Source organism: Microtus oregoni, unplaced genomic scaffold (assembly GCF_018167655.1).
Source record: "Microtus oregoni isolate MIOR12 unplaced genomic scaffold, Mior012 000064F_ref0000363, whole genome shotgun sequence".
Taxonomy (NCBI): domain Eukaryota; kingdom Metazoa; phylum Chordata; class Mammalia; order Rodentia; family Cricetidae; genus Microtus; species Microtus oregoni.
The window spans coordinates 4,176,485-4,246,543 of record NW_024543874.1 but is presented as its reverse complement, the minus strand read 5'-3'; the positions used below and the strand labels follow the sequence as shown (position 1 = coordinate 4,246,543).

The window sequence follows — 70,059 nt, the reverse complement described above, 5'->3', positions numbered from 1 at the left end:
CCTAACACTGAAGATGCTATGAGCCTAAGAAGAAAAATTGTGGGCCTGACCCACCTATATCAATAAAAAGACTTGAGACAAAAAGACAAACGGATGTTGGTTTGAGACTTTCAAACTGAAGAGGGCATGGCCTTTAGAAGGAAAATATGACCCTTTCCCTGTTCAAAAATCTAAAGAGGCGGTTTTTGGCCTGGGTCATTCACTAAGCCTAAGGAGACCTTGGACTGAATAAAGAAGAAAAGTTGGACTGGGAATACCCTTGTCTCTGAATAGGAATGTAACCCAGTAACCATGACCTGGTCTGAAGCCAGGCCTTATCTTCATTTCAATTTTTTGACCACACCACAGCCTCATTTGTGACCAAGGCCATGCCATGTTCACCAAGACAACTCGAATCCTCACCAGTGAGTGACATCAGATGATAGGCCATGAACTCTGATCACTAAGGAGATCATCTGACAGCTCCTTTAGGTTCTGTTCTGGTTCGTGGATTATAGTCGTGATTGTCCCAACACAGGCAAACTTCTCACCAATGTGCCAAGGCGACATCATGGCTTCGAAATAATCTAGACCACACATGAATGTCAAATGACAGGGACACAGCTTGGAATAGAAGGTGAGCGGGCCGCACCCTGGAAATCCTCTGTGTCCAGGTCAAGAAGAACAGTTCGACCTTTGGCCCAGCATAGGCCCAGGGTACGAAGACATGTGTGAAAATACAAAATGAGTCAGGGCCAGGACAAACCACACAAAAAGGTGCTTGTCCAAGGTTCATCGCAACCAGAAGTGTCCCACGCTTAGACCAATCAGAGCTCTGGGATAAATGACCCAGATCCGTTCTCCCCATTAAGTCCTGGACATCAAGAACAGTGCCAAGGCCCAAACTAAAGGCAATCAACATTTTGTTTAGCCCATGTACCATGAGGCACACTGGGCCTAGGCCTGATATTTGGCTCTTGTACAACCAGCTCAGTCATTTAAGCGGACACATTCAGCTGTTCCCCCATAATCTTGGCCTTGACTACACTACTCCCTTTCACAGCAAACTGGAAGCTGACGTGCTCAGCAATAGGTGTGTGGACCACACACCCATACTTCAATCGATGCAGACCATACCCACAGCACATGTAAGCATGTATGGACCACCACTGTAATGTGCCGTGGACTCACAGAAATGATATATCAATATAGACATAGCATATGAAAACGAGAGTCATACTGTGCCTGCAGCTGCCTGAGACGGGCATAACCTTACCTTGAACTAAAAACATCTTAAACCGCTATCTTTAGGTATGAACAGATCTCAAATGTAACTCACATGGAGGCTGTTTTCTTAGAACTGCTCACTAGTGCGTATTTGGTCCTCTTCTGAGTAACTGGCTCCTGGACACATTATATCTGCCAACATTCAGATCCTGATGATGATTTGATTACTAACCAAGGGGTCAGGCCATGAACAGACCTCAAAGGAAATCAGTTTGATCCTGAAGCGCAGGTGGCCTGAGTGATCATCTTCAAGGCTTCTATGATGTCACAGGTAAACTCCTGCCTTAGCAACAACAGTGTTCTTTGCCCGAGGACAACACAGAATCCAGAGAGGAGGGGAGGGATTCAAAGCAGGCCCAAGTGAGTTGGTGAGTCTGGGCTGTTTTCTTGGAAGGGCACTAGCTGAATTCAGGACATGAGTGACTCACTCAGTGTGAGACCTTTTTTCATTGGGACCTTCAATATGGAGACTAAACAGAGCGAGGGACTGGAAATGTTCCTGCCTGAGGACAGGTCATTCTAAGCAGGATGTGAAAGATTAGCTATGAGAAGTCTCATAGCAGTGGGCCTAGCCCCCAAAGACCACAGGGAGAAAAACCCTCCTCTCGCCTGAGAGAGGGGCCTTGGAAGGAAGCTGCACAGGTGTCAGTGGAGCAGGACTCCCACTTCTAGCCTAGAAAAGGAAGGTATTCAGAGATGTGGGCCAGGGCCCAATGAAGTAAAGAAGAGGGCCTGGGCCTAATGCTTAACCTGCAAAGGACTGAGCACAAAGATGAAGAGATGTGGGCCTGGGCCTAAACCATTCCCTGAAGAGGCCTGGGCCCAGAGAAAAAGATATGGGGGCCTGGGCCTAATTTTTTCCTGAAGAGGTCTTGACCCAATGAAGAAGTGATATGGGTCAGGGCCTAACCCTTTTAAAGAGGCCTGGGCTCAATGAAAAAAGATGTGGGTCTAGGCTAAACCCTTTTCTTGAGGATCCCTGGGCCCAATGAAAAAGAGATGGGGGCCTGGGCCTAATTTTTTGCTGAAGAGGCCTGGGCCCAAAGATGAAGACAAGTGGGCTTGGGCCTAATGCTTAACCTGCCAAGGTCTGTGGCAAAGAAGAAGAGAGTGGGCCTAGGCCTAATGGTTACTCTGAAGAGGCCTGGGCCCAATGAAGATGAGATTGGGGCCTGAGCCTAAATTTTATCCTGAAGAGGCATAGGACAAAGAAGAAGAGATGTGGGCCTGGGCCTAAATTTTATCCTGAAGAGGCATAGGACAAAGAAGAAGAGATGCGCCCTGGGCCTAAACAATTCCCTGAAGAGGCCTGGGCCAAATGGAATAGATATGGAGGCCTGGGGCTAATTTTTTCCTGAAGAGGCCTGGGCCCAATGAAGAAGTGATGGGGGCCTGGGCCTAATCTTTATTCGGAAGAGGCCTGGGCCCAATGAGGAAGAGATGGGGGCTTGGGCCTTATTTTTTCCTTAAGAGGCCTGGACAAATGAAGAAGAGATGTGTCCTGGGCCTAATCCTTTCCCTGAAGAGGCCTGGGCTCAATGAAAAAAAGATGTGGGCCTGGGCCAAACACTTTTCTTTAAGAGGCCTTACCCCATTGAAGAAGAGATGGTGGCCTGGCCCTAATTCTTACCCTGAAGAGGCCTGGGCCCAGTGAAGAGCTATTGGCCTGGGCCTAAACCATTCCCTGAAGAGGCCTGGGCCCAATGAAAAAGATATGGAGGCCTGGGCCTAATCTGTATCCTGAAGAGGCCTGGGCCCAATGAAGAAGTGATATGGGCCTGGGCTTAACACTTTTTTAAAAGAGGCCTGGGCCCAATGAAGAAGAGATGGGGGCTTGAGCCTATAGCTTACCCTGAAGAGGCCTGGGCCAATGAAGAGATGTGGGCCTGGGCCTAATTCTTTCCCTAAAGAGGCCTGGGCTTAATGAAGAAGAGATGTCAACCTGGGCCAAATTCTTACCCTGAAGAGGTCTGGGCCCAATCCTAAAGAGATGTGTGCCTGGGCCAAATCCTTTCCCAAAGAGGCCTGGGCACAAAGAAAAAGAGATGTGGACCTGGGCCTATTCTTATTCCTGAAGTGGCCTGGACCCAATGAAAAAGAGATGGGGGCTTAAGCCTCATTTTTTCCTGAAGAGGCCCGGGCCCAATGAAGAAGTGATGTGGGCCTGGGCCTAATCCCTTCCCTGAAGAGGCCTGGGCTCAATGAAGAAATATGTGGGCCAGGACCAAACACTTTTCTTGAAGAGGCCTGGGCCCAATGAAGAAGAGATGGGGGTCTGGGCCTTACATTTTTCCTGAAGAGGCCTGGGCCCAAAGAAGCAGAGATGTGGGCCTGGGCCAAATCCTTTCCCTGAAGAGGCCTGGCCTCAATGAAGAAAATATGTGGGCCAGGACCAAACACTTTTCTTGAAGAGGCCTGGGCCCAATGAAGAAGAGATGGGGGTCTGGGCCTAATTTATGTACTGAAGAGTCATAGGCCAAAGATGAAAAGATGTGGGTCTGGGCCTAAACCATTCCCTGAAGAGGCCTGGGCCCAATGAAAAAGATATGGGGGCCTGGGTGTAATTTTTTCCTGAAAAGGCCTGGGCCCAATGAAGAAGAGATGGGGGCCTGGGCTTAATGCTTAAAATGAAGAGGCCTGGGTCCAATGAAAAAGAGATGGGGGCCTGGGCCTAATTGTTTTCTGAAGAGGCCTTGGCCAAAGAAGAAGAGATGTTGGCCTAGGCCTAATTCTTACCCTGAAAAGGCCTGGGCCCAATAAAGAAGAGATGGGGGCCTGGGCCGAACACTTCCTTTGAATTGGCCTAGACACAAAGAAGAAGAAATGTGTGCCTGGGCCTAACCCGTTCCCTGAAGAGTCTTGGGCCCTAGGAAGGAGAGTGTGGACCTGGGTTATTCCTAACACTGAAGATGCTATGAGCCTAAGAAGAAAAATTGTGGGCCTGACCCACCTATATCAATAAAAAGACTTGAGACAAAAAGACAAACGGATGTTGGTTTGAGACTTTCAAACTGAAGAGGGCATGGCCTTTAGAAGGAAAATATGACCCTTTCCCTGTTCAAAAATCTAAAGAGGCGGTTTTTGGCCTGGGTCATTCACTAAGCCTAAGGAGATCTGGGACTGAATAAAGAAGAAAAGTTAGACTGGGAATACCCTTGTCTCTGAAGAGGAATGTAACCCAGTAACCATGACCTGGTCTGAAGCCAGGCCTTATCTTCATTTCAATTTTTTGACCACACCACAGCCTCATTTGTGACCAAGGCCATGCCATGTTCACCAAGACAACTCGAATCCTCACCAGTGAGTGACATCAGATGATAGGCCATGAACTCTGATCACTAAGGAGATCATCTGACAGCTCCTTTAGGTTCTGTTCTGGTTCGTGGATTATAGTCGTGATTGTCCCAACACAGGCGAACTTCTCACCAATGTGCCAAGGCGACATCATGGCTTCGAAATAATCTGGACCACACATGAATGTCAAATGACAGGGACACAGCTTGGAATAGAAGGTGAGCGGGCCGCACCCTGGAAATCCTCTGTGTCCAGGTCAAGAAGAACAGTTCGACCTTTGGCCCAGCATAGGCCCAGGGTATGAAGACATGTGTGAAAATACAAAATGAATCAGGGCCAGGACAAACCACACAAAAAGGTGCTTGTCCAAGGTTCATCGCAACCAGAAGTGTCCCACGCTTAGACCAATCAGAGCTCTGGGATAAATGACCCAGATCCGTTCTCCCCATTAAGTCCTGGACATCAAGAACAGTGCCAAGGCCCAAAATAAAGGCAATCAACATTTTGTTTAGCCCATGTACCATGAGGCACACTGGGCCTAGGCCTGATATTTGGCTCTTGTACAACCAGCTCAGTCATTTAAGCGGACACATTCAGCTGTTCCCCCATAATCTTGGCCTTGACTACACTACTCCCTTTCACAGCAAACTGGAAGCTGACGTGCTCAGCAATAGGTGTGTGGACCACACACCCATACTTCAATCGATGCAGACCATACCCACAGCACATGTAAGCATGTATGGACCACCACTGTAATGTGCCGTGGACTCACAGAAATGATATATCAATATAGACATAGCATATGAAAACGAGAGTCATACTGTGCCTGTAGCTGTCTGAGACGGACATAACCTTACCTTGAACTAAAAACATCTTAAACCGCTATCTTTAGGTATGAACAGATCTCAAATGTAACTCACATGGAGGCTGTTTTCTTAGAACTGCTCACTAGTGCGTATTTGGTCCTCTTCTGAGTAACTGGCTCCTGGACACATTATATCTGCCAACATTCAGAAATTGATGCTGATTTGAGGCCATGAACAGACATCAAAGGAAATCAGTTTGCTCCTGAAGCGCAGGTGGCCTGAGTGATCATCTTCAAGGCTTCTATGATGTCACAGGTAAACTCCTGCCTTAGCAACAACAGTGTTCTTTGCCCGAGGACAACACAGAATCCAGAGAGGAGGGGAGGGATTCAAAGCAGGCCCAAGTGAGTTGGTGAGTCTGGGCTGTTTTCTTGGAAGGGCACTAGCTGAATTCAGGACATGAGTGACTCACTCAGTGTGAGACCTTTTTTCATTGGGACCTTCAATATGGAGACTAAACAGAGCGAGGGACTGGAAATGTTCCTGCCTGAGGACAGGTCATTCTAAGCAGGATGTGAAAGATTAGCTATGAGAAGTCTCATAGCAGTGGGCCTAGCCCCCAAAGACCACAGGGAGAAAAACCCTCCTCTCGCCTGAGAGAGGGGCCTTGGAAGGAAGCTGCACAGGTGTCAGTGGAGCAGGACTCCCACTTCTAGCCTAGAAAAGGAAGGTATTCAGAGATGTGGGCCAGGGCCCAATGAAGTAAAGAAGAGGGCCTGGGCCTAATGCTTAACCTGCAAAGGACTGAGCACAAAGATGAAGAGATGTGGGCCTGGGCCTAAACCATTCCCTGAAGAGGCCTGGGCCCAGAGAAAAAGATATGGGGGCCTGGGCCTAATTTTTTCCTGAAGAGGTCTTGACCCAATGAAGAAGTGATATGGGTCAGGGCCTAACCCTTTTAAAGAGGCCTGGGCTCAATGAAAAAAGATGTGGGTCTAGGCTAAACCCTTTTCTTGAGGATCCCTGGGCCCAATGAAAAAGAGATGGGGGCCTGGGCCTAATTTTTTGCTGAAGAGGCCTGGGCCCAAAGATGAAGACAAGTGGGCTTGGGCCTAATGCTTAACCTGCCAAGGTCTGTGGCAAAGAAGAAGAGAGTGGGCCTAGGCCTAATGGTTACTCTGAAGAGGCCTGGGCCCAATGAAGATGAGATTGGGGCCTGAGCCTAAATTTTATCCTGAAGAGGCATAGGACAAAGAAGAAGAGATGTGGGCCTGGGCCTAAATTTTATCCTGAAGAGGCATAGGACAAAGAAGAAGAGATGCGCCCTGGGCCTAAACAATTCCCTGAAGAGGCCTGGGCCAAATGGAATAGATATGGAGGCCTGGGGCTAATTTTTTCCTGAAGAGGCCTGGGCCCAATGAAGAAGTGATGGGGGCCTGGGCCTAATCTTTATTCGGAAGAGGCCTGGGCCCAATGAGGAAGAGATGGGGGCTTGGGCCTTATTTTTTCCTTAAGAGGCCTGGACAAATGAAGAAGAGATGTGTCCTGGGCCTAATCCTTTCCCTGAAGAGGCCTGGGCTCAATGAAAAAAAGATGTGGGCCTGGGCCAAACACTTTTCTTTAAGAGGCCTTACCCCATTGAAGAAGAGATGTGGCCTGGCCCTAATTCTTACCCTGAAGAGGCCTGGGCCCAGTGAAGAGCTATTGGCCTGGGCCTAAACCATTCCCTGAAGAGGCCTGGGCCCAATGAAAAAGATATGGAGGCCTGGGCCTAATCTGTATCCTGAAGAGGCCTGGGCCCAATGAAGAAGTGATATGGGCCTGGGCTTAACACTTTTTTAAAAGAGGCCTGGGCCCAATGAAGAAGAGATGGGGGCTTGAGCCTATAGCTTACCCTGAAGAGGCCTGGGCCAATGAAGAGATGTGGGCCTGGGCCTAATTCTTTCCCTAAAGAGGCCTGGGCTTAATGAAGAAGAGATGTCAACCTGGGCCAAATTCTTACCCTGAAGAGGTCTGGGCCCAATCCTAAAGAGATGTGTGCCTGGGCCAAATCCTTTCCCAAAGAGGCCTGGGCACAAAGAAAAAGAGATGTGGACCTGGGCCTATTCTTATTCCTGAAGTGGCCTGGACCCAATGAAAAAGAGATGGGGGCTTAAGCCTCATTTTTTCCTGAAGAGGCCCGGGCCCAATGAAGAAGTGATGTGGGCCTGGGCCTAATCCCTTCCCTGAAGAGGCCTGGGCTCAATGAAGAAATATGTGGGCCAGGACCAAACACTTTTCTTGAAGAGGCCTGGGCCCAATGAAGAAGAGATGGGGGTCTGGGCCTAATTTATGTACTGAAGAGGCATATGCCAAAGATGAAAATATGTGGGTCTGGGCCTAAACCATTCCCTGAAGAGGCCTGGGCCCAATTAAAAAGATATGGGGGCCTGGGTGTAATTTTTTCCTGAAAAGGCCTGGGCCCAATGAAGAAGAGATGGGGGCCTGGGCTTAATGCTTAAAATGAAGAGGCCTGGGTCCAATGAAAAAGAGATGGGGGCCTGGGCCTAATTGTTTTCTGAAGAGGCCTTGGCCAAAGAAGAAGAGATGTTGGCCTAGGCCTAATTCTTACCCTGAAAAGGCCTGGGCCCAATAAAGAAGAGATGGGGGCCTGGGCCGAACACTTCCTTTGAATTGGCCTAGACACAAAGAAGAAGAAATGTGTGCCTGGGCCTAACCCGTTCCCTGAAGAGTCTTGGGCCCTAGGAAGGAGAGTGTGGACCTGGGTTATTCCTAACACTGAAGATGCTATGAGCCTAAGAAGAAAAATTGTGGGCCTGACCCACCTATATCAATAAAAAGACTTGAGACAAAAAGACAAACGGATGTTGGTTTGAGACTTTCAAACTGAAGAGGGCATGGCCTTTAGAAGGAAAATATGACCCTTTCCCTGTTCAAAAATCTAAAGAGGCGGTTTTTGGCCTGGGTCATTCACTAAGCCTAAGGAGATCTGGGACTGAATAAAGAAGAAAAGTTAGACTGGGAATACCCTTGTCTCTGAAGAGGAATGTAACCCAGTAACCATGACCTGGTCTGAAGCCAGGCCTTATCTTCATTTCAATTTTTTGACCACACCACAGCCTCATTTGTGACCAAGGCCATGCCATGTTCACCAAGACAACTCGAATCCTCACCAGTGAGTGACATCAGATGATAGGCCATGAACTCTGATCACTAAGGAGATCATCTGACAGCTCCTTTAGGTTCTGTTCTGGTTCGTGGATTATAGTCGTGATTGTCCCAACACAGGCGAACTTCTCACCAATGTGCCAAGGCGACATCATGGCTTCGAAATAATCTGGACCACACATGAATGTCAAATGACAGGGACACAGCTTGGAATAGAAGGTGAGCGGGCCGCACCCTGGAAATCCTCTGTGTCCAGGTCAAGAAGAACAGTTCGACCTTTGGCCCAGCATAGGCCCAGGGTACAAAGACATGTGTGAAAATACAAAATGAGTCAGGGCCAGGACAAACCACACAAAAAGGTGCTTGTCCAAGGTTCATCGCAACCAGAAGTGTCCCACGCTTAGACCAATCAGAGCTCTGGGATAAATGACCCAGATCCGTTCTCCCCATTAAGTCCTGGACATCAAGAACAGTGCCAAGGCCCAAACTAAAGGCAATCAACATTTTGTTTAGCCCATGTACCATGAGGCACACTGGGCCTAGGCCTGATATTTGGCTCTTGTACAACCAGCTCAGTCATTTAAGTGGACACATTCAGCTGTTCCCCCATAATCTTGGCCTTGACTACACTACTCCCTTTCACAGCAAACTGGAAGCTGACGTGCTCAGCAATAGGTGTGTGGACCACACACCCATACTTCAATCGATGCAGACCATACCCACAGCACATGTAAGCATGTATGGACCACCACTGTAATGTGCCGTGGACTCACAGAAATGATATATCAATATAGACATAGCATATGAAAACGAGAGTCATACTGTGCCTGCAGCTGTCTGAGACGGACATAACCTTACCTTGAACTAAAAACATCTTAAACCGCTATCTTTAGGTATGAACAGATCTCAAATGTAACTCACATGGAGGCTGTTTTCTAAGAACTGCTCACTAGTGTGTATTTGGTCCTCTTCTGTGTAACTGGCTCCTGGACACATTATATCTGCCAACATTCAGATCCTGATGATGATTTGATTACTAACCAAGGGGTCAGGCCATGAACAGACCTCAAAGGAAATCAGTTTGCTCCTGAAGCACAGGTGGCCTGAGTGATCATCTTCAAGGCTTCTATGATGTCACAGGTAAACTCCTGCCTTAGCAACAACAGTGTTCTTTGCCCGAGGACAACACAGAATCCAGAGAGGAGGGGAGGGATTCAAAGCAGGCCCAAGTGAGTTGGTGAGTCTGGGCTGTTTTCTTGGAAGGGCACTAGCTGAATTCAGGACATGAGTGACTCACTCAGTGTGAGACCTTTTTTCATTGGGACCTTCAATATGGATGTGGGTCTGGGCCTAAACCATTCCCTGAAGAGGCCTGGGCCCAGAGAAAAAGATATGGCAGCCTGGGCCTAATTTTTTCCTGAAGAGGTCTTGACCCAATGAAGAAGTGATATGGGTCAGGGCCTAACCCTTTTAAAGAGGCCTGGGCTCAATGAAAAAAAAGATGTGGGCCTAGGCTAAACCCTTTTCTTGAGGATCCCTTGGCCCAATGACAAAGAGATGGGGGCCTGGGCCTAATTTTTTGCTGAAGTGGCCTGTGCCCAAAGATGAAGACAAGTGGGCTTGGGCCTAATGCTTAATCTGCCAAGGTCTGTGCCAAAGAAGAAGAGAGTGGGCCTAGGCCTAATGGTTACTCTGAAGAGGCCTGGGCCCAATGAAGATGAGATTGGGGCCTGGGCCAAACCTTTTTCCTGAAGAAGCCTGGGCCCAAAGAAGAAGAGATGTGGGCCTGGGCCTAAATTTTATCCTGAAGAGGCATAGGACAAAGAAGAAGAGATGTGCCCTGGGCCTAAATAATTCCCTGAAGAGGCCTCGGCCAAATGAAAAAGATATGGGGGCCAGGGGCAAATTTTTTCCTGAAGAGGCCTGGGCCCAATGAAGAAGTGATGGGGGCCTGGGCCTAATCTTTATTCGGAAGAGGCCTGGGCCCAATGAGGAAGAGATGGGGGCTTGGGCCTTATTTTTTCCTGAAGAGGCCTGGACCAATGAAGAAGAGATGAGTCTTGGGCCTAAACCATTCCCTGAAGAGACCTGGGCTCAATGAAAAAAAGATGTGGGCCTGGGCCAAACACTTTTCTTTAAGAGGCCTTGCCCCATTGAAGAAGAGATGGTGGCCTGGACCTAATTCTTACCCTGAAGAGGCCTGGGCCCAATGAAGAGCTATTGGCCTGGGCCTAAACCATTCCCTGAAGAGGCCTGGGCTCAATGAAGAAAATATGTGGGCCAGGACCAAACACTTTTCTTGAAGAGGCCTGGGCCCAATGAAGACGAGATGGGGGTCTGGGCCTAATTTATGTACTGAAGAGGCATAGGCCAAAGATGAAAAGATGTGGGTCTGGGCCTAAACCATTCCCTGAAGAGGCCTGGGCTCAATTAAAAAGATATGGGGGCCTGGGTGTAATTTTTTCCTGAAAAGGCCTGGGCCCAATGAAGAAGAGATGGGGGCCTGGGCTTAATGCTTAAAATGAAGAGGCCTGGGTCCAATGAAAAAGAGATGGGGGCCTGGGCCTAATTGTTTTCTGAAGAGGCCTTGGCCAAAGAAGAAGGGATGTTGGCCTAGGCCTAATTCTTACCCTGAAAAGGCCTGGGCCCAATAAAGAAGAGATGGGGGCCTGGGCCGAACACTTCCTTTGAATTGGCCTAGACACAAAGAAGAAGAAATGTGTGCCTGGGCCTAACCCGTTCCCTGAAGAGTCTTGGGCCCTAGGAAGGAGAGTGTGGACCTGGGTTATTCCTAACACTGAAGATGCTATGAGCCTAAGAAGAAAAATTGTGGGCCTGACCCACCTATATCAATAAAAAGACTTGAGGCAAAAAGACAAACGGATGTTGGTTTGAGACTTTCAAACTGAAGAGGGCATGGCCTTTAGAAGGAAAATATGACCCTTTCCTTGTTCAAAAAGCTAAAGAGGCGGTTTTTGGCCTGGGTCATTCACTAAGCCTAAGGAGACCTTGGACTGAATAAAGAAGAAAAGTTAGACTGGGAATACCCTTGTCTCTGAAGAGGAATGTAACCCAGTAACCATGACCTGGTCTGAAGCCAGGCCTTATCTTCATTTCAATTTTTTTGACCACACCACAGCCTCATTTGTGACCAAGGCCATGGCATGTTCACCAAGACAACTCGAATCCTCACCAGTGAGTGACATCAGATCATAGGCCATGAACTCTGATCACTAAGGAGATCATCTGACAGCTCCTTTAGGTTCTGTTCTGGTTCGTGGATTATAGTCGTGATTGTCCCAACACAGGCGAACTTCTCACCAATGTGCCAAGGCGACATCATGGCTTCGAAATAATCTGGACCACACATGAATGTCAAATGACAGGGACACAGCTTGGAATAGAAGGTGAGCGGGCCGCACCCAGGAAATCCTCTGTGTCCAGGTCAAGAAGAACAGTTCGACCTTTGGCCCAGCATAGGCCCAGGGTACGAAGACATGTGTGAAAATACAAAATGAGTCAGGGCCAGGACAAACCACACTAAAAGGTGCTTGTCCAAGGTTCATCACAACCAGAAGTGTCCCACGCTTAGACCAATCAGAGCTCTGGGATAAATGACCCAGATCCGTTCTCCCCATTAAGTCCTGGACATCAAGAACAGTGCCAAGGCCCAAACTAAAGGCAATCAACATTTTGTTTAGCCCATGTACCATGAGGCGCACTGGGCCTAGGCCTGATATTTGGCTCTTGTACAACCAGCTCAGTCATTTAAGCGGACACATTCAGCTGTTCCCCCATAATCTTGGCCTTGACTACACTACTCCCTTTCACAGCAAACTGGAAGCTGACGTGCTCAGCAATAGGTGTGTGGACCACACACCCATACTTCAATCGATGCAGACCATACCCACAGCACATGTAAGCATGTATGGACCACCACTGTAATGTGCCGTGGACTCACAGAAGTGATATATCAATATAGACATAGCATATGAAAACGAGAGTCATACTGTGCCTGCAGCTGTCTGAGACGGACATAACCTTACCTTGACCTAAAGACATCTTAAACCGCTATCTTTAGGTGTGAACAGATCTCAAATGTAACTCACATGGAGGCTGTTTTCTAAGAACTTCTCACTAGTGCGTATTTGGTCCTCTTCTGAGTAACTGGCTCCTGGACACATTATATCTGCCAACATTCAGATCCTGATGATGATTTGATTACTAACCAAGGGGTCAGGCCATGAACAGACCTCAAAGGAAATCAGTTTGCTCCTGAAGCACAAGTGGCCTGAGTGATCATCTTCAAGGGTGTGCTGGCCGCACCCTTGCTCCCTGCATTCCTGGACACAATCCCACCACAAAGGAGCCAGGCCTTAAAGGGATCAAACTCCCTCTTAAGGATCAAAGGAAATGGATGCCCCAAGAGCCGTGACCTGGTCTGAAGCCAGGCATTATCTTCATGTCAATTTCTTTGACCACACCAAAGCCTCATTTGTGACCAAGGCCATGCCATGTTCACCAAGACAACTCGAATCCTCACCAGTGAGTGACATCAGATCATAGGCCATGAACTCTGATCAACAAGGAAATCATCTGACAGCTCCTTTTGGTTCCATTCTGGTTCATGGATTATAGTCATTATTGTCCTAACACAGGCAAACTTCTCACCAATGTGCCAAGGCGACATCATGGCTTCAAAATAATCTGGACCACACATGAATGTCAGACGACAGGGACACAGCTTGAAATGGAGGGTGAGCAGGCCACACCCAGGAAATCCTTCGTGTCCAGGTCAAGAAGAACTGTTTGACCTTTTGTCTGATTTGGACATATACATGTTCTACACTCTATAATACCATGAGTTAGTTTCTGAAGAATAAGATAAGGTCAAATGCCATAAACTTATATCAGTCAGTCTGTGCAAGCTCCCTGATTACCAGTAAGTCAAGTCAATGTTAAATTTAGGGTGTGTGGGCCACTCCCTCTTTTTACAAGACTCAATACTTGTCTGACAGTAAGGGAGCCAAGACGAGAAACGATGACTTGAATATTACAAGGACCCTCTCTCCTTCGTTATAAAAACATGGTCGTAACTAAATATCAAGAGTGATTAAATGGCACATGGTCCTGCCGTGACTTTAACTGATTTTTATCCGTGTCTAGGCTCTTTTCACCAAGCATATTAAATGCAGAAATGAGTTGATGACAGACCACAAATGGATAGCAATGTGGGCTGTGGCTCACTTTCCACCAAAATACTTGTGTCAGATTTGTATTCTCTTCCTTAAATCCAAGAGATATTCTCACCATGGAGAGGACTCAGGAGTATGAAACATGGCCTTCATCATGTATGATAGACACCAGAGACATAATCTGGACAGTTTGGCAAGATGGGTGTGTGGCCTGCACCCACAAGCCATTATGTGCCCAGCTGTCTCCAATAGATCCAGGAAAGTGATCTTTTTTGTGTTGGCCAACACCACAGTCAGAGAAAAATGGAATTACCAGAGTTGGTATTGTGGTATGTGACATCAGCCTCACAAACTTCCAGACTGTGGTCCAAATCTTCATTTCCTGATATAGCAGGTTCCCCATCTTTTCATTGCTGACTTTGTCCCTCAGCCTGACCTGATCAGAAACATCAAGTAATCCATTGGATTAAGATGACATGACCCAGGAGTACAGACATAACTTTAATAAAAATGTGTAACGGAAAACCCTGAACTTCCTCCTCTGGGGGCATGTTGGTGGCTATTCAAAGACTAGACATGTGTTCCTGTGTTTCTTCACAGGAACCCACCTAGAAGAAGCCAGAGTTATAACCTGATGACTACAGATCCCTTACAGGTCTAAAGCCTTGTGGTCACCAGTCTTAACTGTGAATTGCCATTTCTACATTTTGTATATAGTTCTGAATAAATATGTTGATATGCTATTATGGTTGACCTTGACATTTCTATTTGGCCCTTCCTTTTTTTCCTGAAGATCGGTGAACCTCCATCCATGGTTTGTGTCTTTGTCATTTGCAGGAATTGCTTTAAAAAGCAAAAATTTAGTGAAAGGGGCCAATTAGGCAAGATCTGTCACCTAGCTGTAAAATCACCGGGATAAAATTTCTAATTTGGAGGGGCTGCTCCCAACCCCATCTGGTGCCAAAATCTGATTCAAGTTGCTGAGTAAGGTGTTGGAGGTAGTGGAGTAACTGAAGGTTCAGTGTGTATCACAGGACACCAGCATCTGGAAATTGTCCTCCAGTGAGACTCCACATGAGGAAGAATGGACTCCCACTGATATCCTCTGCATGGGGCCACAACACATTCAGGTACAGTCCATGTCAGAGCAACAGTAAAATGTGCTCTGCTCCTTCAATTAGAAGCCCTGTAGCCTGACCTGTTGCATCTCTGGACTTGTCCCTCATGGTCTTTGGAAGTACAAATTGCAGATTTGTTTGTGAGTTCCATATTGGAATAGACACAGTGAGGGTATCTCCTACAAATGACATGGAATCTACACCCAGGGTACCACAAAATATGGAAGCCAAAATGAAATAGAAAGATGGACAGTGCCATTAGACCTGCTTTTGTGGGTAGAGGAAACCTCATGGGGACACAACCCATGACAGTGAGCTATAGGCAACTGAGGATTGCTTATAGAGGGAGAACTAGCTGTCCCTAGAGATGAGTCCTTCACCTGGTTATCCAGTATCTAGTACTCAGACCTGACATCTACACATGCAAACATCATTGAACAGGCACAGCCTAATGAAGTCATACATTTATGCATTTTTCTAAAAATTTGTATCAATAAGAAAAAACATCCCATGAATTTTCAGGAAAGAGAAGGAAAAAGATAAGAGTTAGAGCAAGAAAAATAGTGCAAATGGTAAGTCTTTATTTTCAGTTGACAAATTACAATTGTAAAATTTTAGGAACTATTTAATGGGAGACTTTGGCTGGGTTAGATACTGAATATTGTAGCATTTATGCAGTGAAACAGATTTCCAGTGTAGGTATTGTATTTCAACACTCTGTCTCTATACCTAGATCTCTCTTCTCCCAAGGAGACACAAACACATACATTGCAGCATCATGTTAGACAGGCGGTTTCTATAGCAACAGGGAGAGCCATCTCGAGCCTTTAAATCAGCTGATATCAGGCATAAAGCTCTATCCTCTCCTGCAACCCCTCCACCCATACATTTCCACAAGCCCATCTCTCACAGTAAACCAATGGCTACTATGCTGCCTGCATCTGGAAGGAAAGCCACACAGAGAGAAGACCACAAGCTCAGCTTCTCACTGGAGCAGCAGAACCCTGGTCTGCCTTTGTTTCAGATTTGTACAGGTACCTGTGAGAGTCAGACTCCAGAAAGCCAGAAATTGGCCTATAATTTTTTAAATTTCTTATTTTAGTTACCTGAGAAGAATTGAATGAGATATGACATTCAACTATTTCCCCATGCTATGAATACACTTAAAGTGCTTTTTAAAATCTTTTTGTATTTTAATCACCTTTATAGCTGTGTACTATACGGCTCTTGTGTTTTTAAAGATTTTTTCTGTCTCTGACTAATGAAATTGTCTTTTGTAACTTACAGTCACAACCTCTTAATTAGGCTGGGCCACCTGTCTCCTAGGCTCACTTGCTGGCCAGTATCTTTACATTATATTTTATCTTCTGACACCTCCTATTGGAAGAGAACCCGCATGTAAATGAGCAGTCAGGATGTACTGTACAAGAGAAGAGTAAATAAAAAGAAAAAAAAATCCTGCTTCTACCATAAAATATTCCAAAGTTGCAGGGACAGGTCATTCCAAGTAGAATCGTATCTCATGGCAAAATAACAGCATTCAGTCTAATGACTTTTTGATACAATTTTTTTATTTATTTTAATCCTGGTCACAGTTTCCCCTCCTTCGTCTTCTTCCATTCCTTCCCCTCTATCTGCCCCATCCACTCCTCCTCTGTTTCTGTTCAGAAAGGAGTAGCTCCCATAGGTGTCGACAAAACATGGCATATCAAGTTGAGGTTGGACTAAGCTCCTCCCTCTGTATAAGGCTGGGAGAGGCAACCCAATATGATGAATAGGTTCCCATGCAGTAGTTCAAGTGTTAGGCACAGGCCCTGATCTCACTTCTAGGTGTGGGACCAAGTGTAGAACACGCTACACAACTGTCATACATGTGCGGAGTGCCTAGGTCAGTTCCATGCAGTCTCCTTAGCTGTCAGTGGAGTCTGTGAGCTTCAGGAGCCCAGGTTATTTGTTTCTGTGGGTTCCCTTGTGATGACCTTAACCCCCAAGGCTGATACAGTCTTTCCTCTCTGTCATCAACAAGATTCCTGGAGCTCCTCAGCCCAGGGCTTGGCTGTGAATCTCTGCCTCTGCTTCCATCCGTTATTGGATAGAGTATTTCCGATGGCAATAGGAGAATCACCAGTCTGCTTACAGTAGATGGCCAGTTCAAGCACCCGCTCCACCACTACTAGGAATCTTAGTTGGGGTCATCCTTGTGGGTTCCTGGAGGGTTCCCTGGCAGCAGGTTCCTCCCCAACCCCCAAATGGACCCCCATCAAGAAGTCTCTTTTGCTGTTCTCCCCTCCATCCTGCCTCCATCCAGCCTCCTGCACGCAATCCACAAACCTGCTTCCTCTAGTTCCCATCCGACCATCCCCCCAACCACACCCCTCCCAGTTAGCCCAGGAGATCTCTTCTATTTCCCCTTCCCAGGGAAATCCGTGCATCCCTCTTTGGGCCCTCCTTGCTATCTAGCCTCTCTGCGTCTGTGATTTTAGGTTGGTTATCCTGGGCTTTGCTCCTAATAACCACCTATGAGTGAGTATACACCATGTTTGTCTTTCTGGCTCTGGGTTACCTCTCGGAATAATTACCTGGAAACAACGTAGCTGCTCCTCAGCCGAAGAATGGATGAGAAAAATGGTACATTTACACACGGGGAACTGCTCAGCTGTAAACGTGATGACCACTGCCTGTAAAAAGTATTTCCACATAAAGCAAAAGCATAGCAATTGAAAACTGACTGCTATTTTAACACTGCACCATCATGCCTTCTTATAACAGGATTTTACACTGTTTCTCTCTTTCCCTCTACCCCTTCCTATTCCTCCCTCCCCGACCCTCAGTAAAGAAATTGAGCTTAGGGTCTTGCCACAGCTCTCGCCCCTTTTCTCTTTGGTTGTCCATTTAGTTCCCCACAGAATTTTATCTGTCTGTGATTGGTTTTTTTATTTGAAAGTATGATTACTTTACTACACAATTCTACAATAAAAAATATATTAACATTAAAACATTTTCTGTGACCATATGTCTTTAACTGTGAAATTTTCTCATATTATTAGTTAATAATTGATCAAAATGACAAAACTTATGAAGATATTTGTAAAATACTTTGTCAGAAACTTTCAAGTTTGAGAGGTGTACCTCTCAATGGCTGAAGGAGCCTTCTTTAATGTACACACACACACACGCAAACATGCACACACACGCACAATGTTATACTGGTCTAGAATGAGACAATGCTTGGCATTAATGCTATTCCTGTTTTTTCCTCTTGGTTTGGCCAATGCTGGCATGGAGCAATATTTTCCACATAAATAAATCAGCAGGAACGGGAACACTCTTTCTATGGTGATACCAGCCAGTTCTTTGTGCTCCTTTAAGATAAACGCCCCAGACGGTATGGAGGTCTAGCATCAGTTTTTAATGGTCCATTAGTGGATACACCTGCCTTCCATTTGTTGAAAACAAGATGGTGGAAACTGCTTGGCTTGCAGAAGGATTCCCTAGCCAGCCATTAGAGCCTGTCTGCTTCTCAGTATCCGGATGTGTATCCAAACCGTTATCAAATGACTATAAATTCAGCCCTGACTTGAAAAGCATTCTGTTTAAGCTAATCTCTCTAAAATGTGTGGGAAGTTTGAGATACTGTGAGTTTAGTAGTTTAATAGTTACTGTGACTCTGTTTCTAAAATGTCCTGGTTAGTTTTTATTGTCAAGTTGATACAACCAAGAGTGTCCTGGGAAGAGGGACTCTCAACTGAAAAACAACCTTCAGTTGGTCAGATTTACCTGTGCGCATGTCTGTGAGGCAATCTGCTAGACGGATAAGGATGGAGGGGAGTCCAGGCCACTGTGGGGGGACACCATCCTGGGGTGCATAAGGAAGCTAACAGAGCAGAAGTCAGGAGCAAGCTAGCATTTTGTAATCCCAAGACACTGGGTCCTTGGGTCCTGTGACGGATGCAGAGTCTGGGGGATTAGAAATCAATGCCACTTCAATTTCCCCGACTCTTCTCTGAGTGACAGATCTGGGATGGTCCTACAGAAAAGAAAGCTCTGCCCTTGGGGGCTCTTTCAGAATATACAACCCCAAATGTGCTACTTCGGCATAAGAAGTATTTCAAGCTGAAGCCATGAAACAAACAGCAGGTTCAAGAAGATCGCTCTGATACGTGCTGCTTCCAAAAGACAAAAATGGAATTCCCTTTCAGAAGACAACCCATCCCACCTAACCCTTATGAAGAAGACAATGATGTTCTTGTCGTGATGAACAAACCCTTACGTTCTTGCTCACTTCTCTACCTAATTGTCTTTGCTTGCTGTCTTATTTAGGGTTTCTGTTGCCATGAAGAGACACCATGACCACAGCAACTCTTACAAAGAAAGCATTTAATTGGTTTGGTTCACTTACAGTTTAGAGATTCAATCCATTATCATCATGACAGGGAGCATGGCAGCATGCAGGCGGACGTGGTGCTGGAGCTGAGAATGCTACCTCTTACAAGCAACGGGGAAAGTCAGCTGATACACTGGGCAGTGTATGATACCTGAGCATGGGCTGTGTTCTCTATTGCAGGACATCTCTTCCCGGAGTCAGTAGATGGAGCTCGGAAATGCATGAAGACCATGTGCGGGCAGCCACACTCACAAACCCTGCATTACTTTCTCTCCAGGGCAACAGAGCCAAGAGAATATGATCAAAACCATGGGTTTATTAGCATGATCAGAGGAGGGATGATCCCACGGAAGCTGCCTGCAGGCTACAGCTACAGGAAAACCAGAATAGCTGTGGCCAAGAACACAGCGCCAGACCCAGGCGAAAGCCTGACATCTCTAGGGAGATGATGGTGCAAGGCCACAGCCAACAGCTGAGGAGTCTGGGTCACAACAGCATCAAAACTGTCCAAGGGCCCCAGCTGAGTCGACGCCAACTTTCTGCTTCTGCTTTCTCGCTCCACTGTGGTCCTGCCCTGCTGGATGGCTCCGCTCACTGAGAGTTTGTGGTCTACCTGCCAAGGACCTACTGCAAACACCTTCACAGACATGCCTAGAAAGAGGGCTTAGCTCATTTCCTGATGTCCCTTGGTCCAGTTAAGATGACAACCAAAACACATCTATATTTCTCTACAAAAAAAGATGCTAACCACAAGAAAATGTTGACACATATGCTCTAGCCCAGTGCCAGAATTAGTCCCAGCATTAGCCCTTTGCTCATGAATGACTTCTTTCTCTGGCAGGGAGAAGCTCAGATCCATTATCTGAAATATGCTGGCTTAGATTTGGGGCCCTAGCATGTGATAGTTCTGCAAGTTTGTGAGAATCAACCCACCAACTAGAATTTGGTATTTTATATAAAGCTCTTTTTCCTTTCCAGCTATTTAATCAGTCTCCAAATCTGGACAAACTGACCCGGATTAGCTCCTCCCTCTTCGTTATACATCTATTTAATTTTTACATTCCCATTGACCATGGGTGACAATTCCACTTACTGTCTCATCTGTGTTAGTCAGCCTTCCATCACTGAAAAAGAACGCCTGAGGTAGTCAACTTAAACAAAGGAAAGGGTTTTTTTGTTTTGTTTTTTCTCACCACTTAGGAAGCTCTGATCCATGGCTACTGCCTTTGAAGCGATGTCAGGGCAGGACAGCGTGGCAGGGCCCTATGGGGGAGGAAATCTATTTCTGCATAGACAGTGTGAAAAAGAGAGAGGAGAAGGGTGGGGACTCACAACCCACTTCAAAGGAATGTCCTCACAACCTGCTGACATCCCACAAGGCCCTGCCTCTTAACAGGTCTGCCATCTCCCCTGTTGTTTGCAAACATGACACAATTTCTGATCTCTCTTATTTGTGGAAGCTCATTTTATTGCCCTGAATATGGTCTGTTCAGTTGAAAATTCCATGGGAAGAGAGTGTGTTCTGGCCGGGCTGTCTCATAAACACTAATAAGTCAAATTGTCACTAGTGTTGCTCAAGCCATCTGCATACAAATTTGATTGTTTTCTTCCTGATTGCTCTACCCATCACTGAGGAAGTGTTAAGATCTCTAACTACTACAGAGTATTTTCATGTTTGTGACCTTCCAGCACTTTCTGTTTTCCTCCATGTGTTTTGAGAAACTTTTGTTTACTGCATCATCTTTGGGAAGTGGCTTCTCCATCCCTTGAGCCCTGGTGACAGCCTTTGAGTTGAAGTTTACTTTTCTAACGCTAACATAGATTCCTCTGATGTTACTTGATGCTTGTGTTCTCTTATTTTTAACCTACTTCTATTTTTATTTTTAAAGTGGAAGTTCAGAGGCATCATATAAATGGGTTTCATTTCTTAATACTCTAACACACTATGTTTTTAAATATTTTGACCATTCATTTAATGTAGTTATTGCCACTGCTGAATTAAAACCATTATCCTATAGCTCTTTTAATCTTTCTAGATTTGTCTAGCCTTATTTTTTGCCTTATTTTGCATTTATTAAGTATTTTTGTGATTCTATTTTGTTACTTCTATTGAATTGCTATCATTAATTTATGGTGGTGGTGGTGACAGAATCTCACTGTTCAGCTCTGGCTGGCCTAGAACTCACTATGTAAACCAGGCTGGGCACAAGCCATAAATGTCCGCCTGCCTCTGCCTCTCTAGGACTAAAGGCCTAGTGTGTTGACTTATTATTTGTATCTCTTTAAAAAATTTTAAACATCATTGGTATAAGAGCTATACATTTTAATTGGTAGGTATGTTATTAAGTAATACTGAACACATAATTTAAGGCTCCAAAACATCCAAACCCCACTTTTCTGCTGCTATGTATATTACATTTATTTCTTTAAAATGTATCTCTCATTATATTATATATCTAACCTATTTATCATCCGCCTGCCATCTGTCTGCCTTTGAATTAAATGGGAGATTAGAGGAGCTAGAGCCAGGTTTTATAAACAACAATAAATACAAGTAACCAGATGAAGAGCACAGTGTTAGGAGAGTCAAGGGGAGGTAAAAGCCTTCACTCCGATATAAGCCACAGGGGGCAGCAACGGGAAGAAACGTCAGTGTCTCTTGCTAAAGTGGCCTTTGTGGTCTTTTAAGACTAATTCATGGAGCTGGGGAGATGGCTGAGGGGTTAAGAGTGCTTTCTGCTCTTCCCGAGGAACCAAGTTTGGTCCTTAGCCCCCACATCAGCCCACAACCTCCTGCAGCTCCAGCTCTAGGTGATCTGATGCCTTCCTCTGGCTTCCTCTGGCCCCTTCAGTCACGTGCACAGAATCTCACAGATATGCATTGCTGTGGTTTGAAAGAAAATGGCCCCCAGGAAAAAAGAGAGCATCTTCAACAAATTGTGCTGGCAAAACTGGATGTCAATCTGTAGAAGAATGAAAATAGATCCATATCTATCACCATGCACAAAACTCAAGTCCAAATGGATTAAAGACCTCAATATCAGTCTGAACACACTGAACCTGATAGAAGAGAAAGTGGGAAGTACTCTACAACACGTGGGCACAGGAGACCACTTCCTACGTATAACTCCAGCTACACAGACATTAAGGGCCTCATTGAATAAATGGGACCTCCTGAGACTGAGAAGCTTCTGTAAAGCAAAGGACACTGTCGCTAAGACACAAAGGCAACCCACTGACTGGGAGAAGATCTTCACCAACCCCACAACTGACAAAGGTCTGATCTCCAAAATATATAAAGAACTCAAGAAACTAGACCGTGAAAGGCTAATCAACCCAATTATAAAATGGGGCACTGAGCTGAACAGAGAATTCTCAACAGAAGAACTTCAAATGGCCAAAAGACACTTAAAGTCATGCTCAACTTCCTTAGCGATCAGGGAAATGCAAATCAAGACAACTTTAAGATACCATCTTACACCTGTCAGAATGGCGAAAATCAAAAACACCAATGATAGCCTTTGCTGAAGAGGTTGTGGAGAAAGGGGTACACTCATCCATTGCTGGTGGGAATGCAAACTTGTACAACCACTTTGGAAATCAGTGTGGTGGTTTCTCAGGAAATTCGGGATCAACCTATCCCTGGACCCAGCAATACCACTCTTGGGAATATACCCAAGAGATGCCCTATCATACAACAAAAGTATATGCTCATAGCAGCATTGTTTGTAATAGCCAGACCTGGAAACAACCTAGATGCCCTTCAGTGGAAGAATGGATGAAGAAAATATGGAATATATACATATTAGAGTACTAGTCAGCAGTAAAAAATAATGACTTTTTGAATTTTGCATGCAAATGGATGGAAAAAGAAAACACTATCCTGAGTGAGGTAAGCCAGACCCAAAAAGAGGAACATGGGATGTACTCACTCATATTTGGTTGCTAGCCATAAATAAAGGACATTGAGCCTATAATTCGTGATCCTAGAGAAGCTAAATAAGAAGGAGAACCCAAAGAAAAACATACAGGCATCCTCCTTCATCAGGCGATGAAAGGAGACAAAGACAGAAACCCACATTGGAGCACTGGACAGAAATCTCAAGGTCCAAATCAGGAGCAGAAGGAGAGAGAGCACAAGCAAGGAACTCAGGACCGCGAGGGGTGCATCCACACACTGAGACAATGGGGATGTTCTATCAGGAACTCACCAAGGCCAGCTGGCCCGGATCTGAAAAAGCCTGGGATAAAACCAGACTCACTGAACATAGCAGACAATGAGGACTACTGAGAACTCAAAAACAATGGCAATTGTTGTTTTTTTTTTTAATTTTTATTGAGAAAAAGAAAAAAAAAGTTTCTGCCTCCTCCCAGCCTCCCATTTCCCTCTCCCTCCTCCCACCCTTCTCCCCCTCCCCCCACTCTTCTCCCCCTCCCTCTCCAGTCCAAAGAGCAGTCAGGGTTCCCTGCCCTGTGAAAAGTCCAAGGTCCTCCCCACTCCGTCCATGTCTAGGAAGCTGAACATCCAAACTGGCTAGGCTCTCACAAAGCCAGAACATGAAGTAGGAACAAAACCCAGTGCCATTGTCCTTGGCTTCTCAGCAGCCCTCATTGTTCGCCATGTTCAGAGAGTCCGGTTTTATCCCATGCTTTTTCAGTCACAGTCCAGCTGGCCTTGGTGAGCTCCCAATAGATCAGCCCCACTGTCTCAGTGGGTGGGTGCACCCCTCGTGGTCCTGACTTCCTTGCTCATGTTCTCCCTCCTTCTGCTACTCATTGGGACCTTGGGAGCTCAGTCTGGTGCACTGGCAATGGGTTTTTGATCCTACTGCATTTACTGGCTTTGTGGGAGCCTAGGCAGTTTGGATGCTCACATTACTAGACCTGGATGGAGGTGGGTGGTCCTTGGACTTCCCACAGGGCAGGGAACCCTGATTGCTTTTTGGGATGATGAGGGAGGGGGACTTGACTGGGGGAGGGGGAGGGAAATGGGAGGCGGTGGCAGGGACGAGGCAGTAATCTTAAATAAATAAATAAATAAATAAATAAATAAGAAAATGGCCCCCAAATGCGTTGGCACTATTCGGAGGTATGGCCTTGTTGGAGTAGGTGTGGCCTTGCTAGAGGAGGTGTGTCACTGTGGAGGTGGGTTTTGAGGTCTCATAATATGCTCAAGCCACGCCCCTGTGAGGCAGACCACTTCCTGTTGCCTGCTGGTCAAGATGTAGAATTCTCAGCCACCATGTCCCACAATGATGATAACAGACTGAGCCTCTGAACAATAAGCCACCCCAATTAAGTGTTTTCCTTTATAAGAGTTGCCATAGAAACCCCAATTATGACAGACACACATAACAAAGATAACCTTTCATGAGAGCTGACTGCACTTGTCCCCATCGCCCCCAGCACTGCTGGTGGTGAGTTTATCGCAGAGAATGCCTACTGCTCTCCCACCTCCACTCTCTGCTTCCTCTCCTTCCCGTGCTGATCCCTTCTCTACTGCACCTTTATCTCACTTCTCACCTCCTTTACTCATTTCTTTTCACCCTCTTCTGATTTTAATTAATTGACTTTATTAAAAATCAGCTTTTAAGAATAGTCTTTCTAAAACTGCACTTTGTTTTTTCTGTGTGCGGATGACTTTGCCCCCACTGCATGTCTGTGCACCATGTGCATGCAGTGTCTGCAGAGGCCAGAAGGAGGCACTGGGACTAGAGTTACAGATGCTTGGGAGCTGCCGTGGGGGTGCTGGGAATTGAACCAGGATCTTCTGAAAGAGCAGCCAGTGTTCTTAACTGCAGAGCAATCTCTCCAGCCTCAACAGTTTAAATTTACAGAAAATCTGAGGGGAAAGGTGAAGGCGTCATGGCCTCCTCACCATGGCCTCCAGTTTCTCCTGTCAGTAACATGTTGCATTAGTGTAGCATTGCGCTGTCAATCAAATTATATTCATATATTTTATTAACTAAAGTCTATAGCTTTACCCCAGGGGTTACTTTTGCTGTTTTGCATTCTGTGGGTCCTGACAAGTGGATGGTAACAGGAACCCACAAATTAGACAGATTATCTTCTTACCGAGAGATTCTTGTGATGGCTATTCTGGGTTGTCAGCTTGGCTATATCAGAAATGAACTGCAATCCAGAAGCAAAGGGCACACGGTGATCCAGATCTTGAGGCTGGGAGATGCAGGTTTTTGATACAGCTCTTGAGGTGGGTTACACACAAATTTATTCCAGATCTTGATACAGGAAGACACAGCTAGTTAAGGACAGTGGGAGAGGGAAGGTTTCCTTCTTCTTTGCCTGCTTACCCTCCCCTCGGCAGTACACCCATCCCTTCACGGCATTGGAGCCTGCTGCTTTGGAGTTCCAACATGTCCTGAAGATTAGCTGAGACGCCCAGCCTTGTGGAACTGAGGAACTACTGGATTCTTGCTATTCACAGATAGCTACTGTTGGACTGCAGTCTGTCATTCTGATAAATTTACACACACACACACGGACGCACACGCACACACAAATCTCTCAAAATATTGTTTAACATTTCCAGTCTGGGCCAGAAGCAAAACAGCAAATTTGAGAGGTGACCAGCAGGGGGCAGTGTTGGCAAGACATTGACAACAGTTACTAAGTAGCATATTTGAACTTAAATGAGAGTTTTTAATTCTTTCATTTCTTCCCTATACCACTTAAAATTTTTGAAATTCTCTCTCTCTTCCCCCTCTGTGTGTGAGACACACACACACACACACACACACACACACACACACACACAGAGAGAGAGAGAGAGAGAGAGAGAGAGAGCTAGCTGTAAGGGCACATTGTCAAAGAAACAGTCACAACAGCATGGTTAGAGCAGTGAAGGCCTGGAACAAAGGCAGCGTCACTGTGCTTCCTTCAGCTTGCCTTTCCCTAGGGCACAGACAGGTGTGGCTCGAGGTCATAGGCTTCTCTCTGCGGCTCTGATCCACAAGGATTGGCCTGCAGGTGTTAAGGCTGCTGGACTTGACTTCTCTGAGGAGGCCCTGTAAGGCCTGGGCGGCTCTGAAACTGTCAGTAGCATTCCCTTCCCATGTATGACATATTTATAAAAACACACACAGAGGCGGCTTTGAAAGCTGGCCTTGGGTGGGAACATGGTCGTGAAAACCCACGTACATTATTTCTATTTTAGAGATGATCTTTATTAACTGGCAAATATAAGAGTCTGGACAACGTTCTGGAACTTGTTGTGGGTATTCTGATCACACTCTGACGTTCCTGAGACCACCAATAAAGTTTACTTTGAATCAAAGAGCAGAGCTAGCTGCTAGTTGACTAAACTTAGCCATAAACGTTTTAGAAGACAGAGGAAGGAGAGAGAAAGAGAGAAGGTCACTGACTGCCTCTCTGCTGCTCCCCTGTTCACTCAGGTTCTTATCCTGATAGCTAACCCCCAAGTTTTTATTGATAAAAACAATTAGATACACACTTCAACAGCTGAAAGGAGAAATGCCTTCTTACTGGGTCACAGCCTCCACCTCACTCAACATAATTCCCACGATTATCTCAAAAGTTAAAGTTGCATTCGAGAAGGCTTGTGGAAGTCAAGCCTGGCTTTCCTTGCAAAATGCTACTTGTGTGTGTCCCTGCACGGGAACACCCTGCTCTCCACACTCAGCTGGGGCCCAAGTCACTCATAACCCACTTTCCTGCTTAGACTTTCTTAAACCATCTGAACTTGGGACTGAAGGGATGGCTCGGTAGTTCAGATAGTCTTTATTACTGTTAATAGCTCCAGTTCCAGGGGATCCAGCAGCCTCTCTGACTTCTGCAAGCACTAAGCATGTGTAAAGGGCATTTACATACATGTAGGCAAAACACTTACACAGAAAATAAAAACAATTATCTGAACTCAAACATACCAGGAAGTGGGGGTCCTGAATGGCTTTCCAGAGAGGAGATCTGGCTCACCCTAGCAATCCTGAGCCCAGCAGGACAACAGAAAGGGACAGAAGGGACCTGGGATTCCCTAAACGCTTGTTGCTTTACCTAAGTCAGACCACTGCTTGGGTCACTAGCTCCATGAGTCCTGTGGAGATGAGATCTGCCCAGGTGAGAAAATCCAAGCTCTGTCCTCCCACATTCTCCCCAGAAGCCAGGGGACCATAGCCTGGCTCAAGCGTGGTACCCGCTGGTTTGTCCAGTGGGCCCCGGAAAGCCCCTTTAGTCTCCACTGTAGGCAAACGTGAATGCAGGGGCCGGGAGATGTATGCTCTCTGCCTGGCCCAGAGGTGAGAAGCTGGAGGCTTGGGATGCCGTGCTTCTAGACTTCTCTACTCTCTTAGTCTTGTAGAGAATGAGTCCTTCACAAGAGTATCTCAGCGGTGTGGGCGACGAGGGTGGGGCAGGAAAGAGAACTGGCTTTTATTAAAAAAAAAAAAAAAAAGAAAACCAACCTCTTCCCTGTGGCCCTCTGAGCACAGCTTTGTCGAGAAACCTGTGGACACTGCTCCTTCCTGTGCCCCAGGGATGCCATCTTTCTCCTTCTGGCAGACAGATTTTGTGAGCTGCTTTTTTTTATCTTCTCATAGCTCTTGTATTTTCATGAAGAGATCAAAAGCAAATGTGAGAGACTGCCTAGGACAGGAAGGTGAGTCACAGCGCGTGTAGACCTTGTATTGAAAGATCCTCCAGCACCCACCAGGTAACAGGGTGTGTGTACATGTGTGTGTGTGTGCACGCTGCATGCAGCGTGTATGTGTGTGTGTATGTGTGTGTATGTGTGTGTACATGTGTGTGTACATGTGCATGCAGCGTGTGTGTGTATGTGTGTGTATGTGTGTGTGTGTGTGTACGTGTGTGTGTACACGCTGCATGCAGCATGTATGTGTGTGTGCTTGCACGCGTGCGCATGCTTTCCTCTCCCCGGCTCACCCTTAAATCTATCGGTAACAATTAGTGTCGACCTGAAGGGCAAGGCACTTGGTCTCTTTACTATAGGAAAAGTTGGGGAGTTCATAGCATCTTGTGCCCCAAGGATTCTCCCAGAGGACTTCTGGCCTGTCTGTGGAACCTCAGTGGGTTTTCTCTCTCAAGATGACAAGCCAATACCCGACTAGGGGCTCAGGGGAGGTAGACTCTTAGAGACTCCGTTTCCTGCCAGGAGTTTCCAGGGAGGGAGAGAAATGGGCTTACTTTCTAAAGTAATTTCCCGTGACTCTTCAGCCAGGCTGTGTTGAGTGTCTGGAGGCTGGGGAGAAGCTGGCAGAGGGGAAGTCACTCTTCAGGACGGGGCAGCCGCACTTCCTGTAACCTGGGAAATTAGTGTTGGGGCTGGAAGATGGAGCACTGGCTTCATGAGTGATTTGAAATTCCCACACTAGCCATGGTTCAGAAGGAATTCCAGACTCCCTTAGGAACATCTGCTCCATCCAGTCTGGGGCAGGAGCCCTTCCATGGGTGAGAAGTGCCCTGAAGCTTGGGTTCTCACTGCAGGAGAGCAGGGACATCTCACCTCGTCTTCTATCACCCTCTACCTGCATTTGACACAGGGGCTCACTCGAGTGGCTTCACCCACCACTGCCTAGATTGGCTAGAGGGATCTAAAGGAGCCCAGGGGTCTACCTCTATGCCACCTCGTCCCCCAGCGCCAGGGCTGTGGATGAACACAGTCACACTCATCTCTTATGAAGGCTCTGAGAACACAAACTCCACTCCTCGTGTGTGAGCCTGAGGCATCCCCCAGCCTCTCTATGGTGTCTATGGAGACAAGGGCCCATGAATCCGGTGCTCACTGATTGGCTGGACTGGGTGTCCCATCACCCATCCCCTGGAGTTTTCATCTTATTTCTTTCCCATTGCTTTCCTTTCTCTTGGTGAGTGTTCACAGTGCTGGACAGGAGGGAATGCCTTTCATTTTAAAGATGGAGAAGGTGTCAGGGTGCTACTCGGGTTGATCTGTTCACATAAAGCATTCGATTTTTGTGTTTTAGTTAAACTTTTAAAACTTGTGTTTTAGATACACTTAAAAAAAAAGATCAGACAAAGCAACCAGAACTAAGTTATAAGCAGGAAAGGATGCTCCTGGAAGTGACCCCTATGGCCCGTGCACAGTGGTTTATCTTCACAGCCTGTCGTGTTTTTCTGATCAGGGACCATTTCTCTTCAAGATGCAGTGGTCAAGGACACGGGAGAGAATGGTATAATTCCTTTTGTCAGATGAGACTAAGATAATCCACTCCAGGCCAACATTTGTGACCTTCTCACAGTGTTTCCAAGCGTGGCCTAAACCTGATCTCTCCTCTAGTCTCTCCCAGTCCTGAGCAATGCCAGGGAGCGTGCCCTAGGAGGGCACTGGGAAGCCCTTCCAGTTTTGCTAGCTCTGAGGTCCAACCAGGGACAGGAAATGCCGGACGCACACCCACCAATCCTTCCACTGACTACTTAAAGATGTGCTGAAGGACTGACGGCTGTGAGGTGGGTGGGGCGGGTTGATGACTGGCTTCCAGTGGGCTGGGGGAAGGCACAGAGCTGTCCCAGGAGGGTGGCGACTTAAAATAAGATCCCCCAAGGGGACAGAATGCAAAGAGGGTGCAACCTGGAAATAGAAAAGGTGACCTTCGCTGGAAGTGTGTGGGTTCCAACTAGAGAAAGCACAGGAAAGGGAAACTCTGAGCATTTGAGACGTCCTCAAGTCTAAAGAAGGTTTAAGAAATGGGAAAACCCATGATGCTCCTGCCCTTGCTTTCATTTCCCTTTCTGATCAGACTGGATCCTGAGACGGCAGCAATTTGAGGCTTTCACTTTGGGGGAATGACCCGCTACCTGTTGCTTCCAAAGGTGCCGTATGAGTAGTCCTGCCTGAGAGAGCACTGGTCAGCACCTAGGGGCAACAGGCAGCACGGAGGGAGACCCCATTCTATCAGCCTAAGTTGGGGACACACTACCCAGGAAGCTGTGGTTGTATCACCCTTGCTCTTTCGTGCAGTGTTGTGCGGCCTGGTTTAGCCCATCCTCCAGAGTCTTGGTCTCCTCACAGGACTGTAAAGCAGCACAGGGCCTCCAGGGTACCCAGATCTTGGCTTAGAAACATCAACACTACCCCCTTCACTCCTTTCTGTAGCTGGCTGCACATGCGCCCTCCTACCCTTGAAGGTACTCGCCTCCCCAGCCTCTTACCTGGGCCTTGCACTTCCCAGCACAGCTATAAGGTGATCTACATACAACAGTCCCCATAGCAGCGTCTGCATTTCTGTGTGATCAGATTGCTGGCCCAGCAGCCCCTGCCAAGCTGAGATAGACTGACCCTCTCTGAAAACCCCTGAAAGGGCAGGACGACAGCTGGTGCTCAGGGCCAGGTCTCCAGGTGAAAGTCCTCGCCTGAGACACACAACTAGCAGTTTTTCTGAGACCTGTGAGAGTTCTGGGCATCCCCGTGACCAGATTAGATCAGTTTCTGTGGGACTGGCTGCTGAGCAGAGAGGCCAAGAGACAGGGAGTTGCTGGCCCAAAGGGAAAAGACCCAAGAGATGGGGAGCATGACATGGTCACAGGGACAGACTCAGAGTCAGTGCTGTGTCTCCCCTGGAGCTAAAACATCTTCAGCACGAACGAAAGGAAGTTACTGAGATGAATGCTGGGTTCTGGCCTTCAGTATCAAAATTAAAGGATCCCAAATTTATTATGTTTATTATGCTTATTATGTTTCTTGCCCAGTTGGTGTCTGGCCAGTCTCAGATGTAGAGGGCACCTAGGAAATGCATCTATTCCCAAACGTGTTTTGTTCTAAAAAATGTGTTGACTCACCAAAGACCTGAGATTCTGTAATTAGAAGTTCATTTTCAGGCCTATTTTGGTGATTCTTGGTTGTCAACTTGACTACACGTGGAATTAATAAAACTCATATTGCTAGGCACACCCATGAGGGATTTTTTTCTTAACTAAATTCTTTAATTTAGATCTGATCTGGATCTTTGAGGTGGGAAGGCCACCTTTAATCTGGGTCACCCCTTCTGCTGGCGTCCTACAGAAAGGACGTGGAAGAAGGAAGCTCTCTCTTCGCCTGCTGGACCCCGCTCTCACCTAGCGTGTCCATCCCTTCGCTGGCATCGGAGCCTGCGGCTGGATTCCAGTGTGTTCGGAAGACCAGCTGAGACATCAGCCTCGTGGACTGAAGAACTAGTGGATTCCTGGGCTTTCCATTGTTAGACACCATTGTTGGACTAACTGGACCCCAGCATGTAAGCCATTCTGATAAATTCCCTTTTTATTCCACATATACATAACATATGGGATAGAATATATGTTTAATGTGTATATGTTTGGTAAGTTCTGTTCCTCTAGAGAACCCTGACTAATACAAGGCTTGCTTCTGGAACCTGGCTCCAGGAAACAGAAGCTTTGACCAAGCAGGGCCCTGCATTGCCTTTGGAAGGTCTGTGCAGGCACCTTCCAGAAAGGAAGCTGGGAAGTCGTTTTCCTGTGGATCCCCTGCCTGGTACAGGAGGTAGGGAGAGTAGGGCAGGACAAGGATCAAGAGAGGCTTGTGAGGAACATGACAGAGGGAAAGGAAGGGCCCTGCAAGAGAGGTACCCTCAGGGTGTCTGCAGTCCAGGACTGAGCTGGAAGCAGGGCCACTATGACCATGGGAGCACAGGGGCAGCTATGACCTTGGGAGCACAGGAGCCGCTATGACCCTGGGAGCACAGGGGCCGCTATGACCCCGGGAGCACAGCGCACTGGCTGTGCAGCTGCAGGGCTTAGCCTTTCCTCCTGTGTCCTGGGTGCACCCATTACTTCCCAGTCTGACCCCACAACAGACCCCTATTCCTGGGTGAATAACTGGTCCTGGTTTGCCTGGGGCTTTCCCAGTTTGGACAAAGTCCTGCGGTCTGGACTCAGCTAAGCTCTGGGCAGGGCAGGAGGGACCGTTGCCATGGAACAAGGGAAGAATTACATTTGTCTCTTGGAGATGCTGGGGGCAGGGTTCCCACAGAACCCCAGACATCCATGTGCTCAGTAGGAAATAGTGACCAGTGTCATTAACTGTTGTTGTGGGTACACAGCCCACTTTCCTTCTGCCTGTGGCTGAAGACAAGTCATGGTGACGATGTCATGTGATCGCATTACACGTACCCTCTTCATGGGTCTTTCTCCTTTGGGTCATTTAGAGCTACCCGTAAGGACATGCATGTGACTCCCGCAGTTCCTTCTTCTTTGGTCTGATGTCCCTTTCTACAGGATATTGTGTTTGGTGTTGCGTATCATATCCAAATCCAATATGAACACTCTTTGTATATTTTCTCTTCTAGAAATAAAAAAATGGAGATGCTTCAGACAGGTGTAAAAGTTACCTTCCCCACAGGTAAGACTCCTGCCGGGGGTGGGACTCTTTTCAACAGTCAAGGATCACGGCTCAGTGCCTAGACAGGGACGGGCTTCCCTTCATACACCCACAGCAAGGCAAATGGACCACCAGATAACTGAACGTCTTAGGCCATTAGCTGTCATGCTTCCCAAGGCAAGGGCAAGTTCCCCAACATAAAACCTTACCATCCTGTAAAAGATAGACCAGGGATGGTGGGAGGAGATGAAGATAAGGGACAGACAAACAGAATGGCCAGCGCTAGACTGCCCTGAGCTATCTGCAGGGGCTCACCACTTCAGACCTGGACAGAAAGAAAGTCCTGGAAGTATAGTAGGAACTGGGTTGATGAATTTCTAGGGGAAGATGCCCTGGCCTCTGACCGCCAGGAGCATGAATCCCTAGAGGAAGATGCCTTGGCCTCTGACTGCCACTTTATCCCACAAACGCGTGTGTGGTGTGTGGTGGATGTGAGTGGTTAAAACAGGGGGGCGAATCCTGATTGGTTTGCGTTGGTTCCTGTCGGTTTTTTGTCCTCTCCTTCATGAATCATTTCTGACGCCTGAACTTCCCTTTACCCCAAAGGCAGAAAGGAAGATGGCTGCACCCCAGGGTCAGGGCCCCTGAGGATCCTCTTGGCGGGTCTATCTGGCTGTGGAAAAAGCGCCACAGGGAACAGCATCCTCTGCCGACAAGCCTTCGAGTCCAGGCTCAGAGGCCAGTCAGTGACCAGGACCAGCCAGGCAGAGACGGGCACGTGGAAGGGAAGGAGACTGCTAGTGGTAGACACGCCCCCCATCTTTGAGTCAAAGGCCCAGAACCAAGACATGGACAAGGACATTGGAGATTGTTACCTGCTGTGTGCCCCAGGACCCCATGTGTTGCTGCTGGTGACCCAGCTGGGACGCTTCACAGCTCAGGACACCCTAGCCGTGAGGAGGGTGAAGGAGATCTTCGGGGCAGGAGTCATGAGGCACATGATCGTCCTCTTCACCCACAAGGAAGACCTGGCAAATGAGACTTTGGATGAGTTTGTGACCCACGCTGACAACCACAGCCTGCGCAGCCTGGTCCACGAGTGTGGGAGGAGGTACTGTGCCTTTAATAACAGGGCCTCAGGGGAAGAGCAGCAGGGACAGCTGGCAGAGCTCATGGCCCTGGTGAGGGGGCTGGAGCAGGAGTGTGAGGGCTCTTTCCATAGCAACGACCTCTTCCTTCATGCCCAGGAGCTCCTTAATGGTGGCTACAGTGAGTACCAGGAAGCCTACAGGTGCTACCTGGCCAAGGTGAGGCAGGAGGTGGAGAGGCAGAAGCGGGAGCTGGAGGAGCAGGAGAGCAACTGGGTCCTCAAGCTCCTCCTCCGAGGCAAAGCGTGGATGGTTTTGCACTCTGGGACTTGCGCTAGTTTTGTATTGGGTATAGCAATCCTCACTGTTATTTTTATGCTCATATATTCTAATGTTTGATGCTTTGTACTTTAGAGAAGTTTCTAAAGCGTCCTGCAGGATTCCCAGCTATCAGCATCACCTTCAGAAAACCACGCTCCTGGTCTGCCAGACTTTGCTGCCCTGAGCCTCTTCTGTTTCCCCTTTAGAATTCTGGTTGGGATTAGGCAGAGTTGGGGGAGTCCTGCAGAGCAGGGGCAGGAAGGATCGGAGGAACCAGAGGAGTCAGGAAACACAGCCCATAGAATCATCTGACGGGGATTCATGGGGGCTCACAGAGATCAGGGAGCCTGTAGGGTGTCTGACCTACCTCCTCTGCATATATGTTATGGCTACATAGCTTGGTGTTCTTGTGGGGTTCCTAACAGTGGGAGTAGGGGCTGTCTCTGACTCTTTTATCTACCCGTGGGACCCTTTTCCTCCTATTGGGCTGCCTTGTCCAGCCTTGAAATGATAGTTTGCACCCTGGTCTCACTGTAGCTTGTTGTGCCATGTTTGGTTGATCCTTGCGAGGCCTCTTCTTTTCTGAAGGGAGGTGTGTGGGTGGATCTGGAGGAGAAGGGAGGTGGTGGGGGAAGACTAGGGGAGGGTAGTAATGGGCGACTGTGGTACGAGAAAAGAATAAAATAAATAAATACAACTCTATGACATACTTTTAGCAAACCCCCATATTCCCTATCTTTCTCCTCCCATTAGTCCCTCTGCTCCCCTAGAAAATGTCACTTCTTCCATGTCAGATAGATACACGTGATTTTTATTACATAAAAATTTAGAATGCACAAAAGAGAATTCAATATGAAACTGACTTAATTTAATGAATGTAATTAACTCCAGTTGCATCTATTTCTTGCAAATGACACAATGTCATTGTTTTTCATGGCTAACTAAAATCCTGCTGTGATGTCCACAGGTGTTGTGTGCAGGTCTTGCTTAGGGAACCGTAGTGTACTAAGAGAGAGGCGGTCTCCTCCAAGGATGATCTTCCCAATAGGTTATCAATCCCATGTGGTCATCCCTAAACACATACACATATTAACCATGATGCATGGACTCAGCAGGTAGTCCTTATGTGTGCATGCGTGTACATGCGGGTATATAGGTATAATACAGAATAAGAGGTCATGAGGTTGAGAGGAAATAGGGAAGACACGGAATTAGATGATGTAACTATAGCTGTCATACTAGAAATTCTCAAAAATAAACGTGAAAGGGTTCCATTGTGCTTATATATTATCACATTTATTTTTCCACTCTCCCATTTTAGACCACTTAAGGTGTTCCATAATTGATCTGTTGTTAACAGTGCTGCCATAGACACTGACGTGTGGCTGTCTCTGTGGTGTGTTGACCTGGAGTCTTGGATGAATATGCTATTGTATGTTTCATGTTGCAACCTCCACCACACTGTGACACACAGCAACCATTCACATTCCCAAAGGAAGAAGCAGAGGGCAGTATGGAAACACTGGACCCAAACTGAGGAAGTCAGGTGTATTTCATTCTATATGCTATAGCTGGATTACATGCGCTATCTATTTCTAGTGTCTTGAAGACGCTTCATGCTGATTTCTGTGGTAGCTGGACGAGTTCACATCCCCACCAGTATCCGAGGGTGTCAGGTCCCATGGCCCTGGAGCTACAGGTGGCTGAGAGTGAGTGCTGGGAAACCAACTCTGGTCCTCTGAAACATACACTCAGCCTCCAAGCCATCCTTCCAACCCCCAAGAAATTTGCATTTCTCAAATGGTTAGCAATGCAGACATTTTTCTTTTGCTAATTGGTCATTTGTAGCCCATCTTGAGAAGAGTCTGTGTGTTAGCTCATTTATCAGCTGTGCTGTTGGATTTCTTTCTATCGAATTCTAGCTGTTTCTAGGTATTCATCTGATTTCTTTCTTTTCTGAGTTCTTGGTACATCTAGATCTTAATCCTATGGCAAATGAATAACTGTGAAGGTTTTGCCCCACTCAGAAGGCTGTCTCTACTCACACAGTGATTGTTTCTTATACCGTACGGAAGCTTTTGAATTTCATGAAACCCCATCTGCTAATCGTTGGCACCGTTTCCAGAGTGACCAGAGCCCTTGCAGAAACCCCTTACCTGAATCTTGAAGTAGTTCCCTTACTTTTTCTAGTTTTAGCTCTTACATCAAGACCACGCAGTTTGAGCTGATTTCACAGACTGAGAGGCAGGGACACAGCTTCATTTTTCTACATAAGGATACCCAGCTTTCCCAGCATCACTTGCTCTCTTTTCTCTGATGTATGGGTGTTTTTTTTTTTGTTTTTGTTTTTGTTTTTGTTTTTTTTTGCTTCTTTGTCAAAAGTCACATGTGTGGGTTTGTGGGTTTGTGTTGTGGAATATTAGTTGATGATGTGTTACATTTGTTTATGCTATGAAACATTTGTTTAATGATGCAAAAATATGTTCTTTTATGTTGCATTTGTTTAACTTTGGGATGCTGTGTTACTTCACTTATCTAAAACACCTAATTGGGGAGCTGGAGAGATGGCTCAGTGGTTAAGAGCATTCCCTGCCCTTCCAAAGGTCCTGAGTTCAATTCCCAGCAACCACATGGTGACTCACAACCATCTGTAATGAGGTCTGGTGCCCTCTTCTGGCCTGCAGGCAGACAGAATACTGCATACATAATAAATAAATAAATAAATAAATAAATAAATAAATAAATATTTTTTAAAAACCCACCTAATTGGTTTAATGAAGATCTGAATGGCCAATAGCTAGGTGGGACTGCCAGGCAGAGAGAATAAATAGAAGGAGAAAAAGAGAAGAGAGTGGAGCAAGAGAAGAGGAGGAGAGAAGAGGAGGAGAGAAGAGGAGGAGAGAAGAGGAGGAGAGAAGAGGAGGAGAGAAGAGGAGGAGAGAAGAGGAGGAGAGAAGAGGAGGAGAGAAGAGGAGGAGAGAAGAGGAGGAGAGAAGAGGAGGAGAGAAGAGGCCCAGGGCCACCCAGCTACACAGCAAGCCACGGACTAAGAAGTAAAGAAAGTTATATTGAATAGAGAAAGATAAAAACCCAGAGGCAAAAGGTAGATGGAATAATTTAAGTTAAGAAAAGCTGGCTAGGGCTGGAGAGATGGCTCAGCAGTAAAGAGTACTAACCTGCTCTTCCAGAGGACCCACGTTCAATTCCTAGCACCTATAAGGCAGGTCACAGCTGTCTGTAACTGCAAGATCTGACACCCTCACACAGAGAAAACACCAATGAACATAAAATAAAAATAAATTATAAAAAATTTAAAAAGAAAATCTTGTTAGAAATAAGACAAGTTAAGGCTGGGCGTTCATAAGAAAGAATAAGTCTCTGTGTAATTATTTGGGAGCTAAGTCGTGGACCTCCCAAAGAATAAAGCAAAAAACCCCCACAGATTTGTGTCTGGGTCCTCTATTTTATTTCATTGATCTGTGTATCTGGTTTTATGTTTTTTGGGGGGTTGTGGGTTTTTATTATTGTTGTTACTATGCTTCTGTAGGATAATTTCAAATCAGGTTATTGAAACCCCCAGCACTCTTCTTTCGTTCAGAATTATTCTTTAACTCTCTGGAATCTTTTTCCTTCCATAAGAATGTTACTTTTTTCTATTTCTTTGAAGACCACTGAACTTTTGATGAAGACTGTATTGAACCTGTGAGCTGGTTTGGGGAGTATTGACATTTTCACGCCATTCATTCTCCCAGCTCGTGGATATGATCCACCCTTTCATCTTCTGGTTTCTTTAGTTTCTTTCTCTGTTTTACAGTTCTCATTGTCGAGTTCTTTCATTGGATAGCTTTATTCCAAGGCATTTCTCTCACTGACCATGGCGCTGCCTTTTCCATTAGACTGGCTGGCCAGAGAACCCCGGGATCCACCTGTCTCCCCCCAACCCCCAGTTCTGGAATTACAGACGCGCACTGCTGAGCTTGGATTTTATGTGAACACTTGTTTGGCAAGCACTTTGCTCACCCACCCTGAATCCATCTTCCCAACCTGCTTTTCACATTTTTAAGTTTGTGTGTGCACATGTGAGTGCAGTGCCTGTGGAGGCCAGAAGAGGGCACTGGATCACCCAGAGCTGGATCATAGGCTGTTGTGAGCTGCCTGGTGTGGGTGCTGGGATTCAAACTCCGCTTCTCCAGCAGAGCAATATGTGATCTTAAACCCTGAGTAGTTCTCCAACTCGTTTTCACCTTTTTCTAATGGTTGAAGAAATCAGGAAAATAATGTTCTAGTTTCACACATGAAAATTACATGTAATTCAAAATTCAGTGCTCATCAAGTTTTATGATCATAGCCTCTTGATTATAGTGGCTTTTGCCTGCATGTGGTGTCGAGCAGCTATATTGTACTCTCCTGTCTTCCAAGCCCAAGACACCCACCTACTGGCTCTCTGTATTACTGAACTTAGACTTTCTGGTTTCTGTGTTTCTTGACTGACGACCCTGCAATCCCTGGGGTGAGACCCACCCTGATCCTGTACCCTCTTCACTCCGTTCCCCACTCATGCCCAGGTCTCTTGACTCCATTCTCTTGTATACCTTAGCTCCTCCTGCTTCGTAAACACTGTCCTTATCCTTTCTTGGGGCTGGAAAGAGGGCAGAGACCTGACTTTTACAGCTATAATGAGATCAGGGTGGACTTATGACTAAAATAAGATTCTGTCCTCAGATTTGTGTGTTAACATCCCCTCTGTAGGAAGTGGGGCACTAGGTGAGACACACCCATTGCTACACAGTCCAAACACCCTCCTTTTTGAAAGTCCCCAGTGTTATAGTTTTGAAAACAGAAGGAGGGAAAGTCACACCATACAACAGGGCTCACATGGGAGGTTTATTGGAAGAGGAGAGAAAAGGGACAAAAAGGGGGACAGAGAAGGGGGCAGAAAGTGGGACAGAGATCTGTTTCTGGGGGCAAGAGTGGTGGAAGAGGAAGAGACAGGAGGTGGATAAGGCCTGCCTTTTATAAGGAAGCTTAGCTAATGTGCACGGGGTGCTCTTAGTGCCTGCAGCTGAGGGTGCATACTGTCATGACCCCAAGGGCAGGCCAGTCCAGATGCCTGAATTAACATTCCTCCTTCTTGTTTATTATAAAAAGGTGAGGAGTTAGAAAGGGGTAGCAGGGATGACGATGCCGTGTTCTCGAGACTGCTTCCTGCTGACCCGGGGTGGGGGGGCGTCGGTCACCTTTGGGGAACCTGGGATATCTGGGGTGTTGGCCATACCCTGGGGTATCTGTCTGTTTCACTTCACTGTCCAGTCTCTGTATAACAGTCAGGCACCGCGTGGACCTGGAAAAATGCTGTTTGAAGTGGGTTTAAGGCGACTCCCTGGAGCTCACGAGAACTTTGGATTTACACAGAGATAAGTTTTAGACACATTAGAAAGCAACCAAAGAGAATCTGAAACCCTGAGCTTCTGGCTGTGATACTATAGTGGTAGAGTATAATGTTTAGTGCTCCGCCAGGGCTAGACGGATAGCTTACCAGAATTCCACCAATTAATGTCAAGATTGTGAACAGTAACAGAGCGCGCGAGAGAAATCTGGAACACATTTCATTGTTTTATACATCTCAGATCGCTTTCTCTTTGTCAGCACTTAAGTTTTCCCGTCTTCACATAAACAAACCTGAACGCCCCTGGTCCTTCCCCATCCCCACAGCATCAGCTCACACCCTCTTTCCATCCGATACCAGGAGACAGGTGGTTGATGACTGAGGGCAGTCAATAGTAAAAAGTGGAACAGAACAAATTTGTGCCGCACTCATAAGGCTGTCTCCTGAGAAGACACGGAAAAGGGACGGGAAAGATCACCAGGGCCACATGGAAACAAGAGAAGGGGGCCTGTGAGCAGGGACTGAAGGAGCACAGAGGCCAGCATTGCCCTTGGCAAGCCATGGGGGCCTCTGCCCAAATGCCCAGCTCTGGGAAAAGGACCCTCTCAGGAGACCAGAAACTCCATTATAGAATATATATCTTGTTTATCAAATCTTATTTATCAAACATATGACATCACTTATTTAAGTTCTCTGGAAGCTTGGTGTTGAACACTTGGCAAAGACATAAGTACTTAGGTGTAAATCTCTAAGTCAGCTTTTGTTAATCTGAATAGACCTTAATTTTTTTTAACTTCTTTTAAAGTTTTGTTATTGCTGTTCCTATTAGCATATATGTTATACATAATACTTGGTTTATCATGACATTTACTTTTTTAAACTTTTTTCCGTTTATTTATTTATTAAAGATTTCTGTCTCTTCCCTGCCACGGCCTCTCTCTCCCCTCCCCCAATCAAGTTCCCCTCCCTTGTCAGCCCATAGAGCTATCAGGGTTCCCTGCCCTGTGGGAAGTCCAAGGACCACCCACCTCCATCCAGGTCTAGCAAGGTGAGCATCCAAACTGCCTAGGCTCCCACAAAGCCAGTACGTGCAGTAGGATCAAAAACCCATTGCCATTGTTCTTGAGTTCTCAGTAGTCCTCATTGTCCGCTATGTTCAGTGAGTCCGGTTCTATCCCAGGTTTTTTCAGACCCAGACCAGCTGGCCTTGGTGAGTTCCCAATAGAACATCCCCATTGTCTCAGTGTGTGGCATTTTCATGCATTTTTATAGTACATTTTGTTCATTTTCAGTCCTCAACACCATCTCTTATCCCTCCCCACTCTTGTTCATATCTTTCCTCTTCTCAAATAGTTTACCTCCTGAATAGATTTTTATAACCTTAAATTTTTATCACGATATATATATAGAGTATATTCTAAACCAGAGTTGAAACACATATAACTTTACATTTCTATCATCATACAAAGTCCTTACCAACCCAAAATGTTTGAGGCGTGTTGTTTTCTTAGTCTAAAAGGAGATAAAATGAACAGAGGGTTCAGGAGTTCTGAGGTGATTGATTGAGAAGGCAGAAGCTGGCCAGTGAGTCATCACCCAAAGGTCCAGGGGCCATGGCGTGCTGAGCCCCAAGAGACACGTGGGTTGCCTGATATCAGGGCTTGTTCCAGAGGTGAGAAATCATGGCAGAGAGACGAATCCTCACTCGTGGGAAATGGCCAGACAAGGGAGGCTGACCAATCACGCCCATTTTGGTTGGCGGGGCTCCGCAACCTGTTAGTTGGACAAGTGAGGCTGTCATCTGTGGACCGGGATCCGGGGTCTTGGCATGCCTCAGGCTGCCAGTGGGCAAGAGGAAGCCCAGAAGAGCCTGCCGCGGGTCCGACGCCAAGATTATAGTTTAAAAATCAGCAGGAAGGAGTAAAGCCAAACAGCAGGGCTCACAGTGGAGGTTTATTGGAAGAGGAAAGAAGGGTCAGGAAAGGGGGCAGAGAGAGTGCCAGAGACTGGTCCCTGGGGACAAGAGTGGTGGAAGAGAAGGAGTCAGGAGGTGACGAGGCTTGACTTTTATGGGGGAACATGGCTAATGTGCATGGGGGTGTTCTTAGTGGGCGCACTTGAGGAGCAGCCTGTCAGGACCCTAAGGGCTGGCCAGTGCAGATGCCTGAATATTAGCACCCGGGCCTTTATGATGGAACTACTTGATTCACGCTCACGACTTAAGAAATACGTTCTTTTTCTTTCATACTTGATTCAAGGGAGTCAAATGAGCGTGAAACTGAGGTACCCCAGTGCAGACAGAAATGTGAACCTTGGGAGAGGGCGCTGATGGCAGAAATCACCTGAAAAGGCTCAGTTCCACTGGTTAATATACAAGTTAATTAAAATGCCAATAAGAATCAAACCACACCCAATAAGAAGGGCGGCTGCTGCGATTTGGGAGCACGAGCATGTCCTGACTCTGCAAAGCATCTTAGCCACCCAGCTGCCCTCCTGCTCCTCCAGCTCCCGCTTCTGCCTCCCCACCTCCTGCCTCACCTTGGCCAGGTAGCACCTGTAGGCTTCCTGGTACTCACTGCAGTCATCACTAAGGAGCACATGGGCATGAAGGAAGAGGTCGTTGCTATGGAAAGAGCCCTCACACTCCTGTTCCAGCCCCCTCACCAGGGCCATGAGCTCTGCCAGCTGTCCCTGCTGCTCTTCCCCTGAGGCCCTGTTATTAAAGGCACAGTACCTCCTCCCACACTCGTGGACCAGGCTGCGCAGGCTGTGGTTGTCAGTGTGGGTCACAAACTCATCCAAAGTCTCATTTGCCAGGTCTTCCTTGTGGGTGAAGAGGACGATCATGTGCCTCATGACTCCTGCCCCGAAGATCTCCTTCACCCTCCTCACGGCTAGGGTGTCCTGAGCTGTGAAGCGTCCCAGCTGGGCCACCAGCAGCAGCACGTGGGGTCCTGGGGCACACAGCAGGTAACAATCTCCAATGTCCTTGTCCATGTCTTGGTTCTGGGCCTTTGACCCAAAGATGGGGGGCGTGTCTACCACTAGCAGTCTCCTTCCCTTCCATGTGCCTGTCTCTGCCTGGCTGGTCCTGGTCACTGACTGGGCTCCAAGCCTAGACTCAAATGCTTTTCTGCAGAGGATGCTGTTCCCTGTGGCGCTTTTCCCGCAGCCAGATTTACCCACCAGGAGGATCCTCAGGCAGCCCGATTCTGCTCCACAGTAGGCTTCCCCGCTCCCTGTGGACGAAAGTAGGTTTGTTCCTCACTCAGCAAGTCTTCGGGCTTTGATGTCCTGGGTCCTTGCAGGTATCTCCTGAAATCAATTGTCCTCATTCCCAGAAAAATATGTGCCATTCAAATGCTCCCAACTGTTTGCCTGTAATTTTAGGTGGTCCTGGGCTTTCATGAAGTCCCTGTTGGCAGCCCATTCTAGGACACATGGGCAGGGGGTGGTACTGCCACAGGAAGGAGAGGCTCTGTTCCATCTGGACCACAACAAATGTGCCGTTGCTGAAGAAAAGGTCCCTGTGCTCTCCCCTGGAGGATGCTCAGGGCAGCTCCCCAGAAAACTGGTTGTGAAATAAGTATGCATTAGTTAAGGAGGAGGCAGAGATGAAGTCATGGCTGACAGCCACCTCTTTTACCCACAATGCTCCAGACATACTGTGTGAATGTGCTCAGCTTATCCCCGCCCCCTCACCCAGAGGTTACTCCAGGTGGAAGAGCTGCCGTGGCTCACACTCAGAGACAGCTGGATTAGCCTAGGAAGCAAAGGGGGCACTTGGATTTGACATGGGGGACGGTGACAGTTAACACCAGGGAAATGATACGAAGTGAGCGGGTGCAGAAGGGTGGGAGAGAAGACGGTTAGAATCGGAAGCAGACATGCTAGAAAGGCCATCTATTGCTGGGCGTGGCCCAGGGCCTGTAACAAGAGGAGCAATGGAGGGACACCATGAAGAGCTCAGATCTCCAGCCTTGAAGGGATGAGGACAGGGGGCTGTCCTGTGTCCAAATGAGTTTTAAGTGCCCTGAACACTCCTAAAAGTCTGTCATTTGGGGGAAAGCTGAGGGTGGCTCAGTGGTAGAGCGCCCATCCAACATTGTAAGGCTCAGGCTCAATTCTCAGTATCACAGAAAACAAAATCGAGCTGATTCCCTTTACTCTGTGCTGGTTTTAATTTCCCTTAGTGTTATGGGGTGTTCTGTAAGACATGATCACTTTAGGGCAACTTCCTTCCTTCCTTCCTTCCTTCCGTCCGTCCGTCCTTCCTTCCTTCCTTCCTCCCTCCCTCCCTCCCTCTCTTCCTCTCTCCCTCCCTTCTTACCCCCCCCCGTCTCTCTCTCAGCTGAGAGGAGATGAGGGAGGAAAGAGAATCTCTGTCACTGTTTAGTTGCAATCCCTTCTAACCCTGAACGTGTGTCAGAATCACGTTTCACCACATCGCGTGGAGGAGAGTGTCACCGTGGAGTGTGTGTGCGCATGTGTGTGTTTGCAAGCATGTGAGTCTGTGTGCATGTGTGTCTCTGTGCGTGTGTATGTGTATGCCTGTGTGTATGTATGTGTGCATATGTGTACATGAACACAGCAGCGGCTTGGACACAGAGATCTGGAGACACGGAACAAACGGCAGTTGTCTTCTCCTTGATCTTGAGCGTCTGAACCTGTTTTGGGTCTCGGTCCCTTCAGGACCTTGGTGCTTTCTTACCTTCAACTATGGCTCCATATGTGCTCTTCCGGAGGCCTTCCATTTCTTCTGGAACCGAAACAGGAAAGAATTAAAGTCACGTCCACGTGGGAACTGGCGAGGCGCTTTGACTCAGGTAGCTCGGGGTAACTGTCCTCGCATGGCCATTTCCATGGCTAACTCTCGCACCTATGTTGACTGCAAACATCTGTAAGTAACTGGCTGGAGTGAGGCAGGGGCATCGCAGCACAGACAGTGTGCTATTGCTCCTCCTCACTCGTGGGAAAGCAGGCGTTTCCTGCAGATGAACGGATGATCTTCTCCACTGTTGGGAGCTGTGAACCCCCAGATCCTGAATTTCTGGTAAACAACTTGTAATGCTTGCAGCTGCTCTGAGCGCGAGACCCTCAGGAGTTCCTGATGGCAGGGGAGTGGTTTCTGGTGGGTTTGGCTGGGGCATCACTATCAGTTAAGGATCCCTATATAAGCTGGCCCTGGACACAATAAAGGGGACATTCTGGCCTCGAGGATGACCCGTGTCTCTGTCTGTGAGTGTTTGTGTGTTTCAATCTCCAGGCCCTTGCCCGGCTCGCGAATGGTCCTGTAGTGCGGTGCCTTAAGACAGGTGTAGGGTTTCTACACTCCACCAAGCTGGAAGTATAAAATATGTGGAGCATTCTGTTATGGGCAAGAACTAGACTTAAAAAAAAAAACTGAACCAAAGTAGACGAACCTGCCAGGATAGAGAAAATAATTGCTGTGCTGTGAATAACACTGGTTTGTTTGAAGTATCGGGCATTTCCAGCATGGGAAAATGTTCCAGAGGCAAAGAGACAAATACAACAGGCTCTCCCTGGGAGGATGGCGACTCCTCCAAGAACTGACCCGAGAGGAAGGAGGGCAGGAGGATTGGCAAGGCTGCCCAGAGTCACACATTTGCCTTATAGCTAACTCTCCCCAAATAGCTCTTTTTTGCCTGTGTCTCTTGGACTTCTCACCCAATGGGTAGTTGAGGGAGATAATCCCTAATAAATCAATAAGCCTGCTGTCCTGGACCCACCTGGGGTGTCTGCTCTGTTTTGAAGGATTTCGTTAGAACCTGGCTTGTGTGCAGTGTGGCTGTCACAACCCAACTCAGCAACATTAGTGGGGAAGCTTCTGAATCAGATGGACTACAGGAGACATATGTCCCACTAAAGGACAAAGTCGTTGCCAGATATGAGCCAATGCCCAGAGATGAGACAGGGCACATGAGAAGGAGACACTGAAATGGTCACACAGGAGAAGAGACTGACAACAGCCTAGGAAAAGGGAGAGGAGGGGCGTGTGAGGGACAGGAACTGATGCTGTGGCTGTCAGCCTGCAGACACACAACAGTGGGGTGATCGAGAATGGACATAGATTTCTGCTCCAAAAGGAAAATTCTGCCAATTTCAGAGGTGGGTGCAGAGGCCACGGGAGATTGGCAGGCAGCGTGTGAGCGGCAGTGGGTGACCAGGGGGCAGGTGTCACTCGGGGAGCAGGCAGAAGCTAACACACGAAATGAACATTCTTGTCTGAAGCCAGCTGAGCTGATTCACCAGGATGCTTTATTTTACCCCGCAGTGAGAACACAGCTCAGGGAGCCACTTTCTGAGAGACGGTCTTTCTGGCTTCCTGATGCGCGAGAACCAGGCTGGCAGCTATGACACAGGGGCAGAGCAACGGCTGCACAAGCTGAGGACTTGACTCTGAGGCCCAGAACGCTAGTGAAACGCTGGAGATGCTTGCCTGCGTCCGCAATCCCAATGTCTCCCACAGCGAGGCAGCCGGTGAAGAGAGGAGACTTGGCCAGAAGCAGTCAGGCCAGCAAGCCCATGGTGTAGCAGCAACAAGAAAGATGCTGTTTGCACCAAGTAGAAGGGTAGAAGTTGCTTCGGAAAGCTGTCCTCCTACCTCTACAAGAGTCCCGTAGCACCAGTGTGTGCTGTACTCTCTGACACAACTAAATTAAACAAAAACATCTTCAGTGACATCTGCTCCACCCATCGGCCTCTCCCCTCGCCTTTATATCCAGGTCCTGGAGACACAGAGCAGGTTGGTGACCAAGAGTCCAGGAAAACCACCCTCTCCCATAAGATTCAGCTAACAAGGAGAGCACTCACAGGAGTCTTGAACTCACGGCTGTTGGCCTGCCACAGTGTCTTGGGCTGTGTTATAGGAAAGGTGTGGGCTACGCAGACTGGAAAGAATAGGGTGGTTTCAGAATGAGGTCAGGAGATAGAATTCACTGATGGCCTTCTAGGGGAGGACTGGATCATGATGGAGGGAACACGGAGATTCCACCCTGGTCTGTAGAGCCTTAAGGCCCCATGCTGATCTCTTAGGGGTGAAGCCTGTCTGACCTGAGTGGGCTTTGAGGAGTTTGGGGTAAAAATGGGGAAGAGTTCGCCACCTGCTGGGGGTCTTGGGAAAACCTGGGCGCTAGGACTTTAAGTTTCCCACCTGCCGAAGAGGAAGGAACATTGGTTCAGCTTTGTTAAACCGAGGGTTTCAGAAAGGCACAGGCAATGGGGCGGAAAGTCCCAGCATCCCCATGGGTCTGGGGATGATGACATGGAAATTTCAGGGCCCTCCCCCACCATGTGCTGTCGCTGATGCTCACTTCACTGTCCAGGGGACCCAAAGTACCAGAGCTCGCCTGAGGGCCCGCTAAAGAGGAGCAGAACAGGTCCCCGTTGGTCCTCCCGGCCCCCAAGTGGCTGCCAGAGCCTCCTCCTTACCCGGGCCAGCAGGGCTCAGCCTCCAGTCACCAGCGTGAGTCACTTGCAGGCAGGCAGAGGACCTGTGTCTGCTGGATGATGCTCTCACAGAAAGGCCACTTGCAGAGCCGTAACTCCAGAGTCAGGAAAAGAAGGACAAACACGGTGACGCAGCACATGCCACTGCCCCGCAGGCTCTTCCCTAAAGTCGGGGAAAAGGCCTTGAACGCTGACCTGAAATCCGCCAGAACACAGCAGAGCTGCCGTGGTAAATGGCCGCTTCCTGTGGAAAGCTGACAGGCCGCCCTGCCCTACTCATTTCCTTTTCAGAAAGGTCTGAGCACACAAAGCACTGGGAGTCAGATGCTGGGCGGTGGAGGACAGCCCCATCCCCCAGGTTCCAGAAAGCCCTCTGAAGACTGGAAAGTGCTGGGCCCTGGATTCCCCCTGTTAGCACCAAAGGTGAGCATCTCCTCACCCCCAAGACCCTGGGCCCCACGTGACCACTTTGTCTTTAGACGGGTCCCCTAAACGGGGGCAGAAAAGCACTGCTGGTCCCAGAGGGCCTGGACATCCCCCTCAAAGAGCATCTGACCTCAGTCATGAGACTGGGCGCTGACTGCCTCTTCTCTGCTGTGTGGAGCATTTCTTTACCTGACTGCACCTGTTAAGTATTGAACCTTGAGCATAAAACCCAGCTCTGGCTTATGCAGGTGGTTCTCATCTCAGAATTCCCCCATGATTCTTTCTGTTGACAGGAAGTGTGCTTGGCTTTAGATTATGGATACTAGGATTTCAGGGGAGCTGAGGAGGTGACATGCTAAGAGACTGCAGTGAGGTGGGGTGGTGGGGAGAGTTTAAAACCAGATAGATGCAGTCCTCTGCATCCATTTTCAAAAGGAGACATAACTCAAGCTGAGCATGGTGGCTTTTTCTTATCATTGTTTGTCAGGGAGCTGAAGCAGGAGGATTGCCTTGAGTTAGAAGGCAGCCTAGGCCACGGAGTGAGACAGTCTAATAAGAAGCCATAGCTCTTCCTCCAGAGGATGTGATAGCCCCGTTATTAGTGTCATTGTCCTTTCTCCTAATTGGTAGTGACCAGCTGTGTCTTTAGCCAGAGGGAAATGAGCTCCCCATGTCCTTCGGGCAAGAGGAAGGTCTGCAATGGGAGGAGAGGGCTTCAACCTAAGTTAGAGCCCGTGTCCCTGAGGAGCAGGGTCTGACCTTCCCTGATGTTTGCATTCCACCAGCTCCTTCTGCTCTTCACCTGGAGAGGAAAAAAGGATTTAAAAAGATAAACATCTCAAAGCAAAGGGGGATAGGAAGGACAAAGGGGTCTAAGGACTTACGTTGTTTTTTTTTTTTTTTTTAGAAAGAAAGAGAGAGAAAGAGGAAAAGAGAAGGAAGGAAGGAAAAGAGAAAAACTTCTAAGGGATGGTTCTGCTCCTGTTAGAGTTTATTCCATTTTGATTTTTATTCACCCCTCGGCTTTTATATTTTCACACAATTTCAACCTAGCAGACAGCACTGGAGTGAATTCGGTTCGGTTTGTTAGGGCAGGGTGGGAGGTGGGGAGGAAATCAACAGACCCTGATCCCTCCTGGTTCGGTTTGTTAGGGCAGGGTGGGAGGTGGGGAGGAAATCAACAGACCCTGATCCCTCCTGGTTCGGTTTGTTAGGGCAGGGTGGGAGGTGGGGAGGAAATCAACAGACCGTGATCCCTCCTGGTTTGGTTTATTAGGGCAGGGTGGGAAGTGGGGAGAAATCAACAGACCCTGATCCATCCTGGAGTTGTAACTCCAGACAAAGCCAGAATCTCTCAGAAACCTGTCAAGAGTTCACACATTAACACCTCCCCCCAACTAGAAATTGAACGCAGGGCCCTGAGCTAGGAACACCCGATCCTCCTGCCTCTGCCTCCTGAGTGGCAGGCATGTGCCATCAAGCCCATCGTGAAATAATCCCTTTGTTTAAAGAAAAAAAATGAAAAAATTTTGATAGCTTCCAAACTCGATATCTGTTTTCACAGAGAAACAAACTAAGCCCAAAGAAGCCACGTGCCTGTGTTCTCTAGAAAGCAGGCAGTGACCCTTCTGTCCTCGTGACTGTTATTTAGGGAGCCAGTTTCCAGACCCTGGGCTTTGGTTTGAGCACAGGGAAGAAACTCCTGGCCGCCATCTTGTTAGAGATCTCTGTGGAAGGGAGGACAGGGGGACCCTAAGAGCCTCAGCTTCTGGGTGACTTCAGGAAAACAACTTTCTAGACACAACAGGGCAGGTGTACACGTGATCACAGAGGCTGTGGCGGCATGCCCAGCACCCGAGCAAGTGCAAGCCAGACATAAATGCCCCCTCCAACCAAGAAACTAGTCACAAATTATAACTCCTGGGGGAAGTAAAATGGATTCTCTTCAATGAAGTGACACTGGGTATATCAGCCACACCCCAGGGCAGGCCTCATGCTCAGGAGTATTGGCCAACAAATGCAGCTTTGTGCTGTTGTTAAGACATAAAACAAACAAAAAACCATGGCATTCTGAGAGGAGGGAAGTGGTGGGGACTTGGGAGGACTTGGGGAAAGTGAGAGGATATGACCCAAATTTATTATATGAAATTACCAAAGAATACGTTTTAAAAAGAAAGGAAAATGTTTGTTCTCTTTGTATTGTGATTTTGTCCCCATTTACAAGCTACCAGGAGTATTTGTTGTTTTAAGAGAAGAATGACACACAGGGATGATGAAAAGGTCTAAAGGAAAACTTTAGTTAGACAAATTTTATTTTTTTTAAACTCTGAATTATGTAGTTAAAGTTGAGACTCATCACCTCCGAAGCCTTTGCAAAGCTGATACTGTTTCCCACAGTACTGCGAGCTCTGAGCAGAGATCTAAGTATTCCTTTTTTTTTTTTTTTTGGTTTTTCGAGACAGGGTTTCTCTGTGGGTTTGGAGCCTGTCCTGGAACTAGCTCTCGTAGACCAGGCTGGTCTCGAACTCACAGAGATCCGCCTGCCTCTGCCTCCCGAGTGCTGGGATTAAAGGTGTGTGCCACCACCGCCCGGCTAAGTATTCCTTTTTTAAAATATTTTCTTCTTAGTTAAAACATCTTCTAAGACCAGCATTATCTGCTATTCTGGTCCCCAATGGTCTGAGGCGCCTTTCTGTAGACCAGCAGGTGGATCAGGAAGGCCACACCCAGGAAAATAGCCACGCCCCGTCTCCAGCTCTTCCTGTAAGATTTCTGCCAGTCCCACAGCCCAGTTAGCAGCCTGGTGCGCAGGGGCCTGTGCATGCGTCTTGCCACCATCTCTGCCACCTTGCTGACTTGGTCCTCGGGGTTAGAGCCCCACAGGGGCCTCACCAGATCATACACTTCATTGGAGTAGTACGCGCCCCCGTGCTCCCTCACCAGGCCAGCGACCAGGCCCAGCAGCTCCTCAGCTTGTGCCTCGCGCTCGCGGGCAGTGGTTTGGTTGTTTAGAGCGCACACGCGGCCCCCGCACTCAGCCACCAGCTCCCGCAGCGCGCGATTGTCTGTACATCGCACGTAATCCTGCAGAGACTCTCCTGCCAGGTCCTCCTTCCGAGTGAACACCACCACAGTCCGTGCCATCATCTGCTCCCCAAACACCCGCTTCACCCTGGCCAGCACCTTGCTGTCCTGAGTGGTGAAGCGACCCAGCTGGGTGACCAGCAGCAGCGCGTGCGGCCCGGGCGACGTCTGTAGGAAGCAGTGGGCTGTCTCCATGCACGCAGGGTCGGTCTGTTTGACCTCAGAGCTGAAAACATCCGGGGTGTCCACCACCTCAACATACCAGCCGGCCCATTTCCTGTTGGCCCAGGAGCAGGATCTGGTAACAGGCACAGCCTGCAGCTTGGATACGAAGCACGTCTGGCCCAGGATGGTGTTACCAGTGGCACTCTTGCCGGTTCCGGTTCGACCTACCAGGATGAGCCTCAGTGGGGGCCCCTTTGGGACGTGTGAATCCTCCTCCAAGCCTGAGGACCAGATAGGGCAACACTGAGTCAGAGACACGGCTTTTCCCTGGGACTTGCCTATGTTCTAAACTTCAGCCCGAAAGGGAACGAACCGCAGTGCCTACTCCCTTTGGAAGCTGGTGCGCCCATCTGCTCTGGGCTCTCAGAGCTCAGGCTCCTCCCGGTCTTTCCTCTCTGCCCTTGTATTCTCTGCACCTGTAGGTGCTCCCGCTGCCTTTCAGAAAGAGTCCATTATAACTCCTGGGTCTACCAGGATCTCTGGTCCTGCACACACAGGGCTGACTTGATGCTGATTTGACCCTAATGTTTTCCCCACAGATGCTGGTCATCAAGCACAGGGGAGCCCCTCAGCCCCAGGCACAGGTTGGATCGCAGCCCACCAAGTGCTTAGCTTGTATAAGGGCAGGAAGTGCTCAGGCTAGGGCACACCTCTCCTATGGAAGTGGAGACAATGTGGGCCTTTTCCCTGGGCTGTTAGAGAGGAGAGTTCACCCACTTCCCTCTTTCTCCTCTCTTAAGCTGGCTCCTTAAAGAGAAAGCCCAGCTTTAGATAATATTTTGTTACATTTTATCTATGGGGACCCCATATCACTGTGTCCTGTGGAGGCTAAAGGTCGAGTTTCAGGACTCAGTTCCATCCTTGCATCGGTTGGCTCAAGGGTTGAAGTCAACCCATCTGTCCTGGCTGCTTGTGCCTTTACCCAAGTCATCTCCCCGACCCCCCAAATACTAAATATGCAGTTAGCCCTCTATTCTAACACTGGAGACCTGGTGAGTGAGGCTTACTCTAGTCCTGGGTTTCCTATCCTCTGTGTCATTTTTGTGAAGACCAGAGTAGGTTTAGGATCTTCCTTCATGCTGTGGGAACCAGTGATGGGGGAGGGGGGTCAAAGCTGTGAGCTTCTCTCAGCGGGGCAGGGGCAGAGACACAGTCAAATGGGTCCTGCTGTTTCATCCCAGGGGCTCCCAGATCTGAGGAAGCTCCACCCACTTCCTACCCTTAGTGCCCACACCAGCCGGGATGCATTGAGAGAAGAGCTGTTACCATAGGTGCTTTCCTCGTCTCTTGCCATCTTCCTTCCTCCCATGCTTCTCAGGACTCTCAGTCACGATTTCCTCATTCATGCGCTCATTCCTGCAGACGGGCAAAACCAACCACAATGTCAGGCTAAGTCTAAAGAGCAGGGACACTGCAATTCAAAGCAAGGCCTTAGGGGCTAGGTGAGCAGAGACATGGTGGGTGCCTTTGTCCACCACAGGAAAATCTGCTGTTCCTTCTTATCAAGAGCATCTGGATTTTTGAAGAATAGTTTCCGGGGGGACCAGAAAGATGGTTGCAGTGCTAGCTTGACAACCTGAGCTTGCTCTCCTGAGCCCAGTAAAGATGGATGGAAGAACCAGCTCCACGAAGTTGTCTTATGAGTTTCTGAGCCCTTCTCTTTAAGCAACTTCCCTTCCACCAAAGATGTTCTGACTGCACAGTTATTTGATATAGCCAAGCATGCTCTGGTCACGTGTGCCTGGTCCCAGGAGTCCCTAAGTACAAAGCACAGTGTCCCCTCAGTCTGCTGCTCCAGCCTCATTTCCAGTGAACAGGCCTCAGTCTGTGACTGCACAGACCCCAGATTCAGACTCTCCAGCCCTCGCTGGCTTTTCTCTGGTGAGAGCTCTGCTCCCACATTCTCATCTGAGTGCTTGTCTGCATTTCTCATCATTTCAGAATCTGTCTCTTTGTCTCCACTCTAGGTGATGGGTTTCCTCCCACACTCCCCCCTGTGGGCACCACACACACGAAAAAGGAAGATGATAACTCAACACCCTGTCTCCCTAGAGGGGCTTTGGGAATAGGTTGGGTTAACACCTCTTCCCTCTCCCCAAAGCCTTTAGTAGAACTCACTGTGTGGTTCTGTGTCTCTGTTCTGGGTGCGGGAATCAGCAAATTCCCACAAATGATGCAGAAATGAAGAAGCAGCCACAAGACTGAGAGCAGCGAACAAGACTTCTGCAGGAGCTTGAAGACCTTGTCCTGGGAGAAATGAGGAAGCGTGTGCATGGACTCAGGGGAGGCCAGGGCAGGCCCTCAGGACTCCCCGGAGCTCAGAGTGGAAGCCAAAGGAAAAAAAAAAAAACAATGAATGAAATCTTGGGTGACAAATGGTTTTTATTATCTGGGAATATAAAACAAGAACAGTTCTACATGCTTAAGAGAGCTCAGGAGTTATCTAGTTTCTTTCTTGCCTTGGTGTTTCTCGGAAATATTTAGGTGTTCCCCTGGACATCGCATCTCTTGGACCCATCCTCGGTGGTTTTGCTAGAACAAGTGGATCATTCCTCATGAGGTTAATCCACACCCAGCATTTGAAAATGAGCTATTTCTCCAACTCTTCACTGTAGACATGAAAAAACTGTGAGGTCCCTATAGTTGGAGCGGGACAAACTTCAATCAGGAAGCAAAGGTTTAAATGACAGGTGGGGACAGGGCTTGATGACCAAGTTCCATTCCTCTGAGGTGTGTTAGAGCCCCTTCCCCATGCACACGCATACAGGTGTGAGATTAAGAGACTTCAGAGGGGTGCAGACTTGGCACATCAAGACTGGCCTTGAAGGCATGGTTTATAGAGACATAGAAGCATCTTCTGCGTTTGTTGAATGTGCAGTTTGAGGAATGGTATCTTCTAAACCGCGCTTTGCTCCTGGAATGGGATCTAGAATAGGTTTCTCATACCGTATGAACGAAGTTTGGGAAGAAACAAGATCTGCCCATCAAAAATCTGTGTACTCCTAAGACTTCCTCTGAACTTGCTCAAGTTGAAACCCAGACCACCCCTCAGGCGTCTGGACACCGGCTCTTGCCTGCGCTGTATGCGCTTGCAGGGTATGCTCCTGCGTAGTGCTTTGTAAAATGCAGGTGTGTAGGCAGCAGACACTTTGGTCTCACAGCCCAGCCCCCTCTCCACCCTGCTCACAGGCTCAGGCTCACCTTTCTTGGTGACAGATTTTAAAGTGGCCAAGAGAAGCCCGAGAGAACTCCTGCCTTCCCTTCAGCCATGAGTAAACAGGTCTCTTGGTCTCTCAGTGCTGAGCAGAGAGGAAGTCACTGGGCGGCCTGGGTCTCCGAGATCAGGAAACCCAGAGAAAGGCCGGATGATGACGGCTTAAAGAGACAGAAACATTTGCCATGCAGCTGTGGTCTTGGCATTTCCCTATAGAATCAAGCACTGTGACCAAGGGTGTCTGTGTCCAGTGGGGTCAGTAGCATCAAACATGCTGCCATAGCCAAAGGAGGGAAGGAAGATTTAGGACTCCAAGGTCTCACTCTGTCCTAGACTTGGTTACTGCTAATCTTCAGTTCTCTTTTGCTCTTTAAGGATTTCTCTTACTATAAATTATTTTCCAGGCTGAGACAGTAGGATGACAAATTTAAGAGCATTCTAGGGTACTTAAGAACACTCACCAGGTGTGGTGGTGCATGGCTTACTCCCAACACTTGGGAGGCAGAAGCAGGTGGATCTCTGTAATTTCGAGGCCAGCCTGGTCTACAAAGCAAGTTCCAGGACAGCCAAGGCTACTCATCTCAAAACAAGACAAAACACCAAAGACTAGGGGTGTAACTCATTGATAGAGCATTTACCTAGAATACCCAAGGTCCTGGGTTCTATGCCCAGTACTTAAGTAAACAAAAAAGAAAAATTTAAAAAATAGAATACCTAATATCACTGAGGCTGATATTGGCTATTAGTGATTAATTTTTAAATCAATGCATGCAGACTTCATTCATTCCTATTTCACTAAGTAAACACTTTTTATTCAGAGGTGTGAGCTATTTTTAAATGTGTTTTAATGGTGATTGGAATAGTTACATGATTTTTTCTTTTGATATATTAGTATTGCAAACTATGTTGTTCCTATACATGTATTTGTGTATGTATCCTTGTGTGTGCATGTATGTTTGTGTGTGTGTGTGTGCATGTGTACATGTGTGCATACGTGTAAAGATGGGGTTCCAAGGCTTATGGGCTGTTGAGGTGGGAGACAGAGCGGTGATGAAAGGAGCCACCAGGGAGTTGTCTTGAGATTTATGGCTGAGAAGGGAAGGAAAGAACAAGATTGGCCAAGGACAAGTTAGACTGAGACACAGTCACAACAAATGGTGACTCCACAAGGCACTCTACAGTTTGTACTGATCTTGAGACTGAAGAAGAGGGGACTGGATTTTATAACTCTATCATCTGGTTATTAAATGTAAACTTCCCCTGGAGGAAACGCTTAACCTAGAGGCATCTCTCTTCAGCAGATGCAACCTCTGGGCACGGGCAATAGCCAGACACTGGGGACTGCCAGCTGGCCGGTTGGAGGGAAAGCCAGTCTCTGGGCCGTTCCTATAGGTTGGACAAGCTGATATTTCTCTTATTCCACCCTTTGAGCCTGTGTCTCAGCATAGCTTTAAAGATGTCCCCAACAAATGCAGACGTGTCCAACTCTAGGGAGATTGAGGCAGGAAGTATCGTGAGTTTAAGGGCAGCCTAGGCAGCCCTGCCTCAAAATAAAAACTAAAAAGGGGTCTGGGCATATAGCACAGTGGCATAATACTTACTAACGTGTGAGGCCCTAGGTTCATCCTCACTAGAGGGGTGGGAACCTCCTCTAAGAACCTTCTTCCTGGCCCACCCTCTCCAGTCTTGCCCCTGTAACACCACACTTAGAAGGAACCTTGTCCCTGTGTCCTATAGCACCTGGCCATGTGTCCATAGAAGTCGATACATAGAAGAGAGAAGTGAGGAAGAAGGACCAGAGCAGGGCGGAAATGACTCAGCAGGGCCTCTGTGAACTTCTGATTCACAACAGTTCATCTTATTCTGGGGTGCAGAGCAATTCTGGGAAATGATTCAGACCACAGACATATTAAGATACTATTGACAACCGTCTTGTGGTTTCTTGCACAGCCCTTGTTTGTGAAGAATTTCTGCTTTATCGCGCATTCTGCGATGATAACAGTGTTCCCAGGGCTCGTGAGGCTCCGATGTTTGGCTGTGTGACTGGAGTGACAGGAGACTATGCTCTACAGTTTAGTTCAGATGATTAACTATGCATTCATGTGGCCGGTAGCTACCGTTTGAGCGGCAGTTATATTTATTTTCAGTGCTGGGGATCGAACCCTGGGCCTAGCGGATGCATGCTAGGCAAGGGCTGTAGCATTAAACAAATGTATCTCTGGCCCTCTTTTTTTTTTTTAAAGATTTAGTTATTTAGTTAGTTATTTATTATGTACACAGTGTTCAGCCTCCATGTATGCCCGCAGGCCAGAAGAGGGCACCAGCTCTCATTACGGATGTTTGTGAGCCACCATGTGGTTACTGGGAATTGAACTCAGGACCACCAGAAGAGCAGTCAGTGCTCTTAACCTCTGAGCCATCTCTCCAGCCCCTCTGGGCCTCTTTTTACCTCTCATTTGAAGACAATGTCTCACTGAGTTGCCCAGCCCAGCCTTGAATTTGCTCTGTAGCTGAGGCATGCCTTCAGCCTGCCATCTGCCTGCCTCGGCCTCTCCAGCTGACTGGCAACACAGGCCTGCATCACAGGCCTCCAGGCTTGTTAATGCAAACTTTTTAGCAAAATGATACAGAATACTGTAGGAGGGAAGAGGCGCAGGTAAAGATATGATAAAAATTGCAAAGCAAAAAGAAAAAATGGATTTAATATTTTTAAAAATCCCAAGCTGAGATGGAAAGGCATGCTGCTGACAAGTTTTCCAGGGCTCCCTTGTAAGCTTCATTAGCCTGCTGCCCCTTGGGGAGGCTTAGACTTGGCATACTTTGTGAGGATTATGAGTTAAGAGGGTGTTTAATCTGAACACACCCTGAAAATATCCAGACTCTCACAATAAGATCAGTTGCTATAAGCTGCTCTCCCCCCACCCACTCTTCCAGAAGAAATGCCACAGCAGCCCGGCTGGCGGTGCTCTCCAGAGAAGGCGGCTCTGTTGCCTGTGATGGGAAGAGGACGCAGAATGCACACAGTCATCCCCCTGCTTCCTCTGCAAAGAGTCTGCTTCATGTCAATTTGGACTAAATTTGCTTTGAATCCTGAGACTTTGCACGTTGGGAAGTAAAGCGGTTTTTCTATGAACGGACAGCTTATTGCTGGCTGTCAGAGTTTCACAGGAGAGACAGGTGCAGAGCAGAACACCCCCAGAGGCAGTTGTGAGAGCACAGTGACATCACTGAGAGGCGGGTGCTGCCAGCACAGGAAGCACAAAGATGTGTCTCTTGTGAGTTTTCCATCTGTGATGTCGGGTGTAGGTCACTGTCCTTTTCTTGAGGGTCAAGGGTCATGAGGTAAAGACAGTGGCCACTTCCTTGGATCAGTTCACGGATGAAGCTTGGGCAGGGACAGTGCCATGTCCTGCTCCAGGGTGCCATTCTCACGCTGCACAGACAGCCATCTCCTCCTCACCACAAACCTCTTTAAATGCATGCTCAGGAGTGGATGAACACATATTCGGTGGTCCTTTTTATGTGTGAGTTAGGGGCTGGAAAGATGGCTCATCAATTAAGAGCACTTGTTACTCTTGCAGAGGAGTGGGTTCATTTCCCAGCACACACATGATGGCTCAGACCTTTCAAAACTAACTATTCATAACTCAGTTCCAAGGGATCCAATGCCCTCTTCTGACCTCTACCCTCTCCTGACCTCTGCCCTCTTCTGACCTCCACCCTCTCCTGCTCTCTGCCCTATTCTGACCTCTTCCCTTTCCTGACCCCTGACCTCCATGGGCACCAGGCTTGCATGTGGTGCACATATATACATGAAGACAAAACACTCAAACACGTTTTAAAAGTCTTTATTTGTGAGTTAATGTGATGTCGTTCTTCATAAGAACACACTCTTGTATTGAGTCTATTTTCTGGATGCTTGCAGAGGTGTAGTAGAAAAGATGAAGGCATTTAAGCCATCACCCACTGCAGGCAAACTTACGAGTTTAGTGCTCATCCGATGGAGATAAGTGGTAAACTCTTAGGCTGGCATTTAATTGCTTACACTTTATAGAAACCCTTGATAATTTCCTTACACTTCATAGAAACCCTTGCTATATTGTTAGAGTTGCTTGAGACTGATTTAGAGAAGTTTGGATGGAATTATTAGGGCTTTGCAAAGGCTGGGGAATGCCATGATGGCCTCCTTTCTTGAGACTACAATGTAGGTCTTCTCAGTCTGGAGTTTTGCTATGTAGCCTTATGTTGGAAGCGTTCTGTTCAGAACAAGGGGTCCTCTAGTGTGAACTGCGGTGTAGTGGGAATGGAGCAGGTTTGGTGGGAGCCATGGATGGGTCAGGGCTTCTGTCTGCAGGGCTTGCAGACAAGTCCTTAAAGGCACATGCGAGGTGGTGCCTCTTACAGTCCCATCTGAGCATGTTCAGAGCCCCTACTTCAGCAAGTGGACATGGCAGAGCTGCTATGACGATGCAGTGGGCTTCTAAAATGATGTCTCTGTGCGTCTGTGAACTCAGGGCTCACACAGAATCCGCCTTCTTCCTGTTATTAGCCCGGTAATGAACAGAGCCGACCAACGTTGCCTTTAGACTCCTCTGACTTTGCAATGCTCTGCTGGTCTTGGGGAAGCAAACTCACCAGGAGAGGAGTGCTGCCGCCTTGGGAAGGTGTGAAGAGTCCACTCCTGTCTCCACAAGTGCACCTCGGTGCTGTGGAATAATCCTTCTGCATACATGAGTATGTATTACTCTCATTGGTTAATAAAGAACTGACTGGCTGATAGCCAGGTAGGAATTCTAGGTGAGACAACCAAACCAGGAGAATGATGGGAAGAAGGGTGGAGTCAGAGGAGACATCAGCCAGCCATGGAGGAAGCAGGGTGTGTAGAAAATGAGGTAACAAGTCATAAGTCACGTGGCAAAGCATAGATATGAAATATCTAATTTAAGTGCAAGAGTTAGCTAGTAACAAGCTTGAGCTATCAGCCAAGCAGCTGTAATTTATATTAAGTGTCTGAATCAATTATCTGGGGAATGGCTGTCCATTATTTGGGAACTGGACGGTAAGACAGAAACGTCCACCTGGACCTCTGAGAACCTAGAAACAGGTGACAGCCACAGGCTCAAACACGTCCCCTTATTTAACTGTCTCTACTCTCTGTGGTCGTTTGGACCACTCTAGCTGAGCCCCAGCAGAACTCAGTTGTACATTCTGGGCTTTGCTAGAACTCCTGATACAGAAAACCATGAATGTAATAAAGGTATTGCATGTCCTCAGATTTTCGAGTGACTTTCCATGGAGGAACAGGCGGCTCAGTTGCCTAAACTGACTTCTTCAGGGAGAACAGCTAACAACTGACGCAGGCTGACAAGTGTGGTGAGCACTGCTGCACTGCCTACAATAAAATCATTAGCAAAGGGCATCTCCCTGCTCTTGCTGATGGTAGCTTCTCTCAAACCTCTGCTCACCGTTTTATCTTTAACGATAGGTGAAATCTTCATTGTGATTTTCATACAGATTGCTCAATGTGGAAGTAGTGAGTCGTTTCAATTTGCTCAGAACAATGTCTATTGATACTCATCCTTTGCATTTTCTGACAATTTCTCACTTGCACTGTGGTTATTTTGATGTTGGTTGGTAGAGGTGCACTTTTGGCTCAAATGGTGGACAGCTTGTCTTGTCCTCTTGAATTTAGAAAACAAACTTCTAGGTTCTTCCACTGCTAGCGTATTATAACTAGTATCTAGAAGAACGTTAATAGTGGCTGTGACAGCGGCCTCCGTATCATCTTCCTGGTGTCCATGGCATGGCATCAATGTTTCTTAATAAACAAGATGGCGACTGTGGTTGAGATGGAAAACTTTGCTACAGGTAGGAGGGTAACGGTTTATCGGGGTTTTAGCCTCTTTAACTACTGTCTGGCAGCTAAAGAGGTGGTCAGTCTGCACTACTTCATGGCTCTGGAATGCTTTAAATTATATGGAAATTTTTTCAAATATTGAATCTTGTTTGCCCCCATAAGACATCTCAATCATTTAAGACTCTGCCAGATTCTGTTGGTTGTTAGTTTATTTAGTTTTTGGCAATGACATTAATAAGTGATCTTGTATAGAGCAATTCTCTATTTTTAAAAAATTCAGTTTATTATTGCTATGTGTTTGGTGTTTTGCCTGTATGTTTGTGCTCCACACACATACAGTACCCATGGAGGCCGGAAAAGGGCATCAGATCCCCAGAACTCGAATTATAAATGGTTGTGAGCTGCCATGTGGGTGCTAGGAATTGAACCTAGGGCCTTCACAAGAACATCAAGTGTTTTTAGCAGCTGAGCCATCTCTCCCATCCCCAGTTCCTCTCTCTTTGATCACCTTATTTGCATCTGAACCTGTTTTAGGAAAGTATAGATTTCATTTCATGTCTAGATATCTCAACCATGGTACTTTTCTGACTGTTCCTCCACCCTGGAGGGATTCTGCTGCCATCTTTTCAGAAAGTAAGACTTTCTTATCACAACCTCCCCCTCTGACTTTCTCGGTTAGTCGTACCATTGAAGAGACTTCACCATGGTGAATGCTATTAGGAAGAATTCTGGGGTGCTCTGGGAGTTACAGGGGCTCCATTGATGGTGGTGGCAGTAAAAACACTTGTAAGAAGAGATAATATTGTTTGAAGTGAAGCTGAAGAATTAACAGTGAGTAGGGAAAGGGATTAGATGTGTTTCTAGGAAGAAACAGAGCATAGCCCAAGAGAAGTGGCAGCAAGACACTCTCAGGTCATCAAAGGAGTTGAAGGGCAGCGAGATCTACAGGCGGATGGCAGACATGGACAGGTCCTGACATTTTTCTTATAGAAAATAAAAAATCACCTCAGGGTTCGTCATGTCCCTTCCCCTCACTATGCTTCACAGAAACTGGTTTCTGATTCTCTTACTGGGATCCTCCTCCACTTCTCGGCTTCTTTACCCACCTCCTCAGTGCATGTAAACAGGTGATTGTGGTCCAAGTGAGAAGAGGAGCCTTAGCTGAGACCTCTGAGGATGCTCAGGGACTTCTTGCCTGCTCTTTCCTCCATTCAGAAGCTCATCAACAACCACCGCTTCCTCCCCAAACATGCTATGGGAGCCCCTTCTGTTTTGACTTCTTATCCTTCCTGAGTTCAATTACATTGTATGATGAACTCTACGGTTAGGTGGTTGGCCACACGTGAAAAGTAACTGTTTCCGGTTAGATGTGTGAAGAAAACCATAAGATGGTGGCTACAAAGTCGTCATGGATGGCAGAGAACTGTTCTTTTCTGTGTGAGCAGGGAACAAAAATCCCAGCCACTCACTGGCCTCAAGGTCCTGAGTAAACATTTTCCATGAACGATGCAAAAATAAAGCTCGGGTAGGGACTGCGAGAAAATTCAAAGCAGCTGAGTAAAATGAAACCAAACTGACCAAGGCTTCAGGGACTCAAGTCCCTAAATGGTGGGCATTGCTGGCCGTCCTGCTGAGACGACCCAGGGCCTGTTACTCTGGGATACACAGCATCACGCAAAAGAGATGAAATCTGCATGCCTAACACTAAGAGCCTGGGCTTGCACACCACCTACTTAAGATGCAGGGCTCAAATAGAACACTCCAAAATAAAAACACTTGGGAGATAATTGTTTCTTTGGAAAGCGTGTAATTCTATTCTTGTGTTTCATCAACAATTACTGATGGCCTTGTTTTCATATTCTAATCAATCTTCACAAAGGACACAGAAACTGGGTAAATACTGAAAGAAAATTCTAGACACAACTGTGCCATCCCATCTGGAAGATCAAAAACCCAAATTCACAGGGCAGTGGGCACCTAACACCCTCTAGTCAAGTGGGATGTAGTATTCATTCGAGCATTGACCCTCAGACATGAGGTCCAGGGCAGTTTCTCACAGCAAGTGTGGGGAGATGCTTTCTCCTCTCTCCTTATCCTTGTGAACCAACCCCAAACTATGCTCTGTGTGGCAGTAACTCATTTCCTGTGGGGATAGAGACTCTATGGAGTTCAGATTAACCAACCCTGGGTGAGTGAGTCCGAAGAGATACAAAAGAAAGCATGGAGATGATTCCCAGGGGAGACAGTGATGTGTGGTGGTCATAGTGGTTAAGAATTTGATTCTGAAATCCAGAACAAATGTGTCTGTACTGTCCTAACACCATAGACTCTCGTTTAACAATAAAATCAGAATTACAAACTGATAAAGGACTATATTTTGGCTTTTCTGTTAGTGTGATAAACATCTCACAGAAGCAACTTAAAGGAGTGGTGTTTATTTCGGGTCATGGCTACAGAGGCATTTCAGTCCATCAGAGTGGGGAAGGCAGGGCAGGCTGGCATAGGGAGCAGTGTGGATTTCGGGCCATGGCTACAGAGGCATTTCAGTCCATCAGAGTGGGGAAGGCAGGGCAGGCATAGGGAGCTGAGTGCAGAGTGTGCGACCTGGTCTGGGAGCCTGACACTGAGTCTTCACTCTGGCTCAGTGAATTTCTGGTTCTGCTATCTTGGAAGTTTGCTGGTGGCTGAATGTTGGGGACCAAGAAGCCCCCGACCTAAAGTACTGGCCAATCTTCCTCATCCTCTCTGCAAAAACAGCCTGCTGCAAAAACAGCTTGCTGCACAAACAGCTGTGATACAGATCTCAGAACGACCTAACCACAAGGTGTCCCAAAACATGGCCTAACCACTAGATGTTTCAAGAGATATATTGCTTCCTCCCTGGCCTAGGGCGCGATAGTTTCCGCTCCCCTCTAACCCTACCCCTCCCTACCAAAACCACTCTATAAGAATAAACCCCTGCCTGCAATAAACGGAACCTAGACGCATCTCAGACTGACTCTGTCATTCTTTATACGCGCTTGGTTCCCTTTCTCTTTCCCTCCATTCCTACCCAGGTGATCCCGAACTCGAGGCCCATGAATTACGTGGCCTGCTGGACGGGTCAGCTGAAGGAATGGGACAGCAGGGAGGATGGGAGGGAGAGAGATGAAGAAATGCTTAGAATGGATGAAAAAATACACAGACTACTTACGAAAAATATGCCACACTTTCAAAAGAATTTTCTTAATTCCTTCAGCAATCTGGCTGAGTATGCTATCCTCTGCTTCTTGTCTTATCTTTTGGTCGTATTTTTCCCTAATTTCCTGTACCACCTCCTCTTTTTCCTGAGCACTGAGTTTCCCAAGAGCGCACTCTTCCTCTACTATTCTAACTTCATTCCGTTTTTGCTCGGTGTAAAGTTGCCTCAGGAGCGCTACTCGGCTCTCCAGCCTTTGCTCTGCATCCTTGTAGATGGCATCAGAGAAGTAGACGCCGCCATTGCTCTGCACCATGGCTTCGACCAGCTCCACCAGCTCCTGCACCTGCGTTTCCTGCTCAGCCTTCCCTGCTCTGTTGTTGATAGCCATGCAGCGGTTGCCACACTCCTTGATGATGCTTTTTAGGTTTGCATCTGAACTTTCTAGGAAGTCCTTTAGGCTCTGGGCCTCCAGCTCGTCTTTGCGGGTGAACAAGACAACCATGTACTTCATGGCTGCCTCCCCAAAGATAGCCTTGATCCTAATGACAGTTTCTTGCTCTTCCTCCGTGTAGCGACCCAGCTGCAGTACCAGGATGATGGCGTGAGGCCCAGGGCAGGACTTGAGAACACACTTGCTGATTTCAATGCAGGTGGTTTCCAGCTTGACCTTGGTGTCAAAGAGCCCTGGGGTGTCAACAATCAGGAGTTCTCTCTCCTTCCACTTGCGGGATGCTTTCTGACAGGTCTTAGTGACAGCATGGGGTGCAATTCTAGAATCAAATTTTCTTTGCCCCAGGATAGTGTTTGCTGTGGCACTTTTCCCACTCTCTGTCTTCCCTACCAGAACCATTCTCAGAGAGTTGTCACTGGGCTCAGCCATGATCTTCTCAGAAGGTTCTGGACTCCAGGGGTCTTGAGCACATGTCAAAGGGAATAAAGTGGTTTAGATAAACTGGAAGCCACACTGACCCTTCCGACCTTTCGATCTTTCCCATCTAGCAAAGGTTCTCATACTCAGGGGCAATAGCAGATACCTGTGGGGTTAGCAACACAAAGTGTTTGGAGTTGACTAGCTCGGGACTGTAGGTGACCATCCCACTCTAAAGAGAAAACAGAGATGCTAATGTCCGGATTTTAAATCACAAGTGTAACTGTGCAGAAATATGCCCTTTCAGGTCTGAACCACGTGGATGCAGACAGTGAGAGAGTTCAGGGAACCATGAAAGATATTGCAAATTACTTCTTAGCCTGCCCCATCAAAATGCTCAGCTTCCCATAGTGTCTCAGAACAATTTTATTAGCAATATTAAGCCTTGGGTGACTGGAGAATTCCAATGCTATTCTACTCTCCAGAACCCAGGGAAGGAAAGAGCTTCCCACATGCTTTCCAGGAGGCAAAGGAAACTCACAGGCCAAAGCTGACAATGATTGAGGGACAATGCAAGTAAATCTCACATACAATTATCGTTGCCAAATCCTAATAGAATATTAGCAAGCTAGAATCCCGTGGAATTTATAAACATGACACATTATGACAAAGTGGGGCTTTGCCTGGGCTTAAGAAGAGGAAGTTATTGCCATAACCCACAGCCAAGTTCACACTGTAGGACACTGTAAGAAATGACGCAAGCTTCCCATATGTTTATCCTTCTCTCTCTTTGTCTCTGTCTCATCCACTGAGTCCCCAAGCTAGCAAGTTAGTGGGGAAAATATTTTCTACTAAAGTCCAGTTGTTTCCACCTCACTTTCCCTAAGTATTTGAAGAATTACACAACTCAAACAAAGAGAACGAGAAACAGAGAGACAGTTCCACTATCCACTGGAAAACTGCAGATAAAATACTCTATCAAATATTAGGCTGTACCCAGCATTCTGTTCCTTGCAGGTTTATGGACCAGCATATAAAAAGTATCATTGAACAAATGCCTAAGTGATTTACAAATATAATGAATAACGATATCATTGAAAAGTGAAAAAGTTAAAGTCAACCCTGAGCACTAGAAATTATACAAATACAGTACTCAGATATGAAATTCTCAAAGAATTAAACACACATGCACATCAAAGAGTGTAGATGGTAAGACAAGAGGCTGGCAGGATACCTGGATGTCTTTCCTGATTCTGCCTGCTAAGCCAGAGCAGTAAAAGCAAGCCCATCAAAAGATCTGATCTTGGTATCTAAGGTCCACGACTTAGTGGAAGGTCCCTAGACAAGGGGTAAGTCCTGGGTATATTTCTCATCCCTACATTTAGCAGAAGTCTGGACGTACAGCAGCACATTCCATTGGTACAGTGTGGGGAGGGCAGAAACTGTCAGACAGCAGATGGGAAAGCCAAGCTACACAGCTCTGTGAAAGGCCATCACTGAAGGATTTGCCCAGGGTACCACAATATCAAATCTGAGGATGTACCCAAGGACACGCTGAGAACAATACAGACAGAAGTGTGCAGAACCTCGCTCGTGGGAGTGATAGCTATAAAAGGCAAAGCAAAGAATGATCCCATTTGCCCTGACCAGGAGACTGGTGGACTAACTCACACGCACACCGAGGACGTGCTCTGTCCCATGGGACGTCACAGAGCAACTGCCCAGGACCCGGAGGTGGGGAAATGGGCACCTCATCTTCTCTGTGCGTGTGTAGTATTCTCTCTAGTAAAGAGTTATGGGTGTGTATGCATTCTCCAAGTACAGTTCACTATGCACTGCTTCCACCCATGTGCGCACTTTGTGGGAGTCTGGATGGGAATCGATTTCTTTCCTGGTTCTATAGGTAAGAAAACTGTTGTTCCAACATGCCCAACACCTGCCCTAGTGCCCCATACTCACACTGTCCATGGCAGGCACTGAAGGCCAAGACCCTCTGACTCCATCAAACTCCCTCATAACCAGGCTCTAAGTCATTGCTTCCTGGGTCATCCTCAGGTCATGATTCTAAAGGCTGGTGGCCATCACACCAGATATGCTACCAGGAACAAGAAGGGTGAGAACAGCCCTCCCTCTAGGAAGTGGAGCTGTGCACAAGTCTAACCAAGTGAGGGCCACCCATCTCTCAGGCTTTTTTTTCATATTAACAAGCCAAACTTGGGAGACAGAAACACTCATCTCAAAACTTTCTAAAGTGCTTCTAGGAATACCCCGATAACCTGAAGCTCAGAAGTGAACAGAGAAAGTCCCTAGAAGACTACAGAGAGAGAGCAGGGCCTAGACCACTCTTGAGAATCCCTAAACCCTTTGAGATGCAGTTCCCTCCACTTGTAAAGGGACTGTGCAACCAACCCATCAGGCTGGCTCTGGGCTCCACGGGGCAAGTTCTGTAAAAGTCGCCTGCAGTGCTGAGTGTGACCACCACTCGAGATTGAGGCACTTGCTGTGTAAGGCTATTTGTATGAATAAAATTCGTGAAGGGCAGAAACCATAGCTCAGCGGCACAGCATTGGCACAGCATGTGCATGGCCCTTTGTTGGATTCCCCAGCACCATGAAAGAGGACCCAGACCGCAAACACTGCAGCTCAGAGGCTCAGTCGGAACTACAGGCACACGGGTCCTTCAGCACAGCCTGTCCTGATCTAGAGCTCACATCCTCCACCCCAGCCCCCATACTTTCAGGATCATGGCCTCTTTCCTGAGAAGCACAAGGTGGACCCAGACGTGGAGTCAGCAACAGGATTTCAATATTACCCACTTTGATGTCCCTCTGTCAGTCATTGGTGCACTGAGATTTGATGTGGGCAATTGAAGGGAGTTAGGGCACATTCACACTTGGTGACCTGCCTCCTAGTTCTGAGGATCTGCCTCAGAGGCAGCAGTGACATCTTAAGGAAAAGTGATGGGTTTTCAGACAACCGCAGCTAATGACATGGGTAGAAACCTCCTATCAAGCAAGTCTTTCTTGTTAGTCATGAGATGATGAACCACATACTAGGCAGTCTCAGCATCCTTCCAGGACCTCTCAACCTCATGCACTGAGTGCCTGGGCTGCACCATGGCCATCACACCCAGCCCCTGTCCCACGGGCTCTGTGTCCTCCATCCCATGGCTCACCTTCTCCTGCAGGACCGTTGAGTTCCCACACGTCCTCGAGGAAGCTGGCTGCACGGCCACTCCTGCTGCAGTCCTGCAAACCCTGAGCGTAGAAGCTGGAGGGGTGGGGCCAGGGCAACAGGTTTCAGTCTGAAGAACAGAGGAAACGGCTCTGTGCTGCGGTTGAACCTTCAGCTTAGGGCTAGGTGAATCTCTTCCTTTCGGACTTGCTGTGAGATCGAGTCACAGACAGTGATTATGTTGGTGGCGTTGGCTCTGAAGACCCCGTTCAGGGGTCCTCATGCAGCCTAGGACACTTTATCATCTGCTACAGGACTGCATGCTGCTCTTTGCAGAAGTGTGACCCTGATCTCCAAACCGAGAGGACTGCTAACAACTGCCAGGGCTCCCATGAGTGCCCACCAGCTCTAGCCACACTTGAGGTTCACTCTGACCTGAGCAGTAACCTCCTGAAAGGTCATCCTTCATGCTCGGGTAGCTCCTAATCAATGATTGGTCAGCATGGAGACAGAAAGGCACTTCCTTTAGTGCCCTTTGAGACAGGGCCAGAGTTTCACCTAAGCTCCTAAGCTCCAACTGAACTGACTCTCTGGGTCTTCTTGGCACTAAACACAACCCGGTGTCTTCTATTTACTTCAGTGACCTAAAGTGTTGGCCCTAGAAGCCATCATCAGTCCATTGTGCACCTACGTATCTCCATGTAACTGTCTGTTACATGTGTTAGGATGTGTACTCATCCTAGGAGCTCCAGAAAGTTCTATCTAACCATCTCATCTGAGCTGAGGGCTCAGTTTGGGGGAGGGTCCAGGCTTAACTTTTACTCAGGTTGTGGTACTTACGGCGGTCCAGGTGATGCCAGTGATTTCATCCTGCAGTGTAATTATTCTAGTCTTTTGAGAAGCTGGCTCTGTTTGTGGGTTATATAAATCTCTACGCTTGCTATCCTTGTTTATTTATGGTAGGTGTGTACCCAGAAGTAGAACAGCCAGAAGGCTGTGCGTGTGGCTGTTCCTGGATAGGAACAAAAGCTTTATTCACCCCAGATAGGGCACCAATGACAGATCACAGGAAGAATTCCAATCACAGCTCTTAGTTGTGTTCACAACTCTTAGTGAAGCAGTAAGTTTATCAGGGTCCCTTACAGGAAGATGGGCAAGGACTGACCTACAGGAGTATAGATGACTCAAAGGCAGTTGCCTCACTGAAAAAGCCCATCCCATCATGTGGAGAAACCTGCATTCCTGAGGCTCTCTGAAAAATTTTCCATCAATCCCTCAGAAAAGTTTGCTTTTTCCAGTGAGTATTGTGGCCTGCACAACCTTGAATGGACTTCCAGAAGTCTTGTTAGTTTCAGGATCTTCCTGTGTCTTGTAAGTTGTTTTGTTGTTGTTTGTTTTACTTCCTAGATCTTATCAGCATCCCTCCTCCTTCCCTATGGAAACGTTTCAATTCAGAGGAAATTGTTACATCACAGAGGTTAAAACTCTGACAAGACCAGAAGCCAGGCTAAGGGGAAAAGAAGAACTCACTCTTGTGCAAGAACTTGCTCTAGGGAGAACATTCTCAGGTCCCAAAGCTACCTTAGTACTTTCTGGGGACACACTCCCAAAGACTTAAAAATCTGCCCTGGCAGTCTGCTCCCCTCTTTTATTAACAGTTTACACACATACACCTTTTAGTTGTTCTTACCCCTCATGGTCTCTTATTCTGCTCCCTCTCTCAATGAAGCCTTCTACTTTCTCCAAGCCCCCTCTACTTTCACATCTTCTTGCTGTGTGTGATACAGAGTTTGGTTAGAGTTGCTTGAATGAGCATGGGTTATTTTAAGGAGCTTTGGTAACTTATCATTGCTATACCACTGAAGAAAATGGTACCCTCTTTTCTAGCCATCTCTTACTGCCATTAGTTCTTCAGAGAGAGGTGGGGATGAAATGTTGATGAGCACAGCCTTGTTCGTGTTCTGTGCAGTGAATTCATGAGTACAAAGGCCATATTATGTCCAAAAGCGTTTTTCCCCATCCTCTGGTACTTATATTCTTTCTGCCTCATTCCATGAGCCTTGGAAGAGACGATGTTGTTCTATTTAGGGCCACGAATTCCATTCTCGCTCATTCTTAATGACCAGCAATGAACGCACACACTAACTGCTGTCACGGAAAATAGAAACTTCTCTGACTGAGGCTGAGATAAACATGAGTATTTAGAGACAGCTGGGCAACAGGACCATTTAGGAAAACCATGGTAGAAAGCTTCCCCAAGGCCTGTGACCTTGTGTGCCACAGTTCTTGGCCAGCTAAACACTACCTGGCGTAGGTTTTCTCATATGGAGTGGGCCTCAACCCCAAGGAGAAAGCGTTTGGCGGTCCTGATAACAGTCATGCCGCTTTCACATCGGAAGGCACACATTGCCTGGCAGGTCGTTACTGTGGACTGCAGGATCCATAGTCGGCTTTGTCTCTTAAATGTACCATTACCTGTTAACACCTTCACTCCAAGGACCAAACTTCCAATGAATAAACCTTTAGGAGACATTTAAACCATATCCAAGCCTTAGAAGCATCTAAATAGATGCTCAGACTATATTTCTTCTAGTTGACCATCCACCATGAATCTTACTTGTAGATGTCCTAACATTTAATTACCTTAGCATTCTTACCTAGCAAGGAAGGGCTATTCGGTTAAAGAATTGTGCTGCTATTTATTTATCATCTTTGTGTGTGTGTGTGTGTGTGTGTGTGATGTGTGTATGTGTGGTGTGTGTGTGTTGTGTATATGTGGTGTATGATGTGTGTGTATGTGTGGTGTGTGTGTGGTGTGTATATGTGGTGTATGATGTGTGTGTATGTGTGGTGTGTGGTTGTGTATGTGTTGTGTGTATGTGTAGTGTGTTGTGGTGTGTATGTGTGGTATATGTGTGTGTGTTGTGTGTATTGTAGTGTGTGGTGTGCATATGTGTAGTGTGTGGTGTGTGTGGTGTGTATGTGCGGTGTGTGTGGTGTGTGTGGTGTGTGTGGTGTGTTCATGGTGTGTGTGGTCTGTATGTGTGTGTATGGTATGTATGTGGTGTGTATGTGTACTATGTGTGGTGTGTATGTGTGGTGTGTGTGCGTGGTATGTGTATGTGTGGTGTGTGTGTGATGTGTGTATATGTGTGTGTGGTGTGTGTATATGTGTATGTGGTGTGTATGTGGTGTGTGTGTAGTGTGTGT

General features: G+C 47.4%; 4 protein-coding genes across 4 annotated transcripts; 1 reads left to right on the top strand and 3 right to left on the bottom strand.

Annotated features, from left to right (window-relative positions):
• The first annotated feature begins 32,362 nt into the window (after positions 1-32,362).
• LOC121439934 (GTPase IMAP family member 3-like) lies at positions 32,363-34,042 on the top strand. The gene is made up of 2 exons (XM_041640563.1): positions 32,363-32,576; positions 33,162-34,042. The coding sequence occupies exons 1-2, from the start codon at positions 32,534-32,536 to the stop codon at positions 34,040-34,042; spliced, it is 924 nt and encodes a 307-aa protein (XP_041496497.1). The 5' UTR covers positions 32,363-32,533.
• A 6,478-nt stretch (positions 34,043-40,520) lies between these two features.
• Positions 40,521-47,086, bottom strand: LOC121439968 (GTPase IMAP family member 5-like). Its single transcript, XM_041640637.1, has 4 exons — positions 46,803-47,086; positions 46,185-46,261; positions 44,062-44,109; positions 40,521-42,589 (listed from the first exon to the last, which is right to left on the bottom strand). Exons 3-4 carry the CDS (start codon positions 44,102-44,104, stop codon positions 41,703-41,705), a joined length of 930 nt encoding a protein of 309 aa, XP_041496571.1. The 5' UTR covers positions 44,105-44,109; positions 46,185-46,261; positions 46,803-47,086; the 3' UTR covers positions 40,521-41,702.
• A 2,663-nt stretch (positions 47,087-49,749) lies between these two features.
• Positions 49,750-53,850, bottom strand: LOC121439969 (GTPase IMAP family member 1-like). The gene is made up of 4 exons (XM_041640638.1): positions 53,757-53,850; positions 52,674-52,802; positions 51,822-51,911; positions 49,750-50,776 (listed from the first exon to the last, which is right to left on the bottom strand). Exons 3-4 carry the CDS (start codon positions 51,862-51,864, stop codon positions 49,899-49,901), a joined length of 921 nt encoding a protein of 306 aa, XP_041496572.1. The 5' UTR covers positions 51,865-51,911; positions 52,674-52,802; positions 53,757-53,850; the 3' UTR covers positions 49,750-49,898.
• An 8,260-nt stretch (positions 53,851-62,110) lies between these two features.
• LOC121440031 (GTPase IMAP family member 7-like) lies at positions 62,111-66,929 on the bottom strand. The gene is made up of 2 exons (XM_041640737.1): positions 66,851-66,929; positions 62,111-63,719 (listed from the first exon to the last, which is right to left on the bottom strand). Exon 2 carries the CDS (start codon positions 63,685-63,687, stop codon positions 62,812-62,814), a length of 876 nt encoding a protein of 291 aa, XP_041496671.1. The 5' UTR covers positions 63,688-63,719; positions 66,851-66,929; the 3' UTR covers positions 62,111-62,811.
• Between the last annotated feature and the right edge of the window lie 3,130 nt (positions 66,930-70,059).

What these genes read in the sequence shown, in the direction of transcription:
- LOC121439934 (XM_041640563.1), top strand. Translation starts at nt 32,534, where the DNA reads ATGGAGATGCTTCAGACAGGTGTAAAAGTTACCTTCCCCACAG. An exon ending in AAAAGTTACCTTCCCCACAG is followed by an intron (nt 32,577 to 33,161) that starts GTAAGACTCCTG and finishes TTTACCCCAAAG; the next exon opens with GCAGAAAGGAAGATGGCTGC.
- LOC121439968 (XM_041640637.1), bottom strand. Translation starts at nt 44,104, where the DNA reads ATGGAAGGCCTCCGGAAGAGCACATATGGAGCCATAGTTGAAG. An exon ending in ATATGGAGCCATAGTTGAAG is followed by an intron (nt 42,590 to 44,061) that starts GTAAGAAAGCAC and finishes TTTCGTCCACAG; the next exon opens with GGAGCGGGGAAGCCTACTGT.
- LOC121439969 (XM_041640638.1), bottom strand. Translation starts at nt 51,864, where the DNA reads ATGGGAGGAAGGAAGATGGCAAGAGACGAGGAAAGCACCTATG. An exon ending in AGACGAGGAAAGCACCTATG is followed by an intron (nt 50,777 to 51,821) that starts GTAACAGCTCTT and finishes TCTGGTCCTCAG; the next exon opens with GCTTGGAGGAGGATTCACAC.
- LOC121440031 (XM_041640737.1), bottom strand. Translation starts at nt 63,687, where the DNA reads ATGGCTGAGCCCAGTGACAACTCTCTGAGAATGGTTCTGGTAGGGAAG.